Here is a 60948-nt window from a genome sequence, read left to right on the forward strand (position 1 = left end):
GGCTCGACAATATTTCTGGTATGTCGTAGGACCAGTCGGACATTTGGTCGTGCATGCGTATGGCCTGACTGGTGCCCCAGTGGTTATCATCTGTTTGGCGCCACGAAAAAATTATCCCTGCAAATTTGCATTTCAAGTCTTCTGGTGCAGGTAAAAAAAGTATTTTCTTTTTTTTCAAACGTGTACTTTTCCAACTGTAATACCTTGACAGGGTAATACAGAATAAAGAAATAAACAACCATGTTGCTCTCAGTACGGCTGATTACAGTTGTTGCCAACAGTATAATAGCTGCCCTCCCAATTTTTTTTTGTAAGCTCAGTGTAAGCATGCTGGGTTCCAGGGTACAACACAGATGGAAATATTGTCAATGCTTACATAAGTGCACCTTCAAGGCCAGCATCATCAGATAGGGAACTAAAGAGGCAAAATGTGCAGCTTAGTCTACCAGTAGCTTTACTTACTGTGTAATAGAGGTCTTTCAGGCATGGGAAAAGAAAATAGAATTAAAGTGGTTCAAATTAATCCCTAGTTCTTCCCGAGGCATCCATCACATCTACATTTGCTTCGGAAAATCAATGCCAAGCATTTTACACTTGCACATTTTCCCATTAAAAAACACACAAAAGAAGAAGAAAAAAAAAAAAGAGGACAAGGGGAACACAAGGGAAGTAACTCTGTATTCACTCTTTTTAATGTAGTGCATATATATTTCTGGGATGAAGAGGCAGGGGAATGTCCCCCTGCCTCTTCTTCCCAGAAACCGCTGGGATACTCGTGTAACTGGGCTTCGGTAAAGTGGTCTGTTCTTCCCGAGATCGTACCACTGGTACGCTTAGGCAAGCCATTGTTATCGTCGTGAGGTATGCAATGACAACGGAGGGAGAGGCCAAAGCAACGAAAAGCTCTACACTCCGAGGTGGCCTGCTGTGCAAGCGCTCTCGTGCAGTGTAAACGCTGCTCAAGACAATATTCTCGTACTTGTGTTTCTAAGCTCGCTCGCAGGTATGGGGAACACGGTGCTTTCGGCGCGAGGCCGGCGAGGCTTCCACCATTAGCGATTTTCTGGCATCGCCTGAGCGTCCAGCGTCATCCTGCATGCTTGTGGCTCAGCGGTTTTCGGCGAGCGGGGAGGACGCGCTGGGGTCAGTGCTGCTCTGGTGAGCAGCGATAGTTAGGATCGCGAAGGTTATGCAGGCTTGGCTATATTATCAAGATGCATACATGGGCTCCCTGATACACTAATTTGTAAAGAACTACATGAAATTCTCTAAATAACCGAATAGTCCCGACAGCTGACTTACCATAGCGCCGCCATTTGTAAACATATGTGCGTACTCTTGAACCGGAGCGCGAGGTGGCAGGGATTTTCGGTCCTGGTCATGGATGGCATGGGCTTGCCCTACTAACTTAATAAATGATAATTAAAACAAATTTCAAGCAAGTGCTAGTATATGACACAAGCGACCCATTTATATTTTAAATTAATCTAAAGCCGGATATGACATCAGAGTAACAATATTATTTTGTTGAAAAACTAAAGTGTTTTTAATGACTTAATAATATATTGACATTAAATTAGTTTATTAGCAATATAGTGTGTAAAAGCTTTGCGACCCAGGCGTTGTAACAAACCGGATATGACGTTTTGGTCGGCCGGGTCGACCCAACGCTGGCTTTTTTGAATACGCTTTGCTAGTGGGCTCATTTTCGTCTTCTGCGCATGAGAAAGGAATTAGCGGTGACGTCAGAACGCCGAGCCCTGATTGGCTGATCGCGACTCCCTATCTGAGCGTCGTCTGCTCCTTTGCAACGTCGTCTGCTCGCAACGTTTTCAGAGAGGGCAGACGAAAATAACTCGAGCGGTACGTTGTTTTTGTCTAACAACTAGCAGACGCACATCAAGGAGGGAAGTCAAACGACTCACTGGCGAGGTGTCCCGAGGCGCCGAGGTTTGTTTGCTAAGAACCGAGAGTGAGGCTGATTAGTGTCCGCAAGTTCCCTCCCAAATACTTTTTCCCTCCTTTCGTGTGCGGTGAGACCCCTCATACTTTAACGGCGTCGGCGGGTTGGCGCAGTTAACGTCGTCTGCTTTACGTCTGCTGGTCAAAGCGATGGCTGCTTGAATTGGCGGATCATCGGGTCAACGCCATTCAGGCGAGTTTCTCGTTTTTCTAGAAAGAAGAGGCCACGTGGCCTCTTCTTTAGAGAAAAACTGAGTGACCACGTAGGCCACATGTGCTCGAGGCGGGACGCCATTTTCGCGGCGGCGGAATGGCAGCTAACACAAACGAGACTAAGGCTGACTTAGCCGTTATTACGCATAGAAACGTTATAGAAGTCGAGGGGACGTACGTAAACCCAGAAGAAATCAATGCAGCGGCGGGCTGGAGAGTTGCCGGAGAACGAAAAGCCAGAGCTAAACGGGCGATTCAGCAACTGGATGCAAGCACCGAGCAGCAGCGAAAAAAGGCACCGCAAGGGAGGAGAATAATGAACAAGATTTCCAGAGAAAGCCGTATGCCGAGACTGCCTGAGGCGGACACAAAAGTCATCATTAGACCCGGTGGCGGACTTAATCTTGGACGGACTTCAAAGGCAGCGGGAATACGAGACGACTCCGGGTCGGATCTGACCATGTGCCTAACACCAAGCAAAATATCCTCGTGGCAAGCACCACAAGTGACCATCAAAGCTCTGCTGAACGTGAAAACGCTCAAGATCCAGGGCATAGGACACAGCGTTAATGTCTACGAGGCGGCTCCTAGCGGAACAGCCAAGGGCGTCGTAAGAGGCATTCCACTGGAGGAAGACGCTGGTACGATACACACAAAGGTGGTCAACGACAGGAACCCAAGAGCGATAGCGGCAAAAAGACTGTGCAAGACCACAAGCGTAATCGTACTCTTCGAAGGGGAAAAGGTCCCCTTCACAGTGAAATACGGCCCTACGCTGCTACAATGCTCGATATATAGAAAGCAAGTCAACATTTGTTATGAATGTGGAAGACTTGGGCACCGAATGGACGTTTGCCTGGATCCGGAGAACAAGATCTGCAGGGGCTGTGGTGCGAGGAACCCGGCACCGAATCACAACTGTACACCGAGTGGTCTACTGTGCAAAGGAGCACATAGCACGGCGGACAAAACATGCAGGGCAAGGTATAAGACACCTTACATCATCAAGCAAAGGCAGGCGGGAGCAAGAACGAAGGCGGACACCGAAGACACCGGAAACTTCAAGCTACACGAGGAAGACTTCCCGGGGTCGGCGCAACCCCACGAAGTGGGTCCAAGCCCAGATCGAGATCCAAAAGCATTACTGGAGAAGGGGTGAGCTGGGCAGACAGGGTCTCCCCCTCTACTAACCAGAGCAATGTGGCCACAGATAGAGATGCAGAAATCGCTAAACTAAAGAATGAAAACCAGTTTATGAAAGAACAGCTAAATGAGCTAAGACGTATGCTAGCCAACCTACTAAACAGTAGTGAAGGGAGGAAAAACGAGACAGAGAAAATGGAAACTGCGCCCAGTGGTGATCAGAACAGGTGTGGTGGAGTAGCTAACGCGCAGAATAATAACACCGAGCAAAACGTGACTCAGGAAGAAAGCTACATTAAGAAAGCAGAGTTTGATAAGGTGGTGGATGCGCTTAATACTCTCAGTAGAAACATGGAAGTTTTTTATAACGGAGTAGTTAAAATCGAAAACGAAACGACTCCAGAGCTTAAACGCAAAGCGGTGGAAAATAAGGACAAAGCAAACTTGAGTAGCAATGGAGAGAGAAGATATCCGAGAACCAGTCTATTTATGGAACTACAAGGGAGAAAACTCTGAAGGAAGAGGGATCACTATCCTACAATGGAACTGCAGGTGAATCAGACCTAAAGCTGCTCTTCTCAACGAGTATATTGGTAATTGGGGAAAGAAGCCAGAAATTATAGCACTGCAAGAAACGCTATGCGAGGATACCAAACTCACAAGATACAACTCATTCTGCAGCGCACATGCAAAACGAGGGATTGCGATCTTAGTCAAGAGGGGGATTGCAGTCAGACGACACGAAAAAAAAAAAAAAGAAGTATCGAAAATGTGATGGTAGAAATCATACTAAAGAAGCCATGAGGCAAAAGCTTATACGTATTAAATCTTTACAGTAGCCCCAAAGGCAGAGACCACAAATTCGAGAATATTCTAGAAGAGGGTAAGTTTATTGCAGGAAAATCTCCACTCGTTATAGTAGGTGATTTTAACGCTAATAACAAAGCATGGGGTTACAGAAGGAACACAATCAAACGGCTGGCACTGGAGAAAGCGATAATAGACCTAGACTTAATACTCCACACAGACCCGACGAAACCAACAAGAACAGGAAACTCAGTCTGTGGGGACACAACTCCGGACTTGACTCTCACACACGCCATTAGAAACATACTGTGGACCAACACAGGCGATGACTTGGGTAGTGACCACACGATCATATCGATAGATCTGCACCTAGGAAGGAAAAGTTTCTTGGGAAAGGTTTTACATAGGACGGTCAGACACACAGACTGGGATCTTTTCAGAAGTAGAAGAATAACAACGGACATTAAGATAGATGATTTGGACAGCTGGGCCGCCAAGCTCATGCAGGACATAGAGAACTCAACCAAAACTATCGAGGGAATACCACTTGAAGCTGAAGGGAACGTCGACTCCAAGCTAGCACACTTAATAATGGCCAAAAACTCCATAGTAAACAGATGGAAGGGAAAAAAGGCTCGACAGGAAGCTAAGCTTGAATAGCCAGGCTAAACATCGAGATAGAAACTCACTGCCAGCACTTCAGCAGCCAAAAATGGCACCAAACATGTAGCCGGGTAGAAAGCAATCTGTATACCACTAACGCATGGAGGCTACTCAAGCATCTACTAAACCCGGAGAAGACCAAAACAGAACAACACACCAGGCTTACAACACTAGTAAACGAAGCGCTTAAAGAAACTGGGGAAGAGGAACTCTTGCTGAAATGCGTAAAAAGGTATCTAGGAATAGAAGGAACATGCAAAGAACGGAGGTATTTTGGGAACAGGAACAGACTTGGAAAGCGAATTCTGTACCTTTGAAGTGCGAGCGGTACTGGTGAATCTCAACACGCGATCAGCAGCAGGGCCCGATAAAATCTCCAACAAAACACTCAAAAACTTAACCGACAATTCGGTCCAAGCGATTACGGAGCTCTTCAACAAACACTGGAGGGAAGGAACGATACCAAAACAATGGAAGACCTCCAACACAATACTAATACCCAAACCAGGCAAGGAGCGAAGTCTCGATAACTTACGCCCGATATCACTTACTTCGTGCTTAGGAAAAGTGATGGAGCATGTTATTCTAAAGAGACTAAACAGATATCTGGAAGAAAAAAAAATATTATCCCATGAGCATGATCGGATACAGAAGCAAGCTCTCCACCATGGATGCCCTAAGACAAATCAAGGAACAGATGATAGACTATAAAAGCAAAAACAAATGCAGAGCCATACTAGCACTGGACTTAGCTGGAGCCTTTGACAACATAACACACGATTTCATACTCGACTCCATAAGTGCACTGAACCTGGGCGAGAAACTGCACAAGTTTGCAGGCAGCTTTCTTTCCAACAGAGAAGCCACATTGAAGGTAGGCGAACTTTCAACCGAAGGCATAAAATTAGGAAATAAAGGCACACCACAGGGTTCAGTAATCTCGCCGGTCCTTTTTAACATTTCTATGATAGGACTGGCGAGAGAACTTGAACAGGTGGAAGGTATTAGTTTTAGTATATACGCAGGTGATATCACTATGTGGACAAAACAAGAGAGCGAAGAAGATGTAAGGAAGGCACTACAAACCGCTATCATCGCCACAGAAAGGTACTTCAAACCATCGGGGCTCAAGTGCGCGCCAAACAAATCCGAGCTTTTGATTCTTAAAAACAGCTGGAATCGGAAAAAGAAGGAACAGGAAACTGTAGAGTTTAAAATATACACAGAAGACGGAACCCAAGTACCTGTAGTGCAAAAAGTCAAAATCCTAGGAATGCACATCCAGCGCGATGGAGGAAACAAGACCAGGCTGGAAACTCTCCTTAGCAGAGTCAGCAGCGCACATAGAATGATCAGAAGAATCGCAAACAAACACGCAGGGATGAAAGAGGAAAATCTGTTAAAACTCGTGCATGCATTCGTCATCTTACACTTAATATACTTGACTCCATTAACTAAATGAAAAAAAAAAAAAAACGAACTGGAAAGACTAAACGCCAAAGTACGAGCAATTTGTAGATCAACACTAGGAATACCCAAAACTACGAGTAACGAAGCACTGAACCGCCTAGGAATACACAACCATGTTGAGGAAATAATTCAGGCACAGAAGCGAGCTCAAAACAACAGACTAGCATGGAGCAAAACCGGAAGGGATATCCTAAAAGAACTAGGACTAACAGCTAAAGATTGTCAATGCGACAAAGCAACGATGCCGAGAAGTGCATATGAGAGAATCAAGATACTACCAATCCCAAAGAACATGGTCCCGAATCATGACGAGGAACGAAGAAAAGCTAGAGCCAGAGCTCTGCTAAAGACCTACACGGTAAAAGAAAAGATGTACTCTTCGTAGATGCTGCTTGTTACGACAATAAAAAGCTCGGACACAAAGTAGCAGTAGCAATAGATACAGAAGGCAACGCTATAAGTGCCATTAGTGTCAGAAACGTTTCAATAGAAGAAGCAGAGGAGATGGGCATCGCCATAGCAGCGAACTGCAAAAACTGCAGCCACATCTTCTGCGACTCGAAAACGGCTATCAGCAACTATATCAAAAACTACGTACACAAAAGAACGACTAAAATCCTTAGGAAAACAAGCGAAAACTCGGAACAAATAACCATACATTGGTTCCCAGCACACGTTGGTCTAAGCGAGGACGAAAACCTGCCTACCCTTAAGGTGCGCGCAGACGAAACCGCGAGGAAACTGAGCCGCGGAATAAGTCAGGCGCCTACGAGGGAAGAGAAGAAAGCGAAACTCCGCAAACTTTTCCAGAAATCACTAGAGGCTTCAAATGAAATAGGAGAGTCTACGCTTCACCGCATAAAACTCCCATTTCATTTTCATTTCATTTCATTTCATTTATTCAACCCTTAAAGGCCCAATGGGCATTACATAAGGGGGGGCAAGGAATATAAAATCAAAAATACAGAACACCGCACGAAGCGAAAAAAAACAAACAAAAAAACACATCAATTATACATTTGTAAACGCTATAAAAATAGCAGGGAAAATCCACACAGAAACAAATGAGGTCAAAAATCACCAACATATCGTCTATGTAAGCACTCGACAAAAAAAAAAAAAAAAAGAAAAAAAAAAGAAATATATAATAGAGTATAAAAATGAGGTAGCCAACTATGAAAACAATGTAGAAATCGCCTTACGGAACAGGCCGGCGTCAATAATGTCGACTATGGTGTTGGGAAGGTCGTTCCAATCGCGGATGCCTCGCGGGACAGCGGAGTTAATAAACGCATTAGTTTTACCGGTTAGGTGCTTGAAACTTTTGCTGTTAGTGGTTCGATGGGAAGATCTGTTAGGGGGCTCAAGAAAAGGTATATTATTATCGTGATAGTAGAGCTTATGGATGAGGCACAGACGAGCAATTTTACGGCGGTTTTCGAGTAGAGGGAGAGAACACTGATCTTTTAGAGTAGAAACACTTATGTTATACGAATAACTCGATGTTATAAAACGTGCTGCTCGATTTTGGACGGCTTCAATACGTTTGGTTAAGTAGACTTGATGGGGGTTCCAGATTGGTGAAGCATAATCAAGTTTTGGGCGAACGTAAGTTTCGTAGGCTAGTTTACGGAGTTGAGGATGTGCTGCCTTGAGGTTACGCTTAATGTATCCGAGGGTTCGAGAAGCATTAGCAATTACGTTGTTAACGTGGGTGATCCATGAGAGGTTAGAAGTGAGGTGAACTCCCAGATATTTGTAAGAAGAAGCAACGCTAACAGGCGTGTTACCAAGAGAATAGGGGAATGAGGAAAGGGTTTTTTTGCGAGTAAAATTAAGTAATTTGCATTTTGACGTGTTTAGGGGCATTAACCATTTGTCACACCAATTATGAATATTGTCGAGATCTCGCTGAAGGATTAGATGGTCATTTGGATGATTAATTTTTCGGTATAGCACACAGTCATCTGCAAACAAACGTATGTTAGAGGACAGCGAATCAGGAAGGTCGTTAATATAGATAAGAAACAGAAGAGGCCCTAAGACGGTGCCTTGAGGGACTCCCGAAGTTACGTTAGAAATGTCAGATTGAAAATCTCCATTGACAGTAAACTGAGAACGGAGAGAGAGAAAGTTTCGAATCCACGAGAGAGTTAGAGAATCAAGATTGAGCGAGGAGAGTTTAGATATTAAACGACAATGAGGTACGCGATCAAATGCTTTAGAGAAATCAAGAAATACGGCATCGGTTTGAGAGTTAGTGTTCATATTAACATGAAGGTCATGAGTGAATTCGAGCAGTTGCCTATCACACGAGAAGCCTTTTCGGAAACCATACTGATATTTATAAAAGAAATTGTTAGATTCAAGATGTGATGCAACATGAGAGAATATTATATGTTCCAACAACTTACATACAACACTAGTTAGTGATATGGGACGGTAGTTTTCCGCTGAATGACGATCACCGCTTTTGAAGATCGGAACGACCCTCCCAATTTTCCACTCATGCGGGATGCAGCCGGTGGATAATGACTGTTGGAATAATAGACAGCATATTTCACCTGCAACTTCCTTAGTATTTTTTAATATCTTTGAATTAATTGCGTCGACTCCAGCAGAGGTGGAAATTTTAAGTTTATCTATCAAGTCTACGATCCCTGATGGTGTTATCAGAATAGGCTCCATATACCTAAAATTGAGCTCTGGTACGGAAGGTACGTTCAAAATATCCTCGTTTGTAAACGTTGATGAAAAGAAATTATTAAAAACCGAGGGGCATTCGGCATCGGGGATAATATTACCGTCGATGCTTGTCAACTGTATTGAACGGGATGGCTCGTTAGGGGAAATAAGCTGCGTTACATTGTGCATATATGGAATGACAACGACAGCGATAGACCGACCACGAGGCCTGTTGTCCTTCCATATATGCACAATGTAACGCACAATCTGAAAAAGGTAGCCCAGCGCTACAATGTACCGGTAGCTTTTTCAGCACCCAATAAGATGGCGCGACTTTGTCGCCAGATCAATTCACCTCAGCCATCTTCAGATCCCTGCACTACCAAACATCGAAATAAGTACGTTGAATGTGCCACTGGCGTCGTCTATGAAATCCCCATGACGTGTGGGATGACATACGTGGGCCAGACGGGCAGGTGCGTTAATGATCGCACCCGAGAGCACGCTGCCTCTACAAGAACGACGCCTTCGGGGCACCTTGCAATTCATTGCAATAGATGCTCTTGCACCCCGGCCTTCAATGACACCAAGATTTTGGCTAGATACAAAGATAAAGTGTCGCGGGAATTACACGAGGCGTATGCAATTAGGACCAGAGACAAGAATTGTATAAGTGACACGTCGGTATCCTTATCTACAAATGAGTTTGAATTTTTGAAACGCGGGCTAAGTAGATAGAAAAGAAATGATTTTTTTTTGTGTGTGTGTGTGGCTATATAACGTGTGAATTTTTCAATAAACATCAGTTGAGAGTGCGCCTTGTCCTGTTTCCCTTCGTCTGTGTCCCTGTATTTTTTCGGCGCTTTTTTGCTTGCAATGAACCAACTGGCCCAAATCTCCACTTTACTGTTGTTTGAGGTATCGCATTTAAATTAACACCACAGACAGTACATATCATTGCCATCTGCAGAATACAAAATAAGGTATTTATTGTTTTTTCACGTTAAGCAATAAATTAACTCATGGGAGATTTCTAATAGTGTTCAAGTTCAGCACGTCATTAAAAAAAAAACTTTTTTTTTTTTTTCTTTTTTTGCTTCACGATCTTGGGACGGGTTTCTTTTAGCCTGTATACATTTCGGTAAAAGAAACTTGTTTCGAAGTTCTGAACCTCTGAATACGCAAGAATACAACACTTCCGGCGAATTCTTGATAGTTTTTTTATTCTTTAGCTTTTTATCCCCGCATTTATTATTTTTTTTTATTGGAACAGGTATTTAGGTCGAAAAGACATAGCTTTGAACTTCCGAACCACTAAGCCTGTGACGAGTAGTGCTTTCTGACAACGAGTTTCTAACAATGACCATATACGCAATCTTTTATGTAGTGAAGAACGACAGTAGCTATATATATGCATAAATAATTTCAGATTAAAATAAGCTCGACCACACCCTCTTTCCCCGTATTGTTTTTTTTAACAGTCCGAAATATCTGGAAGAGGGAAAGGAAACTGAAGCCCCCCCCCCCCCCCCCCCCCGCTACCCTTTTACCCCCCGTTTTTTCCTCTTCCGACGCCACTTGTATGGTAGAACGCTCCTCGACCTCGAGTTGTGTCGGCTTTTTCCGAGGCGATTCCTCCGTCCCAGAAAACAAACCTCAAGGACAATTACAAACTTAACTTCCTATATGCCAGCGTCACTCGGGCGGCGTTCGATCGGATTACTACCAGCGTGCAAGGGGTGGCGAGACAGTTTGCCTGGGCGCTTCAAGGTTTTTCTGAGCCTCAACCTCCTGCCCGCCCCTGGCCATTTCGAACTGGATGAGTCTCGTAATACAGTGTGACCCTCCACCCCCCGGGCTGGCGGTCACAATTACTGATCTATGGTCATACGTCACTCTGCACTGGCAAATATTCCAGCACATCCGGGACACTCGTCGTCTCATTTAATTGCCTGACCAACTTCGAAGAATCTAGATATCACACCCTAACTTTTCTAAACTTGATTTTGTGAAAACCAGTGAGTCGTGAAAACGTTATTTGAAACAAACTGTGGAGAAACTTGAAAACCGGACTTCGAATTTTGAAAACTTGGACAAGAAAATAATTCAAAATCTTCGAAGTTTTTTTTTTTCGGATTTAGCGTTAAAAGAGAATCGAAACCTTTGAACTTTTCGAACTTTATGCAGAAAGAAATTCGAAATCTTCGAATTGTTTGAACTTCATGTCTATAAAAATTCGAAGCGTTCGAAGTTTTCGATTTTATTTCCAAAGAATTTCGAAAACTTCGAATTTATCGAACCTGAAGTAAAAAATATTCCAAATATTCGAATCCGAAATTTTAGAAACCGTGAAAGCTTCGAACTTTTCGAAACTCCACTGTGATCGAAAGTTGCGAATTTTTTTACTTCGAACCTCGGTCGGTACGAAAATATCGAAAATTTTCGAAATCGAACCTCAGTTAGCTTCGCAAATATCGAAACCTTTCGAAATCGAACTTGGGGTGGTTCGCGACATCCCTAATCCCAACACCCAAAATGATGAACATCATTAGACCAGCGTTTCAAAAAGAACCTATATGCAACGTATGCAAAGTGAAAGTAGGAACTTTCAAACATATAATGTTCGAGTGTATAAATTCCAGGAAAAAATATCCGCTGACCATTGAGGGGGAGATGCTGGCTGCCTTGGCCCAACCTGACGAGCGAGCCCAAAAGTGGGCCATCCAGTATGCGGCTGACATCCTTGCCCAGCAGGGCCTGGACGGGGGTCAGCCGCACATGCACTGAATAAGTGCAATCAACTGGTTTCCAATTCCTTCTTCCTTCCTTACCTTTCCTGCGTCTGTCGGAGGTTCACCGCTTGATCACCGGCGAGAGTCACCGTTGCCTCGGGAAACAAGGAGATAACAAGAGGAAGAAATTGACCTCTTAATCTAAAATTGAGGTCAGCAACCAAAGTATAATACGGGAAGGGTTCACAACGGTTGCGCGGGCATATTCCATTCAGCACGCCAACCGGTCGTGGGCAGACGGTCGCCGAGTCGCGGTGTGCCTGCTAGGCCTAACTGCGCAGCTCGCTTGGTCGCGTTCGGTGGAATCGTGGCCGTTGGAGCTTTTCCCGGGTGTTTGTGGATCCTGCGTTCTTTTTCGTCGTGGCCTGTATCAAGTACTTTTTACTTTTTTCTTGCTGCTTGAAGTCGGGACGTGTGAGAAGCGCACGTAGAAAAATAAACGTCCGTGGGTAGTCGCGACCGCGATGCTGTCGGCCATGCTGAATTTGATTGTAAGAAGTGCGTAAGACAACTTCGGAGCTGTCGTAGGATTTTGTCGAAACCTGCGCAAAACTTACGAAAATTTCGTTTCGTGAATACGAATTTGTTCTCAAGCTTTGTCTTACGCACATTTAAGGCGTAAGATCGCTTCGTGAATCTGGCCTCTGCACTTCCGAAAGTCGCATGAAAGGTGAGACAGACGCAGACGACGTTGCGAGCAGACGACGTTGCTAAGGAGCAGACGACGCTCAGATAGGGGGTCGCGATCAGCCAATCAGGGCTCGGCGTTCTGACGTCACCGCTACCCCCTGCGCAAGAAGCAGACGAACTTGCCCTGCGCATACCTTGAGGCAGTGAATCGTGCTCCTTTTATTTACCGTATACACCAACACAGTGTTTACAAAACAAGCCCTCGCTTGCCCACACAGCGAGTGTCCAGGAACCAGATCCGGCAGAAGCGAGGCGTTGCGCATGCGCAATATCGACAGCAGCGCCACCGCAGTGATGTCACGTCAAAGAGCCGAGTTGGTCTATATTTACCAAAACTGGCACCTTCCTGTTTACACCGCAATAACCTTGAGTGCCTCAAAGTGAACCGTACTGAACAGTGGTTTTGCTGGCGCACACAACATAAGTGTTTAACATGATAAATAACTTCTTTAGATGTGACTCAGAAAGACAGTCGACTCACTGGTTTCGCTGTTCACTCAACGGTGAAGGTTTTTACTAAATGGGTCTTATTTTTCCGTCTTTCTGATTTAGAAGTTGTAGTCCATGTCAGTTTGTTAAGTCGGGGAATGGCAGCTCGCTCTTACAAGGAGTCGTCACGTGAAACGTCTCGCTTCTGCCTCGGACGTAGTCGAATTCTATTCTCCCGAGAGCATTATATACTCGGCGATAACTTTTCTTGGCAATGCAGGGACGAGACACGCGACTAAAAGAAGGCGTTTGATTGGTTCTGATAACTTGCAGCTCCCACCGCATTGTCAGCTTAGAGAGGAACGATGTATAGTGCCGTCGTGATGACGCGACGCCGTACTCTCCGTCGCCTTTCCAGCCCTCCTTTGTGTCTGTCCAGCTCTTCGTACAAGGCTTTGCGCTCAGGTGGCCGTCGATCATTTCCTTTGATGCTCTTTCACAACGTTTTGCCATGCAAAATAATGTTTCTCGTCTTTCTTAAAGCTTGCAAACGAATTTTCTAATTTAGGACAAAAGTAATTTCAAAAGTATTGAGTTATGTTCTCGAAATTACTGCCTGAAAGTAATTCATTACATTACTCAATTACTAGCCCGGAGAAGTAATTCATTACATTACTCATTACTCCAAAAAGTAATTTAATTACTGTAATTTCATTACAGTAATGTCATTATTGCCATCTCTGCTCCGCATACTCCCTATATCAGGCGGTCAGTGCTGGGGTGCTCTAGATCCATGTTACTGCCAGGAACGGATTTGGGGGTCGACGGCCCTTCCCCCCCCCCCCCTAAGTTCCCCAAGGTCAACTTTTTTAAAATTAAAATCATTGATATACATCAGCCAAAAGTTTAGTTTTTGGAGACAACAAATATTAGGTCAACAAAATAGATCTTGGCAACATTTCAACCGTAACAGGCACGTAGCTAGGGGGGGGGGGGGGGGGGTGGGGGGGGGGGGGTTGAGCATGAGGCTTGGGCTTCCGCCCTCCCCGAAATCTTGTAATTTGTTGGGGCCTCCTCTCCCCCCTTCTCCCTGAATCGAAATACTGGCTACGTGCCTGAACCGTAAAGTCATATCTCAGCAGACTCCGCCCCGTCAACCGAAGTTCCCCCCCCCGCCCCCCCCCCCCCCCCCGCCATGCCCGACCCATAAATCCGCTCCTGGTTATTGCGCGCTCCGCACGCGCGGCAGTAATATCCGGTTGTTTGGGTATGCGTGCGTGCGTGTGTTTCTCCCAGAACTAAGAGCTATCATCACAATGTCTACTATGTTGAAATGTATAATCCGAAGTGATAACATGAGCGGCAAATGGCCCGAGCGAAAAGCGAAAATGCACCGAAGTCCTGTTTGCGCTAACAGCGTCACGTTGTGTTTGCAATACAACTACAGTCGGTAACAGGTTAAGAGTTCAGGAGTCCCCACCTCTTTACATTTTAGCTTAGCGGACGCTGGAGAGGAGGGCGACATCTCCAGCGTCTGTTCTGCTAAAGTGGAAAGAGGTGGGGACTCCTGAACTCTTAACCTGTTATTAACGTATTTCCCTTAACAGCAGACGCATGTCTTTGTTAACCAAGAAAAAATAAACAACGGGCGTGTTCCATCGCCCAGGCACCTGGCTCACGCTTCCAACCACCCTCGAATGGAAGCCGGGGAGTCATGCGGCAGCGACGATTTCCACGGAGACGGTGGAATAACCAATAGAGCAGTGTGGTACGCCGTTGCTGGAGGTAGCTGGAGGGGGCAGTGTGGTACGCCGTTGCTGGAGGTTGCTGGAGCATTTCTTTGTACGTGAAATGCTACATCCATCGAATTCGTTGATTACCATAATTAAGCTGTCGATCCATCGACCTTGTTGACTGCAATAGCCATTCCTTCTACCCGGTTTGAACTGGGGCGTTTCGGATCAAGCACAGATTTGAGCCGTATACAACCGGATGTACTAGGTCCGAGTTTTCGCTACAGACCTTGTACAGTACCAAGGTCTGTAGCTTTCGCACCGGATAAACCGCTGCTTTTTCGAACAAACATTTTAAACGGGCGCGAGCATTTTAGAAAAGTGAAGTAGCGAGTAGATACGAACAAAGTCAACCGCGTCTTTCGTTGCAAACCTTCTAAGGTGGCAAGCAATTCTAAGCAATTCTAAAAAAAAAAGTATTTCTTGAAGTAGGTGCTCCGCGCGCTGCGGGTCCACTGTTATTCCATCACGAAAACTTTTAGAAGATCACTAATAACTTTTTATGCGGGTAACGGTAGGTTCTCAGACATTAGCACCTGAGCCCAACCGCGCTAGCGCTACATTTGGGTGGAGAATGCGCGTTCAGCGATGCGTAGTTAATTTTCGCGAACCCAACGAAAGTTAAATATTTAATATGTTGTTCAACATTATGACTTTCTTTTTGAAATGAGAAAAAAAAATTAAAGCTAATAATCTCTGTCTCGGAGTAACTTAATTTATGCAGCAGAGTTGTTTAGAAATTAAATTGATGCAATAAAGAGAAACATCGTAGCCTATTTTAGATTCTGAAGATCAACATTCTGAGTAACTGCATGAGAATGTGCTTATAGGCCTAAAACTGGAATAAATATGTGTTCTGACTATTTTCTTGTCCTAAGAAATTTTAAGAAGTTTTAACAGATCTCGTCTCTCTCGGTCGTAGTCGGTTGCAAGTGTGAACGGACCTTTAGTTCTGAAAGTTGGTGTCTATTTTTGGTTCGCTGGACTGTTAGCCTCCGCAACACGTGTGCTTTTCAACGAAGGAATGCTTATGTTGGTGAAACACAAATAGTACACCTCACATCCCCAGCAGAATGCTTTCTTTGTGTTCTACCTTGCCTTTGTCATAGCCTTGATTGCAGTTTTTATATTTAGCATTTTTGGCCACCTTCTTGGGAAAAACGTGCATGCAGGCTCAGGACAGCACTGGGATTTATAGTGATGGCTACTAACAACCTTCTGTTAAGCGACTCCTATAACATCCTTTAAAGGGATACTTAAACGAAATTTGAAATATTCCCGTCGTGTTCAAAAATAGGTTGAATATGATCCACAATATCCGTAAATGACAATCGCACGTTTGTATTTTGATCCTGGTGGCTGTATTTTTCGTTATAAACCGCCCACTCTGGCAAGCGCTCGGAGAAGGCCCAGCTTAGAGCATGTGACATCCAACGCAATCGTGAGGTAGGTCGTCTCAAGATGAGCAAAGCTACGGCGAGGCTGACGTCGAGAGGATGGCCTAGTCGTTCCAGCCACCGAAGCGGCTGCTTTTGTACTAATTTTGAGTGACGGGTTAATCTTCTATAATCTTCTAGGGGGACAATAGCGACTTCTGCGACACACAAAAGGGATTCTCGGGAAGAGAAAAGTTCCTCCTTCCCCCCTTCTCTCGTCGTGGCCGGAGACGAGACAACCTCCGTCACTAGCTGTCATGGTTCCTAGACGAGCATTACAAACGAGGCATTAGCGACATCCACCAGGTGCTCTTTGCTAATCGTTTAATTCGTTCTCAAATTCCTTTTCGAGACTTTTTTAACAATATATTGGTATGTTCCATGTGATACTGCTCTTTTGAACACATATAGACCAAAAAATGAGCGCCGAAATTTTGTTGTAGTATCCCTTTAAAGGGATACTACAACGAAATTTCGGTGCTCATTTTTTGGTCTAAACGTGTGCAAAGGAGCAGTATCACATCAAACATACCAATATCTTGATAAAAAAGTATCGAAAAGGAATTTTAAAATTAAAGGATTAGGAAAGAGCACCTGGTGGGTGTCGCTAACGCCTCGTTTGTAATGCCCATCTAGGAACCTTGACATGTAGTGATGGGGAGTGTCTCGCCTCCGGCCACGACGAGAGAAGAGGGGCAAGAGGAACTCCCCTCTTCCCGAGAATGCCTTTTGTGTTTCGCAGAAATCGCTATTGTCCCCCTACAAGATTACAGAAGATTAACCCGTAACTCAAAATTCGTACAAAAGCAGCCACTTCGGTGGCTGGAACGATTAGGCCATCTTCTCGACGTCAGCATCGCCGTAGCTTTGCTTGTTCCGAGACGACCTACGTCACGATTGCGTTGAATGTCACGTGGTCTCCGCTGGGCCTTCTCCGATCGCTTGCCAGAGTGGGCCGCTTATAACGAAAAATACAGTCACCAGGCTCAAGATACAAACGTATTTACGGATATCGTGGGTCATATTCAACCTATTTTGGAACACGACGGGAATATTTCCAATTTCGTTGAAGTATCACTTTAAAGTTTCCCCAGAGCTCTTGGGGTCTAAAAAATATGCCACAATTCCGTGGAATTATGTAAATAATCCATCTTTGTTACGACGACTGATGCAAGCACTGGACCTTTTTCGAGTAACGAGCGCTGTCTGGGGAGTTGTCTGCGAACAGCAAATGAAGAGAAGCCCAGCATGCCTTTGCCCGTCAAACCACATTGGCATCGTGCCGTTGTATCAGTTTTCAGTACTTTTCATACCCATACTTCCGGAATACATGCAGCAGCACAACTAACTGGCAGCTAGCACATCACAGCTGAGAACTGACGTACAGGGAAACGAACAGGATGTGCAGCACTTTTATTTTGTTTACCACTGAAAATATTTCACTACTTTGACACAATTCAGTGCATATTTAACTCAATACAATACAAATTTCACATACCTTTGACCCTTCCAAACTCTGCCATTGCCACCTTGCAAGCGCTCGGAGAGCTCGGGCAGAAATCAGTGTGCAAAGCACAAGTGGGATCGACACAACCCCCCCAAAACGCCAAAAATCTCCCCTCAACGACTGCATTACTATTGTTAGTATATCTGTGCACTGTAATCTACAGCTCCCTGCACAAGAACACTACACACACGATGGAAAATTGTGTCATAAAAAGTTTACTTATTTATTTATTTAGTACATACTGCGGACCTTTCGAGGTCGAAGCAGGGTGTGCGGAAAACATAAATAACGCTACAAAAACAATGGTTGCACATAAGACAAGAAAACAATGGAGGAAAAACTGCTGCACAGAAATACAAGATATACAAAATATACATATATAAAAATCTAGTAAATCACAAGGTTATAACAATCACCCATCAAAATATACAATGACAAAGATAACAGAGAAACTACAAAGCTGAACAAGATGAAGTTGAACTAACTGTCCAGTATTCACAAACAAACAAGTCTGTAATACTGCAGAAGAGATTTATTAATAAACATGATTGTTTTCACACTTTTATGGAGTCAGAAGTTACACAACGAAGGAGCAAAAGATGAAAACCCCCTTCCATCTTTCGCTCCTTCGTTGTGTACCCTTCAAAACCTTGCTTTAAAACCTTGCTTTAAAACCTTGCTTTAAAACCTTGCTTTAAAACCTTGCATTAAAACCTTGCTTTAAAACCTTGCTTTAAAACCTTGCTCTAAAAACTTGCTTTATAAACTTGCTTTATAAACTTGCTTTATAAACTTGCTTTATAAACTTGCTTTATAAACTTGCCTTATAAACTTGCTTTATAAACTTGCTTTATAAACTTGCTTTATAAACTTGCTTTATAAACTTGCTTTATAAACTTGCTTTATAAACTTGCTTTATAAACTTGCTTTATAAACTTGCTTTATAAACTTGCTTTATAAACTTGCTTTAAAAACTTTCTTTAAAAAGGAAGCAGAAATTTTGTTCATCTCATACACGTAGAGGAAGCTAAAACAAATGAAAGTGGATGGTTTAAGACTACACGGCTGAAGTTACACAAAATACAAATCACCTGAATCCAGTTTCTCACAGATGAGTCAGTCATTGATTAAAAAAGTCGGTCATTGATTAAAAGTCAGTCACTGATTAAAAGTCAGTCATTGATTAAAAGCCAGTCATTGATTAAAAGCCAGTCATTGATTAAAAAAGTCAGTCATTGATTAAAAATAGATGTTGGTGTCTTGTTTAGTCGTTGAAGTATGGGTGATCCAAGCAGTCCTTTGCAGAAATCCGCCTGACCAAGTCATACACCAGCATTTTCTGCGAGTCATGTACAGCCTGATTAATTCTCGCTTGCAATCAGCCAGCTGGTCCTCTCACATTCAATCCACACCCTCATGTTTGTGCCGTTTTGAGATTGCTGAACCAAAAATATCTTTCAAAGGGGGTGCAACGATTTTAAGATTAAAAGAATTTGCATCTCATCATTTCTACATGGTTTATCGTGTCCCGGAGGATAGAGAATACATCTCCTTCACTAAAAAGAGTTGTGATTCCACTGCATGATCGCAAAGCAAAAGTCGTGCTTTTTCCCCCACCTGCAGCCGCGAGTAGCAGCCAAAGGAACTACGGCGAGAAGCTTACGTGACCTCGCTCGACTCTAAGCTGCAGCATAACACCCGCTCATGTCAGCAGAGAGAGGAAGCGTCCTCCGAGAGAGCACACAGGAACCTACCCCGAATCACAAAACTAGGAGTACGACCAGGTGGGACCCTGAAGACTGGGAGTGAGATGAGACGTTCCAGAAGTGCCAATATTTATCTTTTTTACACAACTAGGACATGCAGGCAAAATCGGTTTTCTGTTCTTTACTTCAGAAGTGCCAGAGGGCAAATTCCACAAATAACCAGAGTGTCGAAGCAAAAATTTTATCGGTTCGGTTCGGGCTCACGACTTTCGGTCCAGTTCCGGTGCAGCTCCGGGGAACAAAAATACAGAGCGGTGTGAACAGTTTAATTGAGAATATATTTTCTGCGTAATTTTGGCAATAAGCACTATTTCCGCCGTGAAACGAGTAACTATTTTTCTTTCTTTGTCGTAGGTGCAATCTACTTTTACTTTCAGGCACCAAAAATAAGAAATTGCGTGATTTAATTTGGACGCAAAAGTAAAAGAAAATCGTTAACATGCAAAACGTGGTGTTCATACGACTGAACATCCATTTGTTTACCTCAGTCACATATATTTGTCACGAAGTTTAGTAGGTCACCTAAAATACCCGCGGTTGATACAACGTTGCATCGCAGAATTAAAAGCTGAATCAGGCACGCAGCCAGGTCATTTACTTTGATTACTTTGTATAGGGAATGCGAGAGCGTGTACCTACGTTCCCAACATTCTGTATGATGCTAGGGTAATTGAGATAAAGGCGTATTAGATGTAGTGCGTGGAAAAAAATGAAAAGTTAGTTCGAGCAAATATTGACTGAAAAGAAGACTCATAATAGTTCTTAGAGCAAAACAGTATTCCACGCTCTACTCGACATTGCAGCTACTTAACTGGTCACTTTCTGACGGTCTGCGTGCGTAATCGTCATACTTCCGTCACGCATCCCTGTGTGCTTTGTTTTTGTTCAGCCCAAAACACACACACACACAAATTGCTTTTCATGACATAAAAGAGGCATTACTAGATTTTCATGTGTTTGAAAGGCTCTCAGAAATAACTTTGAGCCTACTGAGAAAAGAAAAACACCTGAAAAGATTTGCAGAGCATTTTCAGATACTTATGATGTGTATCTTCGAGGGGATCGACCCTGCATTTATGTTGCAGGGTCGATTACCCTCGGGTGATTTTCAACATGATTAACATCCACCAGCTCGCCTGCACACTCACCGCTGTTTTGTAAAGCTTGAGAAGTTGTTTATGTATAATTTCTCAGAACAATTCGGAATATTTTTAAATGTGCGCTTACCGCGAAATCGTATAGCAGCGATTGTTTAGCAGATCTGACAGGAGAAATTAAAGTTCTTCCTATCCATCACGCGTCACAAGGTTTGTAATATAAACTAATACGTAAAACACATTACAATTACCCGAAACTGTGGTAAAAGATGAGAAACGTCATGGAAGAAAAAAGGACACAGGAAGAAGGATGTCTCAAAGTTCCACGAAGTTTCCCATCTTTTACCACAGTCTCGGGTTATTTTCAGCATTCTCAAGCTCCTTGCTGTTGGGGCCTTTCCTACACAGATTACCAATAATAAAGCAAATACCTCTACAAAAGACGCCGAGAACGCCTGTATCGACCCGTATCCCTACAAACACTTGACACTCCTAGAAATATAGATCGGCTTTCTTTCAAGCAGAGATTGTACTATAACCCCTGGTCTCCCCAAACCTTCATTTCCCCTGCCCTTCATAGTTCCTCTCGTCTTGACCACACCTGTAAAGTTGAACCCATTTTTTCGAAAATAAACACAATCAAATACTAACCTCTTCCATTGTGCATATCAGATTGGAATAGCTTGCCCACAAGCTTCGCAACAGTGACCATAAATGTTTTTCGCAGCTGATTTCTAAAATGTTTGAATGATGTTTATATAATGATATTTCCAAAGCCTTTCTTAATTTTTTTTTATAGTGTTTTGTTGTCTTGTCCTTATGTAATGCCTCCCCCAAGAGGCCCTTAAGGTAATGCAAATGAAAAAAATCGCGACCGGCGACAGCGTGACAATTCTATGACGTCCTCAGACGGAAATTGAGGGACTACTTTTTTGGTCGCGCAAGCCACTCGAAAACGCGTTCCAGGCACCCTACTTGACGCCATGCACGTCAAGTGACCACGTGACACATGATTAAACATTGTGCCTAAAGTAAGTGAATGTTCCCAGAGTACCGAAGCTTTGTTTGAGAACCGAGTCGCGGAGGAGCAGTCGCGCCGGTCGCGCTCCAACCCATCCCAAATATGGCGCGGCCCTGTGCGGTCGAAGCGAAGCGCCTACAGTCAGTGTAGCACTGACTGTACGCGGTTGGAAGAGCTCGCACGTTCTCGTGCGAGCTCTTTCAACCACTTTCCTGAGTTATTTCCTTCGTTCCGAGCGGTGCGTGACTTGCTCCTCGCTATCTCGTCTTTCTCTCTTGCCTCGAAACACATCGAAGTCGAGTGGCTCACCAAACTCAGCAACAGCGCAACCGGAGCGAGAAAACGAGCCGGCGGTCTTCTTAGCCAAGCCAGATTTGTAACTACTCAATAATATAAAAAAAGAACCTGGAGAAAATTAACGCATCTTTTGATGCCCAGAGCCTCCACCCGCGCGTACCCGCCGTGCCCGTGGTAACGCGGAAAAGTTTTACATAGGTACATTTTCTGTTGTTCTTGGGCCAATCCTCAAAATTATCGACTGGTAGCTTCCTCCACGGGCTAAACCAGCCAATCGGATCTGAATTCTGTGGGATTTATTTTCGGTAAGCGGACTGAATGGGATCTGGTATACTCTGGGAACATTCAGTGACTCGTGCCAATACAAAAGCGCCACGAGAACCGATTCCAAACACATTGCAATTTTGTATATGACGATTTGGTCAATATATAGAATTACAGCTGCCAGTTTTTATTCTCGAATATTGATTTCGTGATACTAACAAAAAATGAAAGGAAAAAAAAAAAAACGCGAACCGTTTTGGTTTGGTTACCCTTATATTTTGTACCGGTTCAGATCCAAGATGGCGGCGAAGATTTCGGTTCTGTTCAGTTCCGGTTCGGCTAAAATGACGGTTCGGTTCCGACTCGACACCTGTTCTGAACGAAGGTTACAGCTCAAGTGAACCACTCAGCGTGTCGATTCGAAGCGAGGCACACAGCACTACGCATCGTTGAACTATTCTCCAGAGAGGTCTCGTTCGGATTGGTTCAAGCCTTTCGGTGTGTACTTTTTGATGCACGGACATCTTGGTTTTGGCCTTTTCGGTACACGGACTTTTCTTTGTACGGAAGTTTTCGGTTCACCCACATTTCAGGGGAAATATTCTCGAATACCGTGAGACATAGTTAAACTTCGCAGCATTTTGATAGAAACGCTTTTTTAAGAGCTCCAGTAATCTGCTTCCAATTTTATATAAAATGAACGTCATTGTGGCTCTTTCAATTTATATTTACGAGCCTACCGCTGTGCCGCCGTCTTCCCGTTGGTTACTGGAGCAGGAGAGATCAGCCACTTCTAACCTTTTCAGCCCCTCTCTCGGAGAGAGAAAGATTCATTTGCTGCGAACCTAGGCCCCTCTTGACGGCACGGGACAAAGAATCCTTCAAAAAGTAAAACATATCTAAAGATGTTTCCTTGGTTTACTTCGGTCTCGCGTCTCACTCAGCTTTTCCTTTCTCCCCAAGAGTGCATTCTCTTGAACGTGTTGATCTGTGGCCGTCCTTTCCCCGCGATCTCAGAATGAACTCAAGCGGACTCCACGAACCATCGGAGCCAATGCAGCGCTGAGAAAGTATGACGCGACAAAAGGACAAAACACTTCGCTGCCCTCCTCGTTGCGCACGACCGGAAGGTCACGCGTTCTTTCCTTTGGAATGGCTCCGATGGCTCGTAGCGTCCGTGCGCGGTCCTGTTGAGCGACAGTCGGACCACAGGCCATTGACGCTCCTCTCCACTTGGATGAGAACCCTCTGTAGGCTGATGCAGTGTGAGAGGGAGGGATCATGTTACACGTGCCGAGGGGAAACGATAATTGGGCTCTCTCCAACTCCTTGCGTAGTGAACGACACGTGCGTGCGTCCCTCCGTCGCTATGGCAACTGACGGTTGCAGACCCTTGCAACGGTCGTTTCGGCTGTTCCGGTCTTTCCGGTCGCTACGGACGCATGTGTGTGAACGGGCCTTAACAGGGCTGCTACAAAGCACAGAAGATACAAACTAAAGGTGAGGCCCTGGCGCGGATTCCCGATCCTTTTGAGGGATCGAGGTGGTCGTGGCCTGGCCACCGCTCGCGAAAAACAAACAAAGTAAATAGAAAACAACAATTTTCCATCTGCAGCCCTACCCTAAAAAGAAAAGACAAAGAAAAAAAAGGAAGAGAAGAAAAGTACAGGTTAACATGACAGCTGAGTTGGGGGAGAGAAGAAGGAGTTTTCGGAGACCGTTTCCTCGCTTTCTCCACGCTCTCCGGAACGAAGGCGCCACTCTTGCGCATCTGCGGCGCTAGCCTTGCCTACTGAGTCCCAGATCTCGAAGCGGGTTGCGGAGCGGAGAACGTTGCGGGCCAGCGGAAACCAACTACGAGAACTCCCTAATGTGGTACTTGTCAGTGAAGTTCGCCTCGCATCGCTAAGATATTCCCTCACTGACTTTTCCAGCGTTGCACTGAATAATATTCAAACCTACTGAGCTTAAAAAGGAAAGAAGGATTACATAAAAGACGTACACAGACGACCACACGTGTACGTCCTTTATGTTTTTATTCTTTCGTTTTTAAGTATGCATTATAACAACGCGCTCGAATTAACTGCTACTGAGCTACACACTGTCTTGTGTAGTAAAAGTGAGCTGTCAGCGGAAAACTCGATGTTCTAGCTAGAACACCGCTACCACTGCCCATTCGGCGACAAGTGGCCCGCGGGATCCGTGCAGCGAGAAACATGCACGGTTGAGAAACGAAAGCTGCTGCGCCCACCGGGAAAGCCCGGAAAGACAAGATCGCGAAGAGGGGGGGGGGGGGGGGGGGGGGGCGGGCGAGGGGGGGAGGGAGGGAGGGCGACAGCGGTTAGGCTTAATTTCAGATACTCTGGGTATTTATATTACAAAAAAAAAAAGGATTAAGAAGCATTTCTCATGTTACGCTGGATTATCCAGTGAACATTGTTTTCAATCAACTTGGAGTAATGAAAATTTTTTATTTATACAAATGTTGTATGCATATCCAAAGGTATATGCATATCCAACGCGAACTGTAGAACCATGGGAAGTACCATTGTTTAGGACTAATTACGGACAATACACTACATCGTACACCCTTCCGACTACACTGAATCAGTTCAGTAGGGAAAATAGAGAACTTAACAAGGTGTCAGTGAGCAGCTTAAGGGAATCAATCATTCTCATCTAAAAAACAAACCTAATAGAAGCCAAGTGTGGAGGTACTCATCTCAAACCAAAATGAATAGAAGAAAAGTGTTACTTTTGGGGGGTTAAAGTTGTTCTGTCTCCTAATGCAAGTCTGTTCAAACTGAATTTGCATTCTATAATGACACTAATCAATTTTTCTCTCGTGTTCTCTCATGTTTTCGTTTGTTTCCTAATCATGCGTAAATACTTTGGTGCCTGCGTCTCAACTGCTATTCAAGTGGCTCGGGACTAGTCAAGCCGTGTGGCAGCTTTTTTTTCCTTTCCACCTTCCAAGCATAAACTGATAGTAAACTGATAGTATTTAGTTGTTGATTTAAATGCATTTATTTAATCCGTAACAAAATGGCACAGTAAGGTACAGGCTCCGCTGTAGGCTGAGAGTGTCTGGTAGCCAGTCCATGAATGGAACTTGATCCGTGCGGGCGGGCTTTGGCGGTCGACGGTTGGACTTCGTACAAGTTCTTATATGCGTGATCGCGGATTATACCTGAGTGTGCCCGCCGGATACTAGCAATATATATCGCCTAAGAACGGTCGCCTTGCTTTTCGTGCTGAGTGATCTTCGTAGGGCGCTTTTCCTTTGGAAAAAGAACCCCGAAAACGCCCTAAAAGGGTTTGCAATTTATAAATCATGGTTACTGTGGTGCGCCCACGACCAGCCGTGGGTGCGCCACCATCACTGAAGACGTGCCACAGTACCTTGCCGTGTCATATGGGCACCTGATATGACATTTGCACATAGTGTGTAAATGCAAAAATACCCCGTGCAATGAACGCCCCCCCCTCCCCCCCTTCCCCCCTCCCAGATATGTGTCAATTGTTCGGGAAAAAAAAGTGTGTTCAATATGCGAGTGAATACGGTACCCACGAAAAAGTTGAATACCAATCAAATATTTAACCATTCTTCAACTGCGAAGATCTCGGTTGATGTTTGAAGTTACCTGCTTGTACTCCATGAGCTCCAGCTGCAGGTCTTGTACTTCCCGCCTGAGCAGGGCGATGGTCTGGCTCGACTTGTCCTGGTTCACCGTGATCTTGTTCTTGATGTGCTTGGCACGGTTGGCGTACCGCAGCGTGTTCAGGGTCTCCATGAAGTCCCGGTCACACGGCGACACGCACGCTATCATCAGGGTGCGGCTGCAGGGTTTACAAATGGCTTCCACACAAGCGTTCCAAGGTACACTACCAAATACACAAATGGCCTTTGCCAGTGAAATCAATTCAGAGCGCTTTTTTGCTGTTCGGAGTATCTGTTTTTCAACTATTAAAAAAAGAACTAATTTACGAAATTCCTGATTTAACAAACATGTTCTAATCCCTCCAAAGATTCCCATTGGGGCTCTACGCTTTCATTACCTCGAAATAACCGCATAAACGTGACCGCCAACCCGATTTAATTAAGCAATCCCGGAAAAAAAATGTTTGTTTAAACTGCCTCTTTGTTGCTGGCACGTGAGCAACAAGACTGCAGGAGGGAAAAACAAACTAGCTTTTCCTAGTCCATTTTACCAGATGGCGCTTCGAGGCGCTTCATTTGTTCACCCTCCTGTGGGGCCTAGGCAACATAGACGGTCCAGCTCTTGTGGAGCATGCATGCTCCACAAGAGACACTTCTCCCTACCCTCTTGGGAAATACCCTTTGAGGTCTTTTTTTTGCCTCTCTGCTAGGTCTCATGCTTTGCCCATGACATTGCCATGTCAGAGAAAAACCTTCGTTTTCCCTGGAGTTCCTTCACCAACTGAACTCCTACGTGAGCCCTTCGGGATTCAGGTGTCAGCGAAGCTCTCTGCATGCCGCATTTCTGATTCCAAAGAGTTCCCCATTTTACCGAGGAATTTGCGGCCCCCCCCCCCCCTCTCTGGTTTATTAGGCCGAGTTTTAACTGGAAAGGTGATGAAAGCGGCATCCCACTTTTTGTAGCAGACGTTGTACTAGGCAAAATGTTGAGGCAGCCATCGACTTTTCTTGAGCCAACGTGTATCGGGACACCGCTCAAAAATTAAATGACGACTGCAATCTTCGATAATAATTAAGGGTTCATGTCCGATACTGATTACAATTTGTAATTAGAGTAAATATAAATAAACGTAAATATACAATATTGACCGGCTACATCAATATCATTTATGTAAAATTCTAGAAAGGCTAGTATATCCACTAAAATGTTTCCATTTCACCAAGATTTTATGAAACCACAAAACTCGAGTACCTAATATCATAATGTGCATTCCTTCCAGAACATAAAAAGTAAGGTATATCAAAACAGTTTGTAAAAGAAAAAGAAATATAAACTGAACATTTCATTCAGTTACCGTAAAGAATAAAATCCCTGCTTTCCCCCGGTGCATGTCCCCTTAAGCAGGCAGCTTTGCACTGGCGTGCTCGGAGAAAGGCTCAAGTTGCAGGGCATCTCCGTTTTTAAACGGCAGTTTGCCTAAAAGTCTGCCAACATATATCGAAATGAATAAGGTGGGCATTGTTTCATTTGTAGTTGTTTTCTATGCAATAAAACAGCTTTCATGCCTATCGTGCAACACTGCTAGCGTGAACGAGGCTGCCTTTTCCCCTTTGCAATGAAGGGCTGTCGTGAATCTTTGAATAATTAAAAGCGCCGGAAAAGGACAAAGAAGTGGAACGACACAAGGCGCACTCGCAACTGTGGTTTATTTAAAAAAAAAAACAGTTGCGAGTGCGACTTGTGTCGTTCCACTTTTTTGTCTTTTTCGGCGCTTTTCATTATTTAAAGAACCAACTGGCTCAACTTTCCACTTTGCGGCTGTCGTGAAAACTATCCACATAGTCAAAGCTGGTCACCTCGGCCATTAACCTAACAAGGAAAAAATTTGATGCAGGTCTTTTTGAAGCAGACGTTGTCTTTGTGCTTCCACGGGGACAAAATGTACATTTCTGGGGAAACAAATTCCAGCTGCGATTTATTACCTTACTGACATTTAATCGACATTACATGCGAGTATTGAAATTCAAAAGTATTCAATTCTGTATTTGATGCAATGTCAAATATTTGCGAGAGAGCTGACCTGTTCCCGCCCAGCGAGTCTTGGAGTAGCCTGGTCAGCTTCGAGCCCCGGTACGGGACGTGAGAGATCTTGCCGGAGGCGTCGCCCAGTGCGGAGATGACGTTCCCCAGAGCCAGCTGAAATGCCCAACTTGTTTGCAGTCGTGCACGTGCCAAGTGGCAGGAATACCCAAAACGTGCTCGTGGGCCAACCCAATGGCCACACTAGGGGCAAAAAGCTTCACAGGGTCTTCCTCAATCAACGTTTAACCGGGTCTCTCCGAGCCGTAGAGCTGCGTCCCAACTACACAAATGGAGCTAGTTTTCTCGCGGGTTGTCAATGTAGTTACTACAGCTGAACTCCTCAAGAACGAAATTCTCGGCCAACGTCCATAGAGTTCAATACATTTGCACCCTATCAACAGCGAAGAGTTTTTAAAAAAGCAGTCCCACATCAACAAAAGTTTCAGGTAGTGATCTGCAACAGTTTTTCGGGACATGAGCCAGTTGGAAACCCAGAAGTATAAGAAGGGAGCAGCACACTCATCCGACAAGTCAGGCACATACATTTTCAACAAGCATCGGCGCGGCCATTGCTGTTTGCATTCAGTCGAACAATTATAACAAAGGCGACGAGATTTTTTTTTTTTGGTTGTTGAAAACTGTTTTGCCAGCCCATCTGCTGGCAACTACGTAGGTATGCGACGTTTCACACAACGACACCGCCGGCCGCCCGCTGCCATTTCGCCGTCTGCCGCGTGCACTCAGAGATCGCTCACTCCTTGTTTACTACCTTTTATGTGGCCTGTCGGAAAGATGCCGCCTCCCGTTAAAAAGCGCGAGTTTTGACGCTTCAGGAGAAGTCTGCAATCATAGCCGAAGCTGCGAAAGGCGGAAAAAAAGTCCGATATTGCGGAGGACTTCAGCACCCAGTGCAGCTCATTTTCTACGATTCTGAAATCCAAGGACAGCATCATGGAAAGTAATAGGTGCGCTTTCTCGTCCATTTTCGCAACAGCAAAATTCTAGCGAGAATGCAACTTATAAACAACTTATAAAAAAACTTATATAAACAACTTATAAAAACAAAACTTATAAGTGTTTTTCAAAAAATTTCGGTGGGAAAAATGGATCCTCCTGTAGAATACCGCGCATCCACCCATTCCCCGTTTAGCGCCCCCACCCAAATTTGCAAGATCTGAGGAAATACGCGCAGTACACTGATATGTAAAGCTGATAACCGGACAAGCGACCATCCCCTATTTTTTCACATTACAGCAAACTTTCGTTAGTTCGACCTCAGTTGATTCGACTTTTCGTTTGATTCGATCGTGCTCAAAAGTCCCGGCGAGCGCCCATACATTTCTATAAGAGGAAAAGTTGGATAGTTTGAACTCGGGAAGACTCCGCATCGGATAAAAAAGACTTACGTACCTACTGTTTCAAGTATTCATGACTAATTTTGTTCTTCTGCTACTTCCATGTTACGTGACCTTGTTTTATTTTTCTTATCATCCTGGTAAAGTGTTTTCTATGCTTGTTGTCCGAGCTGCTGCCATGTATAAGGGGAACCCAGTCAAGCTGCTTTTAGCAGCTTTATGGCTCGGGACCCCTCCAGTATTTCTGAAGAAATAAAGTATTGTATTGTATAATTCGTCCCGAGCGAATGCACGCGGACTCACATTTCACGGCACCACCGCAGAAAAGCCACCAACGTACGGCGAAACACTGACCCTTTGCTGCAAGAACGTGCGCAATTATGCGTCTGCTCTTCTACGCCGTTGAGATGGACCTTAGCGAATGACACGAGCCAGTGCAACCAACCTGGCGTGGAGTGGCGCGGAGAACATGGCACATGGTCGGGTGCACATGACCCAGCGCGCACTCTTGCTCTCAAAGCGTTTTTCTGTAGCATCGTGTGCGCTCCATCTTGCGCACCAGAAAGCGCGAGTTCTCTTTTCCTTTTTTCTTCTTTTTCTTTTTTGGTCGCCGACGGTCTGACCGTTCGGCGCCAAAGTCGAAGCCGAAGCCGAAGCATGCTTTTGGACGCGCGTTTTAAGCGCAGACGGCAGCAGACCATTCGTGAGTACTTTGGACAATAAAAGGAAGTTTGATTTTAACCGCTTTTCCGTCCTTTTTTTTAATGTAATCATTCGGATAATTCGACCAAATTTCAAGGTCCCGTCGATGTCGAATTAACGGAAGTTTACTGTATCTCCAAATTTTGAGTGGGCCCTTGCCCTTTATTTTACAGTATTTTTGCCCATTTTAAGTGGAAGGTCAGGACCACTACGACAGCAGCTAGGATTCTACTTTGTGTAGTGGTTAGGTATCAAGTCTTTATTCACGTATTTTACAGTATTTGCTAGTTTAATTCCCTGTCTAAAAGCAATAAAAAAATAAAGACCTTTAAAATTTTGCTGTTCCTCATATCTGTAAAGGATGAGAGGAACATCTGACACTTCTAGGCGAGTAAACTATTTAAAAAGACCTAGAAACCTCGAGTGATTCGTGTTAATGAATCTCAATCATTATTTATATCCAATCTGAATTCCTCGCAGAGGTCGTGCTTGACCGTGAACAAGCACAACCTTCTGAACTACCAAGTGGAATCAAAGTGGAGCCCCCAGCAAGTAATGAGTTGCGTCTGCCCATCCTTTTTTCTCCCGTCGCTCCAGGGTTACCACGTCTCCCCCAAACATATTTGGGTATGGCCTCCATGGAAAAAAAATGCATTTTTTTTCCAAATGGATTCCTAAACAACAATAGGTTTCGGTTCCAGTAAGAAAAATACCAGTGTGTAATTCCAATTGGGAGTTCCCGAACACTACTGGTTTCCACAAATTGGTTCCAATTGGCTATCTAATTGGTCTCAATGCAGCTGGGAACGCTCTTTGTGTGCCCTCCCTCCTTGATGTTAGAGTGGAATACAGGGTTCCAGAAATCTCCAAATGCCCGCAGTTGCTGGCTTTTGTTTCCCTCCAGGTGCACACAGTGTGCCCACCGCCGTATTCCATTTCAAGTGCAACCTTTAGTGGGCTACAATTCTTTGCACGCGTTGGTGAGAGTGAGTCAAATGAGTGTAGCTGCCAGCAGCGGGGACACTCTGGGCGACTCCGTGCTTCTCACCCACCCAGGTTGCAGGGACCCCTTAGGGACCGGCCAAAGGGAACTCCATCCATTGGGGAGGACGAAAGGGGGCAACAACTATTGAATTTCCACAAACATAAGGCGAGTTTTTCCTTGGAATTACGTGTTCCAAAACGCACCTTGTGTTCTGTTCGGAGTTCAGCCAGGAGGCGCAAAGTGAGTATGTAGAAAGCCATCCCTCCGGCAGGAGATGGGGTGGGAAAAGAAGTGGGGCTGTAGGAGGAGAGTAGGAAACATAAAAAGTATTTTTATCGCTTGCTTTCGTGTTTGCGCAACACGTGCACGCCGCAGAAACGGAGCAATGTGGGCACTGGCCAATTCAAGCCAAGTCAACAGAAGCCAAGCTAAGACCACCCACCGTGTTTACGCAACCGTGCAACACTAGGTGTTTGTTTATGTGGAGGGATTAGAACAAAAATTGTTATCGGGTTCAGCAGTATTTTTCCTGCATTTTTCAGTTTCTGCTCCAGAGTGGCCTGGTGTTGGTGCTTCTGCTTTGTGCCTTGCTATTGTGGGCTGCTGAGGAGCTCATGTCAAAGAAAGAGGAACTAACAGACAAGCCGTGGTGCCCTGCTGCTGCTTATTTGCGTAGTCGCCAAGTGGATTGTAAACGGAAGGACATGAGGCAGTCGGGATGAGTGCAGTCAAAACATAAACTGATATTTCTTCTATATCCATTGCCTTTGCACTTCTGCTATGCCCCCGAGTGCGGGAAATTTACACGGCCCTCGGCTTGCGTTATAATAGTAATAAATTTTTTCTTTTATTATGAGGGCATAAAAACTTGTCCTCGCATTATAATCCTGCAAATATGGTAATTGCGTGCAAACGAAGCATTCAGATACAGAATCATTAACTTTACCCACTCAATAGCTTTAAAATAGTTCCTTCACTTGATTAAGGGGACCCTAACAAAGGTTCTTGGGGTCCCAAGACCTGAGAACTCTTCCCAACTCCAGACCGCTGCTCACCCGCTCGCGGACAAACGGAGGAACCACAGGAGCGGGGACGACAGGGACTGTCCGCTTTCATGCACCAAGCCGTTTTAACGAAAAAAAGTGACCGCGTTTAAATAGGAATTCTTGCGTTCTGCCTCGCAACAGCACTGCACAAAGGGGCCGGGATGCTTAGTTTCATTAGGGACTTTTCGCATACCGCATACGCTGGGAATTTCTGGTCGGTCTTGTGCAAGGCCTCCAGGTCAATCTGTGTTCAACGTAATCGCAAACCCTCCCGCTAGTAATGTAGAGCTCTAGCGCATAACAAAAGTCTATTCTTTGCCCCAAGTAGGAGAAATCTGGTCGCGTAACGGTATGTCGAGCAATACACATCGGGAATGGTTTTGCACTTTAAGGCCCTTACAAGAAACATGACAATTTATTCCAAGCAGTTTCAAAGGAAAGAATACGCATAATATATTTTCCAGACTATAGTCCACAGACTACATACGTTTAAAAGTTGAAATTTTACCCACTGCGGACTATGTACAAGTGCAGACCATACCAGGTTTTGAAATGTTCTACGATTGTTTAATGTGACAAGACGCGAAGTACCTTATGAGTAACAGAGTAAATTAGTGATTTGTGTATGATACACGCTTGTTTGTCAGCCAACACAGCAGGAATTGGTCAAGGTGTGCTATGTACGATCATCTTTACGTTCGGATTAGGCACCAAATGCGGACTATGTGCCGCATGCGGACTAAGTGCCATGTGCGGACTATCTAAGCAAAACCTTTCATTTTTGACCCCTAATCCGCCCTTGCGGACTATACACCATGTGCAGACTATAGCACGGAAAATATGGTACTGGCTTGCAAGTAATTACAAAGAAATGCTCCAAGCATTTTAAGCGCGTCTGTGGCAGCCAGTCGTTCGTGACGAGAACTTAGAATGGGCCGTTTTGGAAAGAGGGGCTGCAACATTGCAAGTAACATGGTACAAAAAATGTAGGGTATATTAAAATATTTATTTTTGATAGAGCAGTAAATAAAACCCTTAAACACGCCGATCATGTTAATAGGCAGTTTTAACATAGCATTATCGCAGGCTACCGTTGGCTACCGTCAGCACGGCAACGTTCCTGGCGCGCGCTAAAAATAGTGCTTTAAAGGCGCAGCGCGAGCTTCCAGTTGCTATGCTACAGTGCACATTAGCCTGCGGTACCAAGCTTCCTATCCATAACCATGGAGCAGTTTGAGCACGTGTTGCAACACACTAAAACCGAGACAGTGAGCAGCGAGTTGCGAGCCAGTGACACGAATATATCAATACTGTGGTTCTTCCGCAACTTGATGGCCACCGTGCGCGGCTCACTTTTTAGAGCACTAGAGGCCAGGCAAGGCACAAACACAATATCACCCTCAAAAATATTTTGCCACAAACAGTGACGGTGCCGGCGCCTAAAATGCGCTCACTCACCACAAAGCTTCGCAAGTCGAAGTTTCTTTTAAATATCAGCATGCTCCTTTTCCTACCACGCATCAACACCTCCGTCCCCTGTAGTATGATCCTGCCCTAACCACATCGCATTTGTCGACATCATTTTTAGCACACCGACCAGCGTCAGCAGGCAGCCGCACATGAAATCCTGGAGAATCTATCACCGTCTCTTCCGCCATCTTGGAACTACCGCCCGGCCACATTGGGCGTTGGAGTTGCGAATAACGCATGTCTTGAACATCGAGTGAAACGACGGCAAAAAATGCATGGAGTCACCTTCAGAATAGACACTTTCCGAAATTCAGTCTGCCCACAGTGTGCAAAGCCAAACCCGACGCTACAGTGGCTTAAAGGGATAGTGTAACAAACACAACCAGAGAAGCGGCACAGCGCTGGAAGACGGCCGCGGGTGGCGCTGGCACTTGCAGCATTGTCGTTTCGGCTATGGCTCGGTTCGGCCGCTCGGCTCCGGCCAGCTCTGGCCGAATCGCAGCTGTCGACTGTGTTGCAAGTCGCTTGGGCGCTTTGTGTGCATGTCTTTCAAAGCGGGTGACGTTGTTTCGATCACCTGTGATCATCAGGGTGAGCCATGTTCACTGACGCAAAAATTTGTTTCAATGTAATAGCCAACTACTCTGACAGACGCTGGACCAGACGAAACAGATCGGCCTGGACGTGCGATGTAGGGTGCCTGCATCTGCCGGCCAATGAAGGCACCCTAACGGAGCTGCGAAGCGCCACCTACACCGTCTTCCGAGGAGCAGCCGTTCTCGATGCATGGTGTTGGCCACGCAGTAACTACACTACGCCCTTCAAAGGACACAAGGAAAGGAAAAATTTTTTTAACAACCTGGTTGGGAAAACGAAGTCATAAAACGAATTTACAGCAAAAAAGTAACATTTTTAGAGCTATATTTAAGGCACGATACGAATTTGTTGTTGGCATTCGCAGGTGGCGCGGAAAAGTGGTCTCTATTTGTCACGTGACTGGTCCCTACTTGTCACGTGGTGTTTGCACCCTTTCAGAAGCCTTTAAAAGTAACTTCATCATCTTTGCTTGAAGTATAACAAAAAAATAAGGAAGACCAGCGGAGCTGTACTCGATACACTGCCGCAACGTGCCCGATTCCCACTTCTCGTCTGACACGCCGCCGATCGTAGACGCGTTTCCAGTGAACCCGAGTCGGTCGCACACGGCGCCTTGCAATGGCTTTCCATCTTGGGCTACCTGGCCCTTCCGCCTTCGGAATTCCACCGGAATAGACCCTCTTCATAAGTCACCTTGTGGCAGTCCCAAAAGCCCCAATATTGCCGCTCTAATGGCTATGATAGGAGGTCTTGCTCGGTTAAATCAAGCACCCTCGATTTCGCGTATCGAAGGTGACGTAAAAGGACCAACATCTTTTCAACGTCTTCGCACGTGACGCCAAACAGGTAATCCACAAACTCCATCCGGAACCTCGCCATTACCCCGGGAACTGTTCAGCCGGCGTGGAGTGCAGTAGTCGCCGGGCCTCGCGCTTGCGCTTGGCCTCCGCGGCACGATAGTCGTCCGTGGCATTAGCCCGTCGGCGCCCTTTGCATCGCTGGTTCTGTTCTCGGCAGCGGCTTTCCAGGCGAGCGACGTGCTCTTTGGCAAGAGAATCTGAAGTGCTGGACGCAGTGGAAGTCGAGGCAACAGCGGCTTTGCGGCGGTTGCAGACCCATTCGCACTGCTGCGTACGTCGCCGCTCCTTCCACAGCCTGTCCCCTTCCCCCGAAAGGGCGCGCGGCCGACCCATTGCGAGTCCAAACCGAAACTGATAAGAGCGTAGGAAACAGTGTGCAAAACAGACAAAGAAACAAACGTGACGAGCGCTGCACTCATTACGTGTGCTTTTTTGTCGTCGTCTGTTTTTTGTGCTGTTTCCTAGGTTGCCGCCATTTACGAGCGACGGCGGAAACCATACTGGTTGTGTGCTTGCCACCAACACTTATACATGGCGGTAGCTGTTTAGGCAGGTTTGTGGCGATATACCCGACACGATCCTGAGGAACCTAGCCCTTAACAGCTCTGCTGTAAAAATTAGAATTAATAAGTAACTTTTAGAGCCCAAAAAGAAACTCCCGAAAAAGTGTGAGCAGACCTGATAGACCTGTGCACTGGTCAGATGACTGCGGCCCGAAGGGGATGGACTTGTGCAGCGCCGGTGACGGCAAGGTGACGAAACGTGTTGAAGCGGCGTCGCACAACGCTCAACGTGCGGCGGCAACGTGACTTTGCGGCGACGGCGCACAGACCTACCCCGTGACCAGCGGCAACTCCCGCGGGCGCCAACTACAAATTCGGTCTGCGCCGTAAATATTGCTCTAAATTTTTGTTTTCGTTGTAAATTCATTTTTAATAATCTTTTTCCACGTAGCCTGTTTAAAAAATAGTTTTTTCCTTCGCATGTGTCCTTTAAGGCACTGTACCGACGCCCTAATGGCAGCAGTACACGGCTTCTCCACACCAAAAAAAGCGAGCGTCTTCGAAAGCAGAAAGCAGAAAGGGGAAAAGATGTTTTTCCTATTACGTCACCTTCGATACATGAAATCGAGGGTGCTTGATTTAACCGAGCAAGACCTCCTATCACCGCCACTAGAGCGGCAATATTGGGGCTTTTGGGACTGCCACAAGGAGACATTTGAAGAGGGCCTATTCCGGTGGAATTCCGAAGCCGGAAGGGCCAAGATGGAAAGACATTGCAGAGAGGGACACACTCCCTCATCTGGGTCACGAAGCACATCCTGCTTATCTGCTCCAAGGAGATGCCTGGCAAAACAAAATATTCTGTCTTCAGCCTCTATGTTGCTTTCCTTTGATCCCCGTAACTGTTAAGTCCAATGGTAGCTCTGAGCACCAGAAGAGAGAGGACTCACGAGGCCGCAGTTAATGGAGATTCCTTCCTTGGCACGGACCCCCGTGGCTCCAGTCCGCTTGAGCCGCTCCGATCCGGCCAGGTCCACAAAGTGGAACTTGGCCGTCAGGGTCTCAAACTCGCTCAAGGCCTCTCCACTGTCCTCCTCCTCCTCCGCACCTTCCAGCAGCAGGACAACAAAGAAAAACATTGGCCCTACCCTGCAGGTGTCTCAAGCCCTCTTTTCTGTCCATCATGCAAGTTGGGCAAAAAGGCCGCTTCATCTCTCCCCTTTTCTTTTTCTCACCTAAACATGTTTAAAAAAATTAAAATCTCAGTGCTTGTCTCCTTTTTTATCTGCAGTCTGGGCTTTTTTTTGTCACGGTCAATGTACACCAGCTCGTTCCAAGGTGAAAATTCCCCTCAAGTTCCAACTGGAATTATCTTATTGCTACCAAAAGGGTTTTTGGACAACCAATTGGTCACTGCTTATGGGAGCCTACAGGAACCAATGGGAACCATTTGGAACGCATTCAGGTTCCAACTGGAAAAATAATTTCAATTGGTGAGACCCATTGTCCAGTGTGCTTTCAGTTGGAACCCACTACAACCAATTGGTTCCAGTTAAAACCAGTTGGAATTCCAATTGGATTTAATGGAAATTTTTAGCTGGGTTTGAACACTTACATTCAGTTCATTAATATTGTACAAAATGCAAACTTGCCATTTTTTCCACGAGTCTTTCTCGCTCATTCTCTGGAATCTTGGACAACAGACAGATGGAATCAAAGGTGTCGTACGTCGGTACGTTCCTCAGACACAGGTTTGTCGACTCAACACGGTTTTGCCATCTGGCGACTGTGCAAGTTCATAGGCACCGAAAAAAGAAAATCCTCAACGACTGCCGGACCGGCACGAGAGAACAGGTTCAAACCGTCTCCACGACCAAATCTGGACCACTCTTACGGGAGAGACCACAGAGTGAACATTGGAAATTCTCCAATGTTCACTCCGTGGTTTGCTTCGAAAAAAGAGGGTCTACAAGTAAAAAGGCGAAGTTCTCACGCGAGCTGGTGGTAGCTAATCATGTCGTTAAACACTCTGGTGCAGAAAAGGAAGAAAGTTTTCGTCTGAGGAACAGACTCATCTAACTGGTTTACTTCTAAAGGATCCTATAATTACCCGCACAGCCACTCTCAACCACATTCTATGCAGAGATCTCCTTTGTTGAAAGCTCTTTCAAAACACAAAGAACATACATCTTTCAACTTCAATTTTATGAGTTCCTCTTCATATCCTGCAGCTTCTAGCCTCATCCATTGTCCCCTCATTGCATTGCCCCTAGAGCACAATTTACGCAACAAATTTGTTCCTCATGTCTAATTACCGTTACCAACACGCTGTTTTGTTCTTAACTTAGCATACACACTCGCAAGAAAACCAACGGTCCCACCCACAATACAATGCCCTCATCATCGAGTACGGGAGAGGGTTCCAGGGCCTACATCTGGCTGACCTCGGGAACACGGCGACTACTGCACTTTGTATTCGGCCGCTTCAAACATCTTTCCTTCTTTATAGAAAAATAACACAAAAAAACTCTAGGGTGTTGCTTACAATCTCAGGAACTTTTTGCTGTGGCTTCCAAGTTGCATCGGGGCTCAGCTTATGCAGCTTCCTATAGAGTTTATCCTTATTGTTTCTTTAACGACTCTCTTTATGTCATTTCGCTCTTCATGTAGGACTTGAGTCTCTGACCAGTAAGCAATAAAACCGTTGCGTTCCGAAATGTGCTTTGCCATTTCTGAGTTTGACGCATTTGTGCTTACATTTCTCTTATGTTCTAATAACCCGTCGTTAACGCATCTCGAGATTTGTGCCACGTACTTGAAACCACGTGTTAGCGATATCTCGTACTCCGCACTCTCTACGCTAGGAACTGAAGGTCTTGATGAGCCTTCTGGCAGCCTTTTTGGTTTGACTGAAATGCCATCCACCTGCTCCTTTTGAAATTTCAATAGAACACTACGCCTCCTCCAAACGTTTCTGCAATCAGCGATCCCGTGGAAATATGGGATTACAGTTTTTTTTTCTTGTTTGTTCCTTGTGCTGAAGTCCATCTCTCAACTTCAATTTTATGAGTTCCTCTTCATATCCTGCAGCTTCTAGCCTCATCCATTGTCCCCTCATTGCATTGCCCCTAAAGCACAATTTACGCAACAAATTTGTTGTCGAGGGTTTAACAACCCCCGCTATTACCGATTTAGCGGCTTTTTTTCCCGTACTCCCAGCACCGACCCTCTTCTACATGTATGCATAAATCGAGAAACTTCAGGATCCCAGATTCAGGTTGTTCTGCTGTATGGTGTACAAGAGAGTCTACGAGACTAGGACCACTGAAACAGCGCCGCTACATTATGGCATTTGTCGTCTATCTGTACGAGCCCCTAGACTCGCACTTTTAGACTGTGCTCTCAACTTTTTGTGTCCTACTTGTTCGAATCAACCATTACGTGTTTACTTTTTGATTTTTTTAGGCCCACCTCAGCGCAAGTGTGGCATAGTTCTTAGCAAAAGTGGCACTTTAGCGCAAGACGTAGCAGACTCATTCGTGGCGCAATTTGGCACAAATGGAGCAGTGTTTCCATCACTCACAATAAAAAGACAGAAGCGACAAAAAAAAATCATTTTTTGACCTAAGTCCCTACTTTGCATGAAGATACACTCACCAGGTCCAAATATGTCAACACAGGCAAGTCAACACAAATGCAACATGCATGCCGTGTTAGCTGGCTTTATGCCAAGCAGCAGAAGCTTTTTTTTTTTTTCTGTTTCGCTACTTCTGAGATTTACGATTATTTGTTGCCAAGAGATTACCCTTCCCTCGTCACTTTTGTTCGGGTTTGAGGAAAATATGGCAGTACTAGACTCAACACCGGTAGGGTCGTTAGGAATTGTGGACACCACCCTCCGCATTTATGCGCTTTAGACGGAGTGGTCGCAAAGCAAGGCAATCCCCGAAAGTGTTAACCTCCTTCGAAGCAAAAACAAAAATTCCAAGGAAGTGTAGTATCCCTCGCATACAGTTGCAAGAACTCGCAACAAGAGCTTCCAATGCCTGGCGGAGGGTCACTCACTGGTAGGGTGACGACGCGCTGCTGCTTGAGGAGCAGGGTGAAGATGGCATGGGACCGGGACGACTGGACGTTCATCGCCGTGCTGGCCGTGGTGCGAGAGAGGGCCCCCGATTCGAGGCACTTGATCACCTGCAGAGCAAAACGAGCCCCATGCTATTCTGACTCGGGCACCACTTTTAAAGCCTAGTATTCCCACTTTTCTTCCAAGTGGTTTCTCCGGCTTTATTTTTTCCCACCAATTCGGTCCTTTCAGGTTTCGATTTTCGGACGAAAAATCTATCGGAGCTCACGTTGAAAAAAATAGGGCATGGGACTCTACCAGGGAATGAAGGCCCCGTCCCACCAAGAACAAGAAATGGGTCCCCCTCCCAACCTAAAAGCCAGAGCCAAGGACCGGAGAAGGGCACCACCACGAAACTATTGTGGCGCAAACGCAGCGCACCAGCAGGTACCTCGGTGGGCCCATTCATTCGCTTCTCCTACCGGCAACATATTCCCTAAACCGAATCGAGCGATAGCATACTAAGTGTGCCAGCATTCATTTCAAGCGCCCTGGGTAGCAAACGCTCGTGCAGCCGAAGCCCATCCAAGCAGGCCACCCAGAGTACCTCCATTCTCGCTAACAACGATGCCAACGGCTCAAGTTGTTTTGGAGCACCTTTCGGAGCAGCCCAAACAGTCTTTTGGAGCAGCAAAAGTGACCTTTGGAGCAGCCAAGATAGTGTTTCAGAGCAGCAAAAGGAGCTTTTGGAGCAGATATTTTTAGAAAAATAAGAATATTTGTTTTAAGTGCTGGACAAACGAAGGGCACTTTGCTTGCTGCAATAAACAAATTATGGTCAAGCTAGACCACCTGGGGGTCTTTCAACTTGTAACTGAAATGCCAAAGACAGGACACCTTTTGCAACGCTTCACTTAAATTGTACCCGCTATAGATAAATGAGGACCAAACTGCGGATATTCAAGTTTATTTGAAAATGACCTGCTTACTAGTAAACATCGCAGCCTTAGGTTGACTATATTCGTTTTCACCTCAGGAACCGTAGTAAAAAAAGTCCGGGTTCTCGCGGTGTATTACTGATTTCCCTGTTTATGTAGAGAATTAAGATATAGGTAGGTGAATCGTAGACTAGGTATACGTCATCTTATCAAGACGTACACGTTCCAAACGCCAAAAGCATCGCTTTTTCCTCCAACAACCAAATCTCGCAAGAACTACTTCGCGCCGCGCAAGAACATTGCGCAAAACCTGCTTTTTTTATTGAGGTGAAAATGGGTGTAGTTATATAATATAATAACTGGAAGCGGCATTAACTGATGAAACATCTAACTACTGCAGTGCAAAGCGAAATTGTACACAAGACAAAGGTGCATTACGAGTCTTAGCGGGTGCTTTTCTTCTTGCTTTTCGAAACTTCCTGCAAGGCTGCTGCAAGCATCGCTTTGACTTCGTCTAGTAATTAATGTCCACTTTCAATGTCTGCAAAGAGACATTGAGACTCCCCACAAGTGTAAAGTGCTGTAGGTGTTGCCGAGCAATTCCGATAGACCTCTTGCCACCGTTTTACTGTTTCCCGACACGCCAGATTTTCATAAAAAGTAAGCAAACGTAAGACAATGAACTGCAAGAGTCCCCCAGCTGGTGCAATCATGTTCGCATGCACATGAGGGCAACTTCGGCAGGCTTGCAGTTGCACGTGCTTCGTCGCGCAAACGGAGATGGCTGTTCGATCGAAACCGAAACCATGCCACTGCGCTCCGTCGCCAACTGATCCCCAAAATTGTATGCAAAATGCAACTGTCAAGCATACGACAAAAAAAAAAAAAAAAAGGATGACCGCATCTCCACGTTTTGAATGATGTTGATTGGGGCAAAGCTCTGGTGATGCTAATGATCCTGATTTTGTTCATAGATATTGCTGATGGTGCTGATTTGTTTTTATTGCTCATAGGTAGTGCTGAGTTCCGGGTGGCTTCTAGACTTCATTATTACTGCTATGGTCGGTGAAATGCAGAGCCTGTGGTTCTTCTAGCGGATCAGCTTGGATCCGCTAGAAGCCGTGGGAACGCATCGCCACTGCTTACGTCAACGGTCCATGTCAGAAAGAGAATGTGCGGTATGAAACGTGGTTATATATGCATTTGAGCATTTGACCGCAGCGCCCTCTCGTCTATAAACGTTGAGCCAATGCATGCAAAGTTTAACGCAATTATATACGCATTTGACAGCAGCGCCCTCTCCTGTATAGACGTTGAGTGGCTACATGCAACGTTTCATCCATGACATGCCCAGCTCTTGAGTTACTACCACATCTCAGAGCCCCCTACTCGTCCCGCAGTCGTGGCCGAGTAGTTAAGGCGATGGACCAGAAATCCCATTGGGGTCTCCCAGCACAGTTTCGAATCCTGTCGACTGCGCAAACATTTTTTTTCTTTTCTTAAGACAGATGGGATGGCAATCGATGTGAGCATGGACGGCGGACGGACAAGGCTAGACCCTAAGGAGCTTTGCCCCTAAAAAAAGAAACCTAAATTTTGGGTGACCCTGCTTGGCCAGGCTGGTCCTGCCAACTGGAGGATGGCAACGTATCAGCCATGTAGGGTATATCGCCCACGGCGCACGCAGATGTAACAAAGCCTCTCTAAAGCGTTTATTTTTTCTTCGTGCGGTGGCGAAACAGTTTATGGGGATTGTCGCCCCAAACGCCCCCCGGAAGCTTACGGCACACCCGAACCTCGTCTTCCTGCCGCCGAGCACACGTTTCCTTCCCCTCTAATTTGAATCGTCCAACTCCCAGAGGCACTCTCTCTACTTTAGGCCCATTTTCTCTCCATTCCTTGTTTTTACGACCCAATTAGCGGCCTTCACTCCCGTCACCCACTTGTGGTCCGTTCTCGGGTGCAGTAACTTGAGAAAGGGCACTTGCTCGAAACGTCTGCGTCGCTCTGCTTGTTTGTGCGTTTTCTTGAAACTGAAAGAACGCCCTTAGCCGGGACTAGGGGCACTTGGCATCAGTTCATTTAAAGATATTCACGTCGTCTCTTCTATTTCGGATGGGGAGATGAAGGAGCATAAACGTGTTTGATCTGATAACAAAGTGGCGGAGAAAAGATTGCAACAGCTGTTTGGATTTCTACATGTAGTGGTTGTTGTCACCTCGATCAGTGCTTATTCTGATGGAGAAATCTTGCCCCAACATTGCTCCCAAGTTTTCAAGGGAAGCTTCATGAAAGATGAAAGATTGTTTTCTACTGCGCAGGCATTAGAAAACGATTTGACTGGCGAGTGGATGGGAGTGGCATAAGAAAACATCTACAAAGATGATTGCAAGGTATCAGAATAATATTGACTTCACATTTGCACAATTTTTATAAATTGCATCTGATTTTGCCTCACCAAAGAAATCAAAAATTAGAATTGGCCGATTGTAAAGTCACACCATGATTGGATCCAGTCCACAAGGTCTGGACTTGAAACTAAACATTCGAGAGAAATCTCTCTGGTTGAGAAATACAATAATTAAAATAAGGCCACCAACCAAGATCTGCACGCGTGGCATTTTTTTTTTTGGTGTATACCTTATGGTGGCCGCGCTTATTTCTAAAGTTTTTCACGGATCAAGTATCTGCTATGTTAAAATTTTTAAACACTAGTCGCCTTCAATTTTGACAATGAAGAGACTATAAATTCCTTATCATATAGTGGATTTAGTCAGATACTGCCTTAAATTATGATCTTGTTCAAGGAGCTATTCATGGTAAATATTGATATAGGAAGAACCAAGCATGTTGATATTGATTATTAAGAAAATCTTTATGATTCACTACCGTGAACAACACAATGTCTTATATAGAGTGTATGCTAATATAAAGAAACATTAAGGAAGGTTCCTTTCGAATGTTTACTCATTCTTTTTTTGTAAAGTAACGTCCAAGTAACGGCATTACTTTAGCAAAGTAACTAACTGTAACAGGGCTCCTTTTTTTGGCCAAAGTAATTGTAACTAACACTTCCATTCTAAGAGTAACGTGCCCACGACTGGGCGTAGCCCTGCGGTAACATGCTCACTTCACACGCAGCGGACCCAGGATCGAACAAGCGTGGCAGGCGGCCTTCTAGCGGTTGGCTACATCGACGTCGGACCTCACCGGGGAGGGAAGAGCCGTAAAATTAAAGTCTCACCTGTTCGGCATTTTGAACGGTCTTAGTGGCCACTCCTATGGAATAGATCTCGCCCTTCACGTCCTCGTGGATTTTGATGCGAGACTTGCTTCCCTGGATATATCCAAAATGGGACACACATGGATCAGCCTGGGTCAAGATTGGAATAGAATGAAATCCAGCACTGCTCAATTTTGAACACACCGTGGAGTTTTCAAATCATGCGTACTTATGCTGCACCACCATCTGGTTCCTAAAGAAACTACCCGATAGACAGTTTTGCAACATTTAAGCTGCACCAATTATGCGGATGAGTGCAGTACGAGCACCTCAAAGGGGCCCTGCAATGACTTTTTTTACCAATTTTTAATTTGCACCAAACCTGAGCGCATTGAAAGTAGTAACTTAATTAAACTTTTCTTTTCTCGAATTTCGCTTTATTTTAAAAGTTATAGGCAAATTAAGATTACAAAAAAAAGGAAATAATAACCTCCTTCATGACGTCCTTGGTTGCTTGAGTGGCCGTGAACTAGAAGAGGGGTTGTGAGCTCATGCAAGCGCTCACGGCTGCTGCACTCCGTGTCGACGGCGCGAGAGGGCACCACTAAAGCATGTTCCGGATAGGCTGTATGCAGCAGGCAGCCAAAGCGGCTCTCATTGTATTTGCTGCGCGATTAAACACTAATTCGACATGACACTTCATTGGCCACAAACGACAGCAAACACGGGGTGAAGATCAGTTCAGAATGGGAGCCACTTCGCGCTGCCATACCGCGAAATGGCCAAACCGCCAGACAGAGCTGCTCGCCGAAGGCATTCTTAACGCTCGTAGCCGGTGGGATCATCCAGTCCCTACGACCGCAGCGCCGCCGCGTACATCCGGGACCTTTCCGTGTCGGCGCCTGATCCCACTACTCTTTTCTGGTATGCCTTTTCCACCGCTTGGTGGCGAGTATGTCGACGGGTCATTTCTTGTTTCCGTACTTTATAAACTGCATCTGTTTCTTTGCTGATCTAAAATACTGAACAAAAACTACTTTTATAAATAATTGAAACAGTTCGCGCCACTTATATTTTGTATTTCGACTAAAACGAAGCTTTTAGCAGCTCTGGACAGTAGTGAGCCCAGGACCAAAGACGTCGCATATTGCGCGCTTTCGGTACTGCGGGTCACCCCTGTAGATGAAGGAGGTTTCCGCGTCGTCCGCCGCTTAAAATATGACGCACTGATATTTAGTTACTCTCTCCGTGCCCCCTGGCTTCCCCGAACCCCAAGAGACGTGGAAACCGCAAAAAAGGTAGACGCTTAAATATGGTTGCAGGGCCCCTTTAATAATGTACCCACATGACAGGAAAGAGCTGACGGCGTCCATCTGTGGGCAAAACGGTGGAAAGGGAAGTGCATAGAGAGGAGAGTAGTGAAGAGTGTCTCAACTTGCAGGTGTCTGCCTTCGTTTGTGCCACAAAATGGAGTGCGAACCAAGTACTAGCGCTGGGCCAAGTAGGAAGGAAGATTCACCACCTTGGGGACCGAGTTAGCGCAGCTACACATATTTCACTTTGGAGAATGCCAACACTGACCCCGTAAGGGAGCCAGAAAGAAGGAGCGAAAAATAGGAAGCAAAAGTGAAAGCCAAAAGAGAAAAGTGAAATGGTCAGCACTCGCGTTTCCCAATGCATTCCCTAGGGATCCACCAAGGGATCCCTTTAACTTAACCCTCTCCGGGGTGGATCCAAAAGAAGGAACGGTTGAGAACCTTAGACACGAGGCATTCAATCAAATGGTCCGACGGCAATCAATTCAAACCCCAAGGAAACCAGAAGCAACACTTACCTGATCAGGAGGTCGAAGATTTCTCCATTGTAAAGCTAGAGGAGAAAGCCAACAAACCATTTAAGGGGAAGGAGCAAATTCTTTCAATATGCTGAGAGTCATTTTGATTGCAAAACACTAAGCTTTCTATGCAGAGGGGAGAATGAATGTTCCTTTCGTGGTCCTTCGTAATCATCATGAAATGCTACCACACACTGTCGAGTGGCCAAAGTGACCATCGGAAGGGACACACAATATTGTAAGTGCCTAAGCGAGTCTAGTTCAGACTCATTCCCATCAACACATCACTGGGGAGAAATAAATGCAGCCCAGCTGAAGAACCAGTAGGAATGCCATCTGGCCCCAACTGGGAACCAATGGGGACCCATTGGGGCTGGATCAGCCAGTCCTCACTGGGAGTCCAATCCTTCCCAGTTGGGGTCAACTGGCACAAGCTACGGGACTAACCGGTTGGACTCGTTCCAATATTATTTTGGGTGCATGGTGTACTACGTCCAGGCCCCTCCTCTCGGACTGCAAGCCTAAAGGGCCGAGCCCCTTGATTCGCACATATCCGCAACCTTCGGAACTGAGTTGCCCCAAAGAACAATGCGCACACTAAATAGATGCTCCTCTCCCTATGAGAGTTTGTGCGCTTGACTTGCATCCACCGCCAGGTGTGAACACAATCCTTCCCCTATTCCCCCACTGAGGCCACAGCACCATGCAGAAGAAAGGGATTCGTTCAGACTACTTTCCAGCAGAGCGCCCCAAGAGCAAAGCACGGAATGACAAGGTCAAAGATGTGTAAAAAATGCACGCAATGCGAAGCAGCACGTTTGGAAACCAATGTGCCCGATTTCCCAGCAGCTACAATCACATGGGCAGAAGGCGACCGTGGATGATACGAAAACCATAAAAAGTATGTATTTCCAAAACTTTTATACCATACTCTTTCTTATCTGCACTTCACAAGACGACAAAAGCACGAGCAGAGGTGTATACATGGCAAAGTAAATATAGTGGAGATGCAGAGCGCACGGCACACTGTGGTCGGCACGCCTGAAAAAAAAGCGACAATAGCTTATATATTTTTTTTTAATATGAGGTTTTGAGACGAGTGGGGCACATACGCGAAATTAAACCATATATCATTAAAAAGAGTTTTTATTTTGCTACATTTTGATATCCTGCAATTAGGGCTTTGCCCGCAGTGGGGGGCAGTGGTTTTGCCACCCACCGGTCTGGCTGACCGTCCATCTCTACGAAGTCCAGGCCCCCTCTTCATTTTGCATCCGCCGTACAAGACTATGATATGCTCATCTCAAAAATGCACCTTAGATTGTCAACTTTGGCAAATTTGTATGGCACTAGGCAAATCTGCAACTGCAGAATCCCTCGGAAACGAAATGGCAGCTGTGCGGCAGAGAAGGTGCAGATAAAAGCAAAAATTGCAGCTGCACGTGCAACGAGGATTTATACACATTGTCGCAGGGCGCAACATTCAGGTCGCCTGCTTTAGCACCAAAGCTTGCTGACCCTTCTCATATAGTCCACACATATTAGAGACCTTTTCACCCTCCGTCGCCTGGGCGCTGCCATCGTGGAATCACGTGACGCGGCCGCCATAAGGTGGCTTCAACTCGTCACTCCACTCTCCCCTCCGCGCCTTGCCGAAAGCGTTGCATTTGCCTTTTTTGTCGCTTTTCACCGCGTTTCTCACCTTGTTGTAAATCGCTGCCCGATGCTTACATTTATAACTTAATTGCATGCCACAATAATAATGTGCACGACAACATCTGCAGTTAATTTTGTAACGTATTAGTACTATTTTAACCGCCGGCGTACTGGATACGTGCGAGAAGGGAAGAGGGTACAGGAATCAGCGTCAGCCCTGCGCATATTGAGCCCAATTATTTATGACAAATGAAGTTTGTTCAGTGATAGTGGCGGCATATTCGAAAGAAGTAGAGTGCAATGTACAACTGCACACTTAGGATCTCAAGGAATGTGACCAAAATACTCGGCGTATAAAGCTATGTGTCCTGCCTTGCCTCCAGAACAAATTGAAAATAGATGTTCTTGATTAGATACGATATATAAGAGATATAAGTAACAAACGTCGAACTCACATTTTATCTGATGCTCGGGATAATGGTAACCGCCACATCGGGAGATTTGTTTATTCACGACATTACACCTAAACCTCCTATTCGTTTTGGATGGTTTTTGCAATATAAACGTTTGCTCGGGTTATTTATGAACTTAAAGGAACTACACCATGTTTAGTCCCATATCAGCAGTCATTAAAGGCTGTTGACATTTTTTTAACACCGAATTTAATTAATTTTTTAAATTATTTTAACACAAAGACCCCCATGAAAGAAAACAAATCTGTCACAGGCAGCTTGATACTGCCTAGGGCTCACATTATGTTGTGCCGAAAATAAGTCGTCTATATAGAAATCAGCCGATTTCAGCGTTGTTGATTCTAGATCGCATCAGTTTCCATTGAAATCTGTCTATACAGGTTCATGAAGTCGTGCCTAGCATTCCACTTCAGCCAAACGTACGGGAGATCACTTCTCTCGGACCCTTTCATTTTATTTGGCAAAGTTTATACAAAGAAAACATTTCAGACTTCAATTGATGGGTCTCTTACGTATCTCATGTGCCGAGCACGTCCTCATCAAATCTCAGTAAAACAAATAGGTCATTTTCTAACGCCAACGTTGTGAAACGCTGTTAAAAAGTACTTTAGCAGGGTCAATATCTAAAGGAATTTCCCAATCGACCTAGGACGGACTATCAAAATATTTGTCGAGCATTCAATTTCTTTAAAGAAAACAGCCTAAGACAATATCACTTATTTTTTAGAATATCTGCGTTATCATAGGATACCATTTCAAGTCTTTAAAGTTCACAAAAAGTTAATGTCCTCGAAAATCAGACAGTGAGCACGGAACTGGCGATTTCATGTGTTTTTCCCGATTCAGGAGGTTTTTAATCAGGGTGCGGACCTGCATTCATAATTATACATCTCCTCATTAGTATTTTTGTTAGTTCATTTTTCTGAAAACTAGGGTCAGTGGGTACGGCCGCAGACGATTGGAATCCTCCTAGTGCATCATAGTCGTTTCCCCGCGAAACCTGATCAAAATTAACGACAAACATGACCAGATGCTTCGTAAAGTGTTCGTAAAAAAGTCTGCGATTATGATCCAAAATCACTTCGTAGTTCTGAAATTGGCTCAGTATACGAGTTTTAGTAGTTGTGTGCTATAACGGGCATATTTCTATCACGAAATTACGCGAAACTGGCGTAACACATATACACAGCCACAACCACGCTGAAACCGAAGCCAATCCAATTGAAGCCACCACATGGCGACGAGGGCGTCAGCGCTCTCTATCCGCCGGTCTAATAACTACCGAGATGAAAAGGTCTATAGCAACAAGATGGTTGTGCTATTTGCACCAACTTGCTTACCCCACTACATCCTGCTACTTTTCGGCAAAACATATTGGCACCAACGTTGCGCCCAAAGTTAATTCCCCTTTACCAACGAGGAAACTGATAGCTCGGGCATTGCTACATGGCCGAAGCACTATGGGAAGCCCATGCACACATTCGGAACTTCCCATCGAGCGCTTACAATAACGACCGGCAGTTGGATACTTTAGCACCATGTTCCGGAGGGAAAACTTCGGCCATCGGATGGCCAAAAAAGCATGCTTTTCGCATAAGGCTCGTAAAAATACTATTAGGAACCGCAAAAAATAGGCCATCCGCGTGGAGTCCTCATTTAAAACACTTTGTTCACATTCGACCCATTGAAGAGCACGGCGAAAGAGCCCAAGTATGCACCTCATCTCGCCACACTGCCCTTTTCCGCGCGACAAAATTCGTCTGTTACAGGCGTCAAAGAGACACGCACAAACTTGGCATCCGAGGCCAGCAACGGCCGCACCATCTTCGGCACGTGTTACCAATGGTGCCATGTGAGCCTGCACTCTAAGCCCGGTCCCACTTAGTAAGAGGGACATTTCTTCGATTTTTTCCCACTTAACTTTAAGGGGGGCGACAGACCTCTTAATATTACATGGTGATGCTCCCTCTTAATTAAGTGAGACACCACCCCTCTTAAAGTAAGCGAGGCGGCGTCTCCCTTAAATTTGAGGTCAGAGTCCCTTAATTAAGAGGGACAGTTTTTAGATATTTTCTTCCTTAAATTCGGAGGGACGGTGGCCCGCTTAAAATGCAGGGGCATAGTCCCCCTTAAGTCGGGGTCACGCTGCTTATACTTCATACAAAATACATTCTGCAGACATGTTCCGAAACGAGTCGCCTCGACATCCGCGCTTCGTACGCCACGAGGTAACCAATCAAGAGGTTACTTTGTCACGTGGCATACAAAGCACGGATGTCGCGGTGACTCGCATTGGAACATGTCTGCAGAATGTATTTTGTATGATGTATAAGCAGCGTGACCCCGGCTTTAAGTTACCTCTGTTATTGTATCGTACAATTTCCGCTCCTTCGTGTTTTGAGTGTAAGCTGACATGCTGCACTGCACTTCTCGCACTTTTGCTGATATGGTTTAACCAAAGTTATTTTGTGCTGCGTAGCAGAATTGAAATTTGATCTGTATATCTTGTTTGATAAACGGAATCAATGTGTTAAAGAAAACAGTAACAATCTTTAAGAGTAAACACTGTTTTATTTGCCATGACACAAGAAAATATTTTGATATGTCTTCATCAAAATAATAATTCTATAACGATGTTCTGGTAGCTTTTACGAATAAAAAAAAAAAAGACTTAGAACGACGCCAGAAATCGGCGTTTCTTGGAAGCTATCACACAAAAAATTTCGTGCTGCAGAGTGACTCATTTTGCCTATCATAAACAACAACAATACAATCGTGCTGAAAAAAAAAAAACTTTTTAGCGGATAACACAAAAAGAAAAGTACATTCTAAAAAAAGCCCGTGCGTCTACTTTCCCGCACAACACTTGGAAAGACAATCACCATAACTCTCGGAGGCAGCTCAGCGAATGTAGATGCCGAAACATATGATTATACCAAAAAAAATGAGTTGCGACATTAAGCACAACAAGCGTGATGTTTTGCATTGGTTAATGTCACAACTCGGACTGGCTTTTTTGGTCTAATCTTATGTTTCGGCATCGTGATTCGCTGAGCTGCTTCCGTGAGTTACGGTGATTGACTTTCCAAGCGCTGGCTCGGGAAAGTAGATTCCTGTGCTTTTTTTTAGAGCGTAGTTACCTACTTCATAGCATTAAAACTAATTATTCGGCGTCTCTTGCCATCAGCAGAAGCTCAGAATTTCTGTTGTTTTTGAACGGCCATAAGCGATTTTATGAGCTTCTCCGACATAAACTGAATCGAAACACTTTATTTTCAACGAGCAGACCCTAGAGGAGTCCAAGGGTTTGTCCACATGCCACGGGGTAGGAAAGTCCCGTTATGTAATACACCCATAAGCACATGACTAGTGCCCCCTCCATAGTCGTGCTAGCGGTGAGTTTCACTGACCAGTTCCCAGAAACGATCCCTTTCTCCGAACCGAAGAAAGTCTTGGGTCTTGGAACTTTTTCGTCAAAGGTAAAATCGTCCTGCAAGCAGCAATTCTTAAAAAAAAAAATTGCGTCAGCGTCAAGCTTAGATTTCTATTTTTGCATTCGCTTTTTCACATACCATAGGTGATGAAAGAACTTCTGGCCAATCGAGACCGGAGGATGGTCTTAATGTTCAAGAATGTTGTTGGGTTGTCTCCGCAGAAGGCCCCTTTTACCTCCTCCAGGTTTCCCAGCATGGTGACGATCGTGTTATGGAACCGAAGTTGTGCATCCACCTTTAGCTGAAAGAAAAACCCTATTGTTTTCCTTTAGATACAGAGGGTGGGAATTAGAATAAAGGTAATGAAGCGCTTTCACCTGTTATCAAGCAGGCGATAGGAAACAAATGCGAAAATAAAGTGCAAACAGTTCAAAGATTCGGAACCCAATCTGTATGCGATGAAATAGCGAGTGACATTAGCTTATGACGCAACTTCTGCTACTATTAATTTTTGGTACGAGAATAGACTGCAGTACGAGAATAGACTGCAGTTTTAAATAATTTACGAGAATCAATTGTTTCTGTATTACCAAGACAAAACGAAAACGCATTTAGTAGTAGATGAACTTTAGAAGCCCCATGTGCTTTGGAAAGCATGGATTGCATTTGCGGCTCGAAGCTGCAGAAGTGATCTAGCGCATGTTTTAGAAAGCAACATAATCAAATAAAAAATGACATTTCTGTAAATATTTCGCCGCAAGCCATTCATTTTTTTTTTTTTTTTCAGAAGCAGTGCATATGCCAACAGAACGTAAATAGAGCCTACCTACATACCGGAATACAAAAAGTTAATAATTACAGAGTTCGTTGTGAACCGTGTGCGGGTGGCCGCAGTAGGCTCACCACTCAGGGTGGTGCGTTCCACCGTGCAGAGGGTCCCGGTAGAGCTCTTTACACGAGCAATCCGAGCGGAACCCCCACCTGATTCCCTTCATGTCAACGTTCGTTGCCATTGCCTCACTCTGAAAACAAGATTGTTAATAACGGTCAGTCATTTAACGCCCACAGTCAACGCACTAGCCCTAAAGCGCATAAGAAAGAAAAGAAAAAAAAAAAAAAAACTTCTGTTTATATATTTTTCGCGGATGCACGACACAAAAAAAAAAAAAAAATATTCAGCCAGCTACAGAAAACAAAAAGCATAATAAACATCATAAATAAAATCTCCAAAAACAAAAACATGGTCGGCGCCAAAAAAAAAAAATATATATATATATATAAAAGCCGGTAGCTGTGCCGGCACGACTGTCAAAATATAACGAACAAAACAGTACGCCAAAGAAATACAAAAAAAAAAAAATATACTCCCTGGCCGCCGCTACACCCTTCCCCCAGACGCCGCGACGCCGACGCAACGCGAACACGCGAAGAAAAAAAAAAAAAAACCTTTATTTCTTCTTTTTGTTTTGTGCTCGTCCAATCCCCCTGCCCTTTTCACAAACATACACACACATTATGGGTTTTTGCTCGCCACCCACTTGAGAAAAAAATGTTCATAACCACTGCAACGCTAACGATGTGTACAACATAGCGCTGCAGTGTAAATTGCTGTAATGAATTGTGAAGGCAAACAAACGCAAAATCGCCAACATTGTTTCTGTCAATCAACGCTCTCGGGCGGTCAACCTCAAGCATTTAGAGTGCACACCGAGAAAGAAATCGGCGAGCCAAGCTTACAAACACTGACTGCCCCAGCTAGGGTGCCTTTATGTTGGCTTTGCCTTAGGGAGGGTGATGCCATCCTTTGTAGTACTCGATGCCGACAGTGTACGCTCACGGATAAAATACCAGGAAATTGCCGGTAATAAAATGCCGACGTAGCACTGCCAAAGTTAGCAGCTCGAGCTGGGAGAAGAACGATCGCGCGTTCGAAATTGAAAAGTAGACAAAAGCGTCGGACAGAAAATGGTCTGATATCACCAGCTTAAGACAGACGCGTACACATTGGGACACCCTAACCCACTAAAAGTCTTTTGTGCGAAAGACAGCCCTGCGGCTCACGGCAGGGCAAACGATTAGCGACGTTTTGTCCTAGCTGAACGAGCAGATCCAGGAAGCGACCGCGTCCGCGGACTACAGCTGAACACTCTCACTCTACATGCAAAGCACGTGCATCTCACAGCCAGCGTGAAAATATTGATGGCTCGTTATTCCCACCCGCAATGCACCCAAAACAAAAGCGCCAATATGACAGAATTACTCACCCGAAGGAAGTCAAACGAGCAGCATGACGCTTGCGACTCTCCGGCAACGACCGTTTCCAGCTCTCCGTGAATTGGCGCGAAGCCTTAGCACCGTCTGAACTCTTTGCCGTGGATTAGTGCGCCTGCCCCCCTCCTCCTGACCGAACTACATTGGTCCAGTTAAGAGGGACCGGTCCCCTCTTAATATGAAGGGACACGCGTGAATCTTTTTGTCAGTCTTTCCTGTTCAGAGGGGCTAACGAAACGGTTTCCTTGGTCTCTCTTAATATGTTGGTGTCCCTCTAGATGTTGCTATTTTATTTTTCAATTTCCCTCTTAAAAAGGGCTGTCCCCCTGAAAGCATTGCTGTCCCCTCTAAAATCAGAGGGACAGCGTTTTTTATGAGGGACCGGTTTTAGAGTGTGGGCTCCCAGCTAGGCTACAAAAGTCGCTCGGGGAAATAATAGAATCTCGGGCTCGAGAGTGCATCGAGCGTCGTCAGAATTGCCGACGATTCGCCGGGCAACCGCTTTCCGCTCTCGACGTCCACCTCCACGACGGCGCATCCCACTTTGGCTAGCGTCTGTTGTGACCGTAGGGGTCAGAGTGCGACCCCATGGTCGCCAGGCAGAAAGAACACAACCACCCCATGTGACAGCTCACCACAAAGTGCCTTTAATCGTAAATCAACAACCGGAAGAAACTCCGTTTCCGGTAGTACCGCAGTACAACACATATGGCGCCATCTATAGCCAGGTGCCCTCACTACAGCGTCGTCACATCCGAGCCAGTAAACAACGTTCGGAAGACAACGCACGCCGCTGGCTTCAGACACTGCGTTCTTCTATAAAAAAGACGCTTCGTCGCAACACTATAGCGGACGGATTTTATCGCGAAGAAGGAGATGGAGTGGTGAAATCAGGTGCATACTTGGGCTCTTTCACCATGCTTTTCAATGGGCAGAACGCAAACCGAGACTTTGAATTAAGGACAGTGATGTGATTGGCCTAAGCAATTTTGGAGCACCGTTTGGGGCAGTCAAAACAGTGTTTTGAAGCAGCAAAAGTGGCCTTTGGAGCAGCCAAAACAGTGTTTTGGAGCAGCAAAAGGGGCCTTTGGAGCAGCCAAGAGTGTTATTGAGCAGCAAAAGAGGCTTTTGGAGCAGATAGTCTTATAAAGAGAGAGAGAGAGAAGACTTGCGAAAGAGGTAATACTAACGTGGGAGTTACAGCCAAGGGTCAAACGGTCATTGTTAGTTTGGGGGAAGGGGGGGGGGGGAGGGGATAACAGCTGATAGAAGAGAAAATTGTGAAAGAGAGGAGGTTGGTGTTTCGCCAAAGCCGAGAAGCGGGGCGCGAGGAGCCACAAAAATAAAATTATTTGTTTCAAGTGCTGGACAAACGAAGGACACTTTGCTCGCTGCAATAAACAAATTCTGGTCAAGCTAGACCACCTGGGGGTCTTTCAACTTGTAACTAAAATGCCAATGACAGGACATATTTTGCAATGCTTCAGTTAAATTGTACCCGCTATAGAGAAATGAGGACCAAACTGCACATATTCAAATCCATTTAAAAATGACCTGCTTATTAGTAAGCATCGCAGCATTAGGTTGACTAGTTATATAATGTAATGAATGGAAGCGGCCTTCAACTGATGAAACACCTAACTACTGCAGTGCAATGCGAAATTGTACACAAGACAAAGATGCATTACGACTAGCGGGGGCTTTTCTTTTTGTTTTTCAAAGCTTTCTGCAAGGCTGCTGCAAGCATCGCTTTGACTTCGTCTAGTAATTAATGTCCACTTTCAATGTCTGCAAAGAGACATTGAGACTCCCCACAAATGTACAGTGCTGTAGGTGTTGCCGAGCAATCCCGATAGACCGCTTGCCACCGTTTTACTGTTTCCCGACATGCCAGATTTTCATCAAAAGTAAGCAAACGTAAGACAATGAACTGCAAGAGTCCCCCAGCTGGTGCAATCATGTTCGCATGCACATGAGGGCAACTTCGGCAGGCTTGCAGTTGCACGTGCTTCGTCGCGCAAGCGGAGATGGCTGTTCGATCGAAACCGAAACCATGCATCTCCGCTCTGTCGCCAAATGGTTCCCAAAATTTATGCAAAATGTAACTGCCGAACATACGACAAAAAACAGTCCAGCGGCACGTGCCTGCCAGGCCAGCAAACAAAGTAAAAGGCAATGTATGCACATAAAACAGAACCTGAGCGCATCGACGCAAGACATTGCGAGCCAGTGTCAAAATTTGTGCAACGACTGAACTCGAGACAAACCAGCTCGCTGTGAGGGTTCAGAGTGCATAAATTACCTTCTTTGTTTTAGATCACTTCTTTTCACCAATTTTCTTTCGCGGAAGATTTTTCACGTATCGAGGTCTCTCGAAAGAAAGCCTACCGATAGGCAACCTGCAATGCTGGTTGGTTTGGCGCCATCTAGCGACTGAAGTAAAAAATATTAGATATCCCTGGGAGTAGCTGCTGCATTGTTCAAACTTGAGCCTTTACTCTAGCGGCGCCGCTTAGCCTAGTGTGTGAAACAAGATATACTGGGTACCCTAGGAAGATCGCGTAACATGCCAGTGCAGCAGAAGCTACGGCCTTGGCAGGCCAATGGGAACGTGACTGCGTATCACCGGAGCGCGCCTCAACTCCAAGGAAGTATCAGGCTTTTCGCTGCGTCGTTCACTAATATGCGTGCGTTGCGCTCGTATACGTCGTCGTCGTGCATTTCGAAGCCGTCGGCACGCCACCTGGAGCTTATCATTCACCCTTTGCCAAGTTACAACGAAACGGGGTATGACCGTGGGCTCCCACTCTGTTGGCGCCGCCTGCCTGATGCCGGCTGGCCGTAGAAACCTAGGTAATCAATACTTCGACGCAGCAAACTGAGTTAAAGAGGGATTCTTGTAGGAGCGTATGATTGAAACAAGAACAGGAATGTTGATGAACATGCGACAGTCCTCACATTTCAGTTTAGAAAGCGCCATATCTGCAGCGACGGGGGGACGGCAACTCCCGGCGTCGTTGTTTTAGGAGGGTGTGCTTCAGCTCACAAAGTAACTCCCGCTGCTCAAAAACGTGGTTTCGTTTCACAGCATGACGGCATGGCTGGCCCGATACACAGCACGCTACCGTCGGAGCGTTCACACACGCCCGCGTGTCGTCAAAAAAATTTAAAAAGACGCGAGACGAGATTTACGCGAGGACGAGAGCCCGAGACGAGAGACGGCGGGAAAAACCATCCAAGACCGGATGGACCATTGATGCAGAGTACCTCGTGTCGGGCGGCCGCTTGCGCCACGTAGCTCACGCATGCTCAATTAGGGCACTCGGTTTAGTTTCGGTTTCGAAAGGCGACCAAAATTGGTCCTTTGGCGCAGGCTACCCATATTTTGGCGAAATGTAGGAGGATGTAGCACGGTTAGCCCCTTGGCGCAGTTTGGCACAATTGGCGCAGCAATCCCATCACTGTATGGCGTTTGGCCGATTTTCTTTGGCGCCTAATAGTTTGACGAGCCTTAGACGAAATGGATGTTTTTAGCTCAAAATTTGGACAAGGTTTCTGCAACATGGGGCTAACTACCCAGGTTCCTAACGTGTCACTTGGGCCATATTCTTCCGTCGACCCATTTGCAATCAGATTCTATTCGTAAAGATTAACTGGAGTCAAAAAGTAATCAGAACATATAAAGATTCTACGGGCATGCTGGTCAGGAAGCTGAGAATACGTCCCACACTGTCCGTGTGCCGTTCATGCTCTTTTGTTTCATTCCTTTTATGCATTTGGTTATCTATTTTAGTTCTCTTATTTATTTACGTTTGCACTACAATAAGACCATTTATTGCGCGAATACTGTTTTTTTATCTGGAAGCGAAATCTAAGGGAATAGTAATTGGTGTCCAATAATTTCGAAGCAAATACTCTGAATATCCGTAACTCTTCATTTTCTCAAAGATCTAGAGTGCAGGAGGTGCTCCCTTCTGCAGTTTACAATAGCCAGTGCAGTTCAAAAGAGCCTGTGTAGCAGGCACCAGGAGCGGCAGCACTCCCACCACACCATAGAAGCCTTCAAGTCATTTGCCACTGTACAACTGCAGAGTCTCCTGTCTTCCACGCATCATCCCTCCTTTGCCGCCTTTCTCAGTTCCCAAGTGCATCTTGAGAACTCGGGTCCACCAACACAGCCAGGTGGTCCTTCTTAAAAGACAATTCATGCTGCCTCATCAGGCACTGCTATAGGTTAAGTGCATGGCGAGAGGGGCATTTCTCGCGAGGGTGTTGGGCCCCCAAAGAGTTGGGTCGTGGCCTGGTCAGGCGCATGCAGGACCTTCCCAGCTCCAGCTTGCACTCCCTCCTGCTGAGCTTGTCCAAAGTGTCACAGTAATGGGCACACGCAGGTTCGCAAGTCTGGCCCCCGTGGCGTGCTCACTGTTCCGCCAAAACATCTTGCGCAACTTCCAGAGGATACGAGTCCATGCTCCTCTGCACCTCAAGAAGGTGTCCTCGAACTTTTGCGCTCGTTTTGTATTGGCCGACAATCGCTCTGGCTTTCGCGCGGAGCTGAGAAAATGCAGCCCCTTCTCTGTTGGCATCGCTGAAACGCAGCTGAAGACTGTGCGCGAAACCCCTCACGCCAATCCAGGACGACCGTGCAACCGCCGACGTTTCTTCCATTCTCGGTAACGACGTACATCGGCACACGTTGGGATTGAAGCTCCCACTCCTCGACGACACCGGAGATGAAGAGCACCAGGTTTTCGGGAGTGCGAGAGTCTGTCATCTGGGCGCAGGCCAATGAATGCACGTATTGCATTGTGTCCGTTGCGTGAACGCACACGTGACTGTCACTCACACGCAATCTCCAACCATCCGTTGCAATCGAGAGGCACTCTACTCAGCTGACGAACCCCAAATTTTTTTTTAGAGCGCAGCTCTTAGGCGCCTATTTCTGGGTTGAGCGGCGGCGCCATCGGCGTAACCGTGCACTTTGCATTATGAGAAATTTTCAAGCTAAATTTAGTGGGAAAATTTTCGCTAAATTCCTCGCTCAATTTAGCGGCAAAATTGTTGCTAAATTTCCCGCTAAGTTTAGAGCAAAAATTTTTGCTAAATTTAGCGGGAAATTTAGCAAAAATTTCCCAGTAAATGGGAAGGCAGCAGGCGAGGAGGAGTGGAGGGGGGAGGAGGCACATACTTTACCCTCTGTAAACTCCCCTCCTCCTCAAGAGCTGCGCTCTCTTCAGCTCCTCTTTCTTCGATTCATAACGCTCTGGGATAACGGCAGGCATTGTTCATCGTGCCGAGGAATTCAGACTATAAGTACAAACCATCCTTTTTGTCATCTGTTGCTACTGAAGCTTGGGTTTGCTTGCCTGCTTAAAGGGGCGATGCAACGACTTTTGTCTTTTACGAAATACCGCTCAGAACGGATCCCTGACGTTAACTACCTATGAAACACCCGTTCGTTTTTCACCACGCACCCCCTCAACTCGTAGCCAGAACAAGCGACCACTTGATCTGGAGCCGATTATATGCCGCCAATGTTGATCATAGCCACGCGATGGGGTTGGCAAGGCACAGGAAACGCGCTGAGTTCCAGACATTGGTTCGGCTGTTGTCGTCATTGCAGTGATTGGACAAAAGACACTACCCGAATGCTTCTCGAGCTATCGATTAACACGAGCCCAAGCCGAGTGTCCACGCCATTCTCGGGTCCAATCTATGAGCCGCATTCAAATATCGTCACTGGGCGGTACTGCTACCGCCCAGCTACGTCATCAGGTTTTGCGAAGGAGAGGTTGAATGAAAACACTCGGTTTTGTCCTCGAAATTTCAGCGCAGCAAGGGAGTTTCTTGGTCGGTGGCGTTGCGTGCGAGTATCCTTGAGTCCAACTAGTGCCGGTAAGCTCGTGTAAAGTGAAAAACATTCCAATTGAATATCGTTGCACCGCCCCTTTAAGCTTAGTTGTTCTTTAACTCATTGAGGTAGGCCTGGTTTCAGTCCAGGTGTCCCTTCAGGTGCATTGCAAGCGTTGTCAGGGTCTTCAGAACCACTTTGCACGTTAAAGATCCAGCTTCAGGGCCCGGAGAAATGTTTGTGAAATATCTCCCTATCGGGTTGCCAGCAGTCGTCACGTTTGCCATGGTGATCCGAAACAGCAGAGTGGTCCCAACGACGCAGCCAGTTCATTTGGCTATTGGCTAGTGTTGGCAATCTAGTGGCTTTCGAAAGAAAAAATAAAGCACACCTCGACGTGTCCATGGCGCTGGTACTTGCTAAATAAAACCGAAACCCCCCAAAACAAGTACCTCGAAGTTCGCTGTTCGCTCGCGTCAAATATTTTGAAATTTCTGAATACCGGAATTATAATCGAATTTTGGATCGTATGTTATTCGATGGAACATTTGAAAACATTGAATATTTGCATGAGCCTACCATTTCCCCTTGCAAACCAGCTGTGCTAGTAGCTCAGTGGCTATAGTATCCGACTGCCAGCCCACTGACACCGGTTCGAGTGCGCTCTGAATTTATATATGAAGCTTATACAGTTAACGTCCGTGCCCCTCCCAGCACGTCACTCGTTCGTGACGCTCGCTACGACACTAGTTCGTTAAAGGCATAAAAAACTGCTCGTAAAACACATTCTGCATTAAAATCTCCATTTGTGGCGGGGTACAGCAGAAAACGCATTCTACCGATGAGAAACTGAAGGTCAGCCACGGAGGCAGGGTCGAGCGATTTCAAGAAGCCGGCACCCATGCAAAGTTGCCATAAAGGGTCTACAGTGCAATCCACTTAAAACGAAAGCGAGAAAACCTGAAACTTCAATTGTTATAACCGATTATCGTTGCATCTGGACTAGAATCTGACCGTTTCTAGACTAGAAACTCTAGAAACTGATTGTTATAAGCAGTGCACCATTGTATGTGGTGCCGTTATAAGTGAATCGCACTGTATAAGGCTAGCACGTATTCCAAAGGGCTGCCGCCTTGCACTGGTGAGAGCACGTGGCTTCATCTTGCGTGTCATTTCCGAGTGTTCTCGAGCGAAAGAAACGCAAGATGCAGCTTTGACAGCGTAGCGCAAAGTAGTTGAGGCCGAGCATAAAGGCTTTTGCTGCATAAAGTTCTTACCTCCATGAACTGAACGTGAACCTTGAAGTCCGGGACAGGGGCCCCCTTCTCCCGGGCCTCCGCCTGGCGCCGAGCAATGCCGGCAAAGAGCTGATCTACCGCCCGGGGAATGACGCCCCGCTCGTGCTCGTCCAGGTTCAGGCCGTACCCAGTGCTCATCGTGTACGTCTTCCCGGACCCAGTCTACAGGGACAAACACCCCCATTGGGACGCCTTTTCACATGGAAGATCCACAGCCAAATAAAAGTCCCTCATCGCTCACACCACTCGCAACAAAATCATGGCGCCAATTCTTTTTCGGGAGATGGGGCATTTCTTACCCAGGCCCCATAAACTCCTCCGTACCTTTCAGAATGGTGGTGGGGAAAAATACTTTGTCACAATCGCTTTGGGCATAGATTCATTCACCGAGGCACCTTCTTGACCACCTCATTTGACGGCGAGAAGGGCCACCATAAATCAATTTTATGTTCACACAGAATGTGCACTTCAATTGGGGAGTTACTGCTCATTCGCATCATCTTATGTCGTGGTACCCGAAACTGTTCCAAGCTCTGCAGAAAAAGATTCCTATTTAAGCTGCAAAACAAGAAAACACATTCGGGAACGATTTCACAATAACTTCGAG

At 45.6% G+C, this 60948-nt stretch overlaps 1 protein-coding gene across 1 annotated transcript; it reads right to left on the reverse strand.

Annotated features, from left to right (window-relative positions):
- Positions 1 to 25643: 25643 nt before the first annotated feature.
- LOC120845844 (kinesin-like protein KIF21B) lies at positions 25644 to 60479 on the reverse strand. Its single transcript, XM_040217421.1, has 6 exons — positions 60321 to 60479; positions 43546 to 43674; positions 39329 to 39491; positions 36248 to 36405; positions 27778 to 27893; positions 25644 to 25875 (listed from the first exon to the last, which is right to left on the reverse strand). The coding sequence occupies exons 1-6, from the start codon at positions 60477 to 60479 to the stop codon at positions 25644 to 25646; spliced, it is 957 nt and encodes a 318-aa protein (XP_040073355.1).
- Between the last annotated feature and the right edge of the window lie 469 nt (positions 60480 to 60948).

This window comes from Ixodes scapularis, unplaced genomic scaffold, assembly GCF_016920785.2.
Source record: "Ixodes scapularis isolate PalLabHiFi unplaced genomic scaffold, ASM1692078v2 ptg001131l_1___fragment_3__unscaffolded, whole genome shotgun sequence".
NCBI classification, from domain to species: Eukaryota; Metazoa; Arthropoda; class Arachnida; order Ixodida; family Ixodidae; genus Ixodes; species Ixodes scapularis.

Bases quoted from the DNA above. Each gene is read 5' to 3' on its own strand.
- LOC120845844 (XM_040217421.1), bottom strand. From the start codon at position 60,479: ATGAGCACTGGGTACGGCCTGAACCTGGACGAGCACGAGCGGGGCGTC. The intron at 39,492-43,545 runs GTGAGACTTTAA...TTTGCTCTGCAG, and splicing joins CCGTTCAAAATGCCGAACAG to GTGATCAAGTGCCTCGAATC. The intron at 27,894-36,247 runs GTGAGTCCTCTC...TGGGCATTTCAG, and splicing joins TCTCCATTAACTGCGGCCTC to CTGGCTCTGGGGAACGTCAT.